Here is a 72,089-nt window from a genome sequence, read left to right as displayed (position 1 = left end):
AGACTCCCTGCTGTGCAGAGAGTCCGATGTGGGGCTCGATCCCAGGACCCCGAGATCATGACCTGAGCCAAAGGCAGAGGATTAACCCACTGAGCCACCCAGGCGCCCCTGTATATACATTCTTTAATTCTCACAAAAACCCAATGAGGTAGGTTCTAATATAATCCCCATTTTACAGATGAGAAGACTGAGCCTCAGACAGTAGAGCAAAACAGGATTCAAACACTGATCTGCTTTATTCTTTTTTTTAATTTTTTATTTTTTATAAACATATGTTTTTATCCCCAGGGGTACAGGTCTGTGAATCACCAGATTTACACACTTCACAGCACTCACCAAAGCACATACCCTCCCCAGTGTCCATAATCCCACCCCCTTCTCCCAAACCCCCTCCCCCCAGCAACCCTCAGTTTGTTTTGTGAGATTAAGAGTCACTTATGGTTTGTCTCCCTCCCAATCCCATCTTGTTTCATTTATTCTTCTCCTACCCACTTAAGCCCCCATGTTGCATCACCACTTCCACATATCAGGGAGATCATATGCTAGTTGTCTTTCTCTGCTTGACTTATTTCACTAAGCATGATACGCTCTAGTTCCATCCATGTTGTCGCAAATGGCAAGATTTCATTTCTTTTGATGGCTGCATAGTATTCCATTGTATATATATACCACTTCTTCTTTATACATTCATCTGTTGATGGACATCTAGGTTCTTTCCATAGTTTGGCTATTGTGGACATTGCTGCTATAAACATTCCAGTGCACATGCCCCTTTGGATCACTACGTTTGTATTGTTAGGGTAAATACCCAGTAGTGCAATTGCTAGGTCACAGGTTAGCTCTATTTTCAACATTTTGAGGAACCTCCATGCTGTTTTCCAGAGTGGCTGCACCAGCTTGCATTCCCACCAACAGTGTAGGAGGGTTCCCCTTTCTCCGCATCCTCGCCAGCATCTGTCATTTCCTGACTTGTTTATTTTAGCCATTCTGACTGGTGTGAGGTGATATTGATCTGCTTTATTCTAAATCCAATATTCTTTCACCATCCCACACTGCCTCCTGGATGGAATGTCTTTGAAAAACTCTGAATGGGGGGAATCCTGTGATTAACTCATACCCCTAGTTGTTATTCTCTTGAAACTTAACAGTAAAATTCCTATTTTCCTATTGTCCAAACGTTCTTGAATATTAGATGTTTTGGGGGTTCTAGACAAATTAGGGAAAACAATGAGCTCAAGGACTTCCAGAACAATTCATTATAAAGGCCAAACTACACCCCATATTTAAGGACACTCTTCCATGGACCAGAGAAAATGGTAGCAACTGGAGCTATCCAGGTGGCTCGGGTTGAGGACAGATCCATCAAACCATGGGCAGACATGGATTGGCATTTCTATTCTTGTAGACTCTGCTGCCTAAAGAGCCATCATATCACTGAAACTACAGTGAACTACGATCCTGGCAGGTAACCTAGTACAACACTCAATAGTTTGCAAAGGTCTACAACTGCCCTCTGAAGCACCACTACCCCCAGCTTCACAAATAAGGACACCAAAATTCAAACTAAGGTAACTAGAAAACTAAGTAACTGGCTCAAGGTCACATATCTCAAAGAGTGGCAAAAAGTGAGATTCAAAGTCTGGTCTTCCGACTCCAAAGTTCACTACACTACTCTGGAAGCGCCAAAGAACTTGTTTGCCTTCATTTTGGCAACATAACTAGTCGAAAGACTATAAAAAAAAGTTGCTGACTTAAAGGCTTTGATTTCTCGATGCTAAACTTCCGGCTTCTGAAGCTTCTCCCTCCAGCCCCACCTCCAGCTCTCCATTGACTAGACTGCCCAGGGGGTCCAGCCCCATGCAGACATAGTCTATGTGTCATACGTGCCGGGGAACTCCATCTCCAACTCCCAAATGCAATAAACATGACTTTTAACCTTAAGGAAATCCAAAACACATGGCAGCCATAAAAATGGTATTGGAGAAATTAACAACAGGTTATCAGAGAGACAAGAATTTCCAGTAGTGTTATATAGATGAGTCACAACAAGCCTCTGTCAAAAAAACCTGGAGGATATTACAATCATAGAGATGACAAAGAAAACAGAGGAGCAAGATAAAGGGCTACCTGGCAAGCAAGGCAGAGACACTGAAAATTCTCTCTAGACGGTCATCAAACCATTCTATTCACCGGCTCTCCTATGCTATCATGTATGTTTAGTAATATATGTATGAAAATGCTTCTGCATACATCCTTGTCTTTGTCTACCAATCAGCTAATTCCTCATGGATGAGAAAACCAGTAGATGACACAACCACTACCTTTCAGCATTCAAGTGAGGGTCTGTTTAGCTTCTGACATGAAGACCCTGATCTAGGTCCTTAGGACCTGATGAGGAGCTGAATTAAGCAAGAGCCTCCCATTTCATGGCTCTTCATACAGTGGTTCTCAAACTTGACAGTCCATCATCATCACACAGAGGGCTTATCAAACCCGACTTCTGGTCCTTCTGGTGGCTCCCGACTGCTGAAATTCAGACTCTGGTTTCTGGGACAGCGAGTTCCAGCCGCCCCCTACCCCCACTCTCAGCAACCTCATCTCCTGTACTCACAAACACAGATCCTCCCGTGCAGACAGGAGAGTTTCCTCACTGGTCCCTAAACTCAGCATTTTCACCTCTGACTTCAGTCCTTGCTTCACGCTGTTCCCATCAAAGAAAATGCCTCCGTCTTTCTCTTGCCCATCGGTGTCCACAGCCTCTGGCTCCTGCTCCGTTTCCTCTAAACTGGCCTTTCCTGGCTGTTCTGGCTGCATTCAGTTCTTCCTTTTTTTTTTTAAACAGACTTTTTTTTTTTTTAAGATTCTACTTATTTATTTGAGAGAGAGAACATGAGAGGGGACAGGTCAGACGGAAAAGCAGACTCCCTGCTGAGCAGGGAGCCCGATGTGGGACTTGATCCAAGGACTCCAGGATCATGACCCGAGCCAAAGGCAGTTGCTTAACCAACTGAGCCACCAGGTGCCCCCAGTTCTTCTTTTTTAAAAAGCCAACAGCAATTCCAAATTTGCACTCCTCAGTTTAGCAAGTAGCAAGTTGAGCAGTTGTCCTTATGCCTCCTCTAAGTATCTAAACTCCGTTCTCTCAAGGCCCATGTCCTAAGCAGTGTTTCATCAGCCTCTCTTTCCAGGACCCATGGCAGCACTAAATGATAGGACCCAGGGCATTGCTAGACGAGTAGTATGTACTCAATACAGTAGTCCCCACTTATCCGCGGGGAGTCTGTTGTAAGACTCCCAGTGGATGCCTGAAACTGCAGATAGTACTAAGCCTAGTATAGACTCGGTTTCTCTTATACATTCATGCCTATGACAAAGTCTGTTTACTTTTTAAAAAGATTTTATTTACTTTTTTGACAGAGAGCAAGAGCACACAAGCAGGGGGAGAAGAGGGAGAAGCAGGCTCCCCAGTGAGCAGGGAGCCCAATATGGGACTCGATCCCATGACCCTGGGATCATGACCTGAGCCTAAGGCAGATACTTAACCAACTGAGCCACCCAGGTGTCCCTGATAAAGTTGAATTTATAAGTTAAACACAGGGTGATATCAATAATAATACAACATATAAAATAAAAATATGTATTATAACAATATGCTATAATAAAAGTTATGCAATATGGTCTCCCCCTCTCAAAATATCCTATTGGGTGCACTCACCCCTCTTGTAACAACATGAGATGACTGTGAGGTTAACTGAAGTTATGGAACACAAAACCATAGCTGAGGGGGAAGTACAACAAATAAATTTTTAAACATACAACTTTATCAATTCAGGATGCTTACTATATTTCTTTAAAACTGGTGAAGCTTGGCGCAGTAATAAATGGCACACTTAGGCTGGTTTTGTTTTCAAGATTTTGTTTATTTGTTTTATGTTTCTTTCATGTTTGGAGAATTTCAGAGGACAGTTACATTTGTAAAATTAGGTTGAGAACAGACATGACAACGTGAGTACAATCTATGCATTTGCTGATCTCTGCTGGATATCTCCCAGTATGCTCACACATGGAGCACAGACCTAATTTACAGAACTCGACTTAACCCTCTGGTAACGCAGATGCATCATAGGTGTTTTTGACCCAGATCGGCACTGAACACTGATCCAGACATATACTAATTAAGATTTCATTAATGACGAAAATATCCTGCCTTTGAGGGATGCCTTGGTGAAACTAGAGGGAGATTAAAAAGACAATTACATTTCTTAAATCAACCCCCTTGTTCTCTATGAAATACTTTGAGGCTGATTTGGTTTAATTCCACCTTTTCAAAAAATCTCACTTGGGGGAAAATGGGAATATAAAAGCAATGATCTCCCAAAGCAAATTTAAGCTGTTCTAACAGGGACACTGCATGTAGAAAGCAAGTAATGTCTTAAACTATGCTATCTGCCCCCCCCACACACACAGAATCTGAGTTGAAAGGAAAGGAAAGCAGACAAATGAAAAGAAAGGAAAACAGAAAAAAATTGCATCTATACACACAAACTAGTTTGAATTTTGAAAGAAGATTTTACTCCATTCCTAAACAGATTACTAACCTGGGTTTGATTTTAGTTAAACATCTGTTACTTTTACTATCAACTGTTGTCTTCACTCCAGCTTTGTATAACCACACATAGTTTCTAGAACATGGCAGCTGGACATCATTCCAATGACAGCGCCAATGTTCCTCAACCCAGTGGTATTGGTTAGAACTGGCAATGGATTTTGACATTGTTTTGGATTCCCTTCTCACCAAGGAGGCTCTCCAACTCCAAATACTTTGCTAGACAAGTGACTGCTTAAATGAGTGCAAAGTAATGGGCTTGTTGGTCTCTATGGCAGGCCATACATAATCACCATAGAAATATATAATTACACCTGTCAACCTCATCTTGTGTAATTGATTCAATGACTAACAATGTCAGTGGCAGGCTAAGCTTTGAGGTCTCGCTGTGAGAAAATACTCATACATGGCTAAACATCTTGGTGTCTTAATTGCTTGTCATACTGCCAAGGCTCCTGTGTTGTATCTATCTCCACAGCAACAGACTAGAGTAGATAAAGCACATTTAATAGCTGAAAAGTGAGTCGATCACCTTGTTTTTGTTTTATAGGCCCTTTTTAAAAAAATCATGGAGTTGTCAAAAATAATCTGTTCCTGAAGTCAGATTTGAAAGAGATGTCTAAAATATCACTCTGCACACTGAAAAACTAGATGCATGCTTCACGCTTTTCAAAAAGAATCCTCTAATTATGATTATGAGCAGAGAAGAGCAGTCCAGCTTGAACATGTACAAAGGCACAATGTGACATGAAGTTTTCATCACACTCACTGCCTTTTCAGGAGTTGCTGGAACACATTAAAATCCCTCAACCACAGAGCAAGAAAACCCTGGAAGCTCCTGGCCAGGCAGTTTTTTTCTGAAAGGGCGGTTTGGCAGTCTACACCATGGTTAGACAGAGGCCACCAACCCAGGAGACAAGCACACCAACCATAATCATATGGAATGAAAATGTGGAACCATGGCTAGTGTTGGAACAAAATGAAGTAAGCTATTTTTGAAATTTAACAAATTATATTCTGTAGCTGGTGCTGAAAAAGCACAGTGACTACTTGAAAAGCATCAAGAAGCTTACAGATTCCCCCAAAGCAAATGATACATCATATGTTAAGGGGTGCCTGGGTGGCTCAGTGGGTTAAGCCTCTGCTTTCAGCTCAGGTCATGATCCCAGGGTCCTGGGATTGAGCCCTGCATCAGGCTCTCTGCTCAGCAGGGAGCCTGCTACCCACCCCCCGCCTGCCTCTCTACTTGTGATCTCTCTGTGTCAAAAAAACAATAATAAAATCTTAATACATTAAATCTTAATACAATTTTTTTAAAAAGCTTACAGATTACCATGTTTTACTCACGATTAGATAATTTTTGATACACGTGACAGATAGAAAGTCACTCTCACATCCAATCTCTATCGACCTCTTATTTCTATTTGACAAATTTAACAAGCTGTCTTTTATACCAACCACACTCAAATGACTGCTTTCCAAGGCTACCAAATCCCATTCATTCATTCACTGGGTCAGTCATTCAACATAGTTTTGAGTGCTTACAATGTGCCAAGCATTCTGCAGGGCATTGGAACGCAAAAGAAGAGAATACGTGTTATGGGAGCACATAGGAATGGCATTGACCCATACTCAGATGACCAGAAAGTTTTTCTTGAAGGAGATGACACCTAAGTTGAGTCTTATAGGGAGAGTAGAGTATCAAGTTTTGGAGACTGTATCTCTCCAAAACTGGAGAGTATCTCCAGTTTGGGAGACTGGGGAGGAAAGAATAGTCACTCACAGAGGGGAGGAACACACAGAGGGGAGGAACAAAACAGCTAGAACATCAAATGGCATAACAGAAGATTTGGTTTGAAAGGGAAGAAGGAACCTGATCATGGAGGGTATTAATATCATATTAGGGATTTTAGATCCTGGTCTTGAGAGCGATGGAGAACCAGTTTTTTTTTTTTTAAGTGTCTGTTTGGGAGGGAGGAGGATGGGTATCCATGTCAGGAATATTACCTGTCTGAACTGTTAAGAATAGAGCAACGCTTCTAGAAGAATAAGATTTTTTCCCCTTTGGTTGTATCCTCCTTGACTAGAGTGTCTGACACTGCTCATAAGATAGTTTCTCTGATATTTTGCTTTTCCACTTCTCCTTCTCCAGCTCCTTTGCTGGTCATTTTTCTCCTGTCAAGTTAGTTGATTCTTTCCTTTTCTCACTGTCACCAACCCTACATAGGCTATTCCAAATTACCTTCTTAATTTGTTGCCCTGTCCCCTCTAGTCAATCTTGTACTCTTCTAGAAGATTGTTCTTCTTGGTTCCACCTTCAGTAGTGCAGTGTATATCTGATGTGTCTAGTTGCATAGCAAACATGTCTCCATTGTTAGTAACAGCATCATGATTTTCCTTCGGAAAACAGCTCCGCCCCCGATGGATGTTGACCTTTGGCCAAAGGTCCATTGTGAAACCTAGGCCAAGCCAATCAGACTTTCCACAGAATGTGACTCTTGACTCAAAGAACTGAGAGTACTGGGATCTAGTTCATCCTAAGAGCAGAATGCTGAACAGTCTGTATTTTAGTTCTTGGACAGTCTTGGAGCTGTCATGGTTTTTGTCCTTGCTAAGGCACGGTTTTTGTGTATTCCCTTCAGGTGTGGAAGTTATCCTAAACCCTTCTAATGTATGTGCATATGTGTATGTGTGCGTGCACGCACATGTGTGTGGGTGTGTGTGGGTGTTTATATAACTCAGGTGAGCCACAGTCCACTTCTGTTGCTTGCAGTGAAGAGTGCTATCTTCCTACTGGCATTCAAGGCCCTGGACCACCTATCCAAACATGGAATATAACCATCACTAAGCAACCTAAATCCTCAGCTACAATCTAAGTCTCCCTTCTCTACTCCTGACACCACACCTATCTCTATATCCCCAACTCCGTACTTGTGCTTTTCCCCTCCTAGTCTGTCCTTACTCCATTATACCTGACATGGATGGAGGCACATTATACCAGTGGCACCGTATTAGGGATGGGAAAAGAAGAGATGAAGGAAACATAGGTCTGACCTTAAAGAGCTGTCTCTTCTTTCTTGGCCCCCTGCCTGAAGATGCCACAGTAACTTCAGGAACATTGCTCTCTAGGTCCTAAGGACTTTGTCCTAATGGTCTCTCCCATTAGTGTCACACACAGGTGAGAACTAAGATAGATACTGTTGAATACTGTGCTCTAACAGTGTCTTTCTCCCCAGCAAGGTTATAGGCTCTTTTCTTGTTATACCTTTCATCCTCCCTACCAACCCCATCCATCAAACAGATTTTTGTGTTCAGTAGCACAGATTTTTTAGATGCTAAGGAAAAAATAAAGAAAAGAAGTATCCTTTTAATTTATGCCCATCCTTGGGCCAATCATTTGTTAGGTTGTGTAGTATTTGACAGGCATGGATTTTGGAGTCAGAGAGATGTGAGTTTCAATTCTGGTTCCATTATTTATGAACTGAATGTTTACACCACTAAGCCTCAGTTCCCTTGCCTGTATATTAGATGACATGATGTATATTGATGTGCCGAGAACAGAGCCTGGCACATAGAAGACATTTACTAAATATTAGTTCTTTTCATTAAAATGATGATTATTTTCTTAACCAATACCCAAAAGCTAATTGTATTTTCTTTAAATGCCAAATTCTGAATCTGTGGCATCAAAAGAGGCTATACTGGGTTTCCCTCAAAAATAGACTAAGACACACTCTGGAAACAAACCTAGACTATTTCTAAATCATTTCCATCTCCAAGAGTCATTGATTCCATTTCACAATTTCACAGAGGTGTTTATATATACACATACAAAGACTGTTTCTCTTTGTATCTTCCCTAAAGATGAGTTTTCAAAGTCTGAGACAATCTTATGGAGTGTGGAGGTCAGCACGGGCTTTAAAATCAACAGAGCCTCGGTTTGAATATCAACCCCACCAGTTACTAGATGGTAAAGTTGGAAAAGACTTCTCTGAGCCAACGCGTTCTCTCATCCATAAAAATAGAAAGGACGGCCCTTAGCCTACGAGATTATTGTGAAGATTTGATAAATATTAAACAAGCAGAGTATCATGCTTGCCCATTACTAAGTATGCAATAAAATGGAGCCCAAAAGGAAAGCTTGATTGACTGGACCTCATCAAAATTTGAAAAGCTTGCTCTCCAAACGGCCCTGTTAAGAAAGGATGAAAAGATAAGCTATCACCTGGAAGAGAATATTTTCAAATAACATATCTGCACAAGGAACTAGTATTTAGAATATATAAGGAACTCTCAATACTCAGTATTTTTTTAAAAATCAAAATAAAAAACAGACAAAACACACAAAGATTTCACCAAAGATGATATACAGGTGACAAATAAGCATTTAAAAAAATGTTCAGGGGCCTCTGGCTTTGGCTCAGGTCATGATATCAGGGTCCTGGGATCAAGCCCTCCATCAGGCTCTCTGCTTAGCAGGGAGACTGCTTCCCCCTCCCCCTCTGCCTACTTGTGATCTCTCTCTCAAATAAATAAAATATTTAAAAAATAATAAGTAAATAAATAAAAAAGGTATTCAACTTCATTAGCTATTAAGAAAATGTGAATCAAGATCAATAACGAGATATCACAATACATCTATCGGAATGACTGAAATAAAATATATTGACAACAACAAATGTTAGTGAGAATACAGAGAAACTAAGTTGCTCATTCGTTGCTGAGGGGAATGTGAAATAGTATAGACATTCTGGAAGAAGTTCGGCAGTTTCTTATAAAACTGAACATGTGAGGGGCGTCTGGGTGGCTCAGTTGGTTAAGCAACTGACTCTTGATTTTGACTCAGGTCATGATCTTAGGGTTGTGAGATCGAGCCCCACATCGGGCTCTGCACTGGGTGGGGAAGCCCACTGAAGATTCTCTCTCTTTCTCCCTCTGCCCCTCCCCCTAGCTCTAAAAAATAAAAATAAAATAAAACTGGGCATAAGATGTGGGTCATCAGATTACCTAAAAATTGCATTCTTGGGAATTCCCACGAGAAACAAAAATTATATGCACAATAAAATCTATACACAGATGTTCTGAACAGCTTCATTTTGGAAACAGCCCAGATGTTCTTAAAATGGTGAATGGTTAAACAAACCACGGTACATCCATACCATGGAATACCACATCAGGTGCTAAGAGCAGTCTATTTCATAGAGACAGAAAGAGGGGAGGAGGAAATGGAAAGTTGTTGAATGAGCGTATCGTTTCAGGTTGGCAAGAAGTAAAGAGTTCTGGAGATAGACTCCACCATACTGTGAACACAACACAACTGAACCATACACTTAAAAGTGCTTATGATGGTAAATTTTAGGTTATGTGTGTTTTTACAATTAAAATTTTTTCAAAAGGAAAAAATACGAAACAATGGTTTTCAAGATGCTGAACCTCAGGCAACAAAGAACAGTCGTCCCTCAGAGACAGGAAACAAACAAGGTGAGCCATAGCTCTTTACCTGGATAAAATCTGCAGTCCTGGGAGCAAGGAAGAAAATAAAATAATCACTGTTATTGCCCAGCATCATGAGAGATGATCACTAGCCTGGGAAAAGATCCAAATACAAAATTCACCTATCACTAGCCTGGGAAAAGATCCAAATACAAAATTCAAAGGTTTCATTTCTATTGAACATGTATAGCTTTCATACCATCATTAGGTCAAAAACTCGTTAGTGAAACCATCATAAGTTAGGGACTAGCTGTACAAAATTCCATGTTTTTTAGAATATTTAGAGTTATGTATCACCATATGCATCTCCGTGTACCGCTTTTAGAATTTTTTTTTATTATTTGACAGAGATCACAAGGAGGCAGAGAGGCAGGCAGAGAGAGGAGGAAGCAGGCTCCCTGCAGAGGAGAGAGCCCGATGCGGGGCTCGATCCTGGGATCATGACCTGAACTGAAGGCAGACGCTTAACGACTGAGCCACCCAGGCACCCCTATTTTTGTTTTCTTATAAATATTTTTGAGCTTTTCTCTGGGATGCACTTAAGTTGGTTGGAAAGAATTTATCCTTTCAGATCAGGCTCTTCATACTTATTAGGCAGTACCAGATCAGTGTTTAATCTAAGGTTAATTTTGTACAACTTCTGAGGTAAAATCCTTGAGTACTCTACCAAATACCCCCATGAATTACAGGATTTTTCAGTCTGACCGCTGGAAACAGTATTTGAGCCCTCAGTGAGACTAGACATCCTCCCCCCCATTTCCCTAATTCCCTGCCCCCCCCCCCCGTTACTGCCCGGAAATTCTCTTCAGGAAGTAAGCTGGGGAAATTATAGGGCTCACTTCATTTGTTTCCTATGACACAGGGACCACTGTCCTTCACTGTCTGTTACACAGTGTCCTGAAAGCCACTGTATGTTTCATATATTTCTGTCTGGTTTTCAAGTTATTTCAGACCACAGGGTAAATCCAGTCCCTTTTACCCCATCCTGAGGAGAGGCTGAAGACTTCCTTCAGTATGTGCTTCACCCCAAAATACGTTCGAGTTCTCTGAAGTGAAGTGATTCATTTCCCAATATTATTTCTTCTTTAGCCAGGCAAAGGGAAATTTCTCCGAATAAGCCTGTTGTGTCACTTTAATGTTTACAAACACACGCACGCATGTGTATGTATCCAGATACGGGCCAAAAAAAAAAAAAAAAAAGAAAAAGAAAAACAAAGTAATGACTTATTACTACCTGGAATTTGAGCTCTGAATCCCGGTGCGAATAGGAAGCTGTGTGGTTGGAGAACACTAGGCATTTATTTCCTTTTTCCTAGGTTAGAGTCCTAGGTGGCCTCCTTTCCTAAGTGCAAACTCACATTTCAGAACGTTACCATTCAAGTGAGATGTTAAGGCATTCCTATTTCTTCTACCCTGTATTCCAAAACTTACTGGAAATTCTTCAAAGATGGATTATACTTGATCAAGCAGTTAGCTCAGAGCAGATCACGGAGTCCAAAGTCAGACGTTCAATCTATTTGAACCATCTGGTTTTATGCTCATTGATCACAAGGAGGATACACGGGTTACATAGTAGAAACCTACCCTGATTTGGAGAGCACACCTCTAAGAACATGCCCGAGTGACTTTGGGTTGGCAGCACGATGCCATTCTACTACTATATGCCATTCCAGAGAATGCATATGCTGAAACCACCCTTTAAACCCCAACAAAAGCAGTTTGTATGTGAGGAACTCCAGTTCAGGAAAAGTGCCTCTGTGATCTGAGAACGAGACTTGAACTCCCTAAACCAGATTGCTCAAAGTATTGGAACATGCTGTCTTTTCAGTGTTAAAGAAGAATGACTTTGGATCACGATTGCTTTCATTTTGAGTGATCATTTCTATTACATCATCCCTCTCCAAGAAATGGTACCAAAGGGCCTCCTGAATTTTCTAAAATCTATTTCTAGATCTCATCAATGAAATGAATAGATTCTCAGATTTTATAATTAGCTGGAATATGATCAGTGTTGCCTTCAGTGATATTTCTGGAACTGGAAAGCAAATGTTTTTACAACAGTGGAATGGTATATGTTCAGGCTTAGAATGTAGTACATATTAATTCAGAAAACAATACTTTTTCCCACAGCATCATTAATGATGCAAGCCCTATGGGAAGAGACAATACTGACTGGTAGCAAGCATAAACATTGAGAAAGTATTTCTCAAGTGTACCACATATTCTAACTGTCCAGTTACTAGTTAAGTCACAACTAAAATCTTGCTTTGTAATTCCGTGCTGGCATTGTGAATTAAAGTCTCACTGCTGATGAATAATGTGGGTTGCACAACAGATTTAAAAAAATAAAAATTACTATTTCATCGAATTCTGAGGAAAGGTTGGTACAAATTCCTTTTATTTTATTTTTTAAGATTATTTATTTATTTGACAGAAAGATCACAAGTAGGCAGAGAGGCAGGCAGAGAGAGAGGAGGAAGCAGGCTCCGCGCTGAGCCAGAGAGCCTGATGTGGGGCTCGATCCAAGGACTCTGGGATCATGACCTGAGCTGAAGGCAGAGGCTTTAACCCACTGAGCCATCCAGGTGACCCACAAATTCCTTTATATGTAGGTTCTCAGTGTATTTAGTCAGTCTGGAAAATTTATCAATCCATGTCAGTGTTCGAGAGCTTAAGGTTTTCCATTGGCTAAGGAGATAAGAGACCTTTTGAAAGATTATGGGATATACTTTCATAAGAGGTGCCTGGTCTTTGGATTTAATATAGGTCCTTTTGACAAGTCGCTTAATCTGAGTCTCCATTTACTCATGTGAAATGGTGAAATAGAGCTAATAATATGGGGCTGAGCTAGGTGTGCTGTCTAAGCTTTCACCTGCCCCTCCAGATACTGGCATCCTGCTTTTCTCCTTCATGCCTAGGAAGCTAACTTGTATGGGCTGCCCCAATGGAATTACTTGATTTCAGGCTTCAAATTGGGTTCATTCAATTGAGGCACTGGCAAGAGGTCAGGTACCATCAAGAGAGTGAGGTCAGGGCTTTTATTCCCCTAGCTTCCTCCCTGCTAGCTTATCCTGGGTTGGCTGCAACCTTCTGTCTCAAGTGAGGGTCCCTTTTACCCAAGTCTGATGACCCTCTAAACAGTCACCTCTCTACTCTGTCCTCTTGCCCCTTCAAACCTGGGGGGGAGTTGCCTAGAAGCTTAGGAGTGATCATGGCTACCATCAAAGGGTCTTCAACTTCTTTTGCTGGTTTCCCTTTAACCTTGCAGCCATACCTGTATGAATAGTCCCATCATTAAAACCTCCTCAGTGACTCCAATTTTTTTAAAGATTTTATTTATTTATTTGACAGATGGAGATCACAAGTAGGCAGAGAAGCAGGCAGAGAGAGAGGAGAAAGCAGGCTCTCTGCTGAGCAGAGAGCCCGATGCGGGACTCGATCCCAAGACACTGGGATCATGACGTGAGCTGAAGGCCGAGGCTTTAACCCACTGAGCCACCCAGGTGCCCCAATGACTCCAATGTAGCATGCTATTTCCACTAGCGCCATGACTCATACCCTAGGCTACAGGTTGTCTGAGAAACTAAATGAAAGGTCAGAGTTAAAAACATAAAGCATATACAAACAATAGGTCTTTTTTTAAAAAAACCAGGAATCAAATGCTGAGTAATAGAACTGACCAGTGAAGAGATCCCAGTAAATTGCCAGGGCTGAGAAGGCTGATAGGGAGCCAACAGAACACATATTCATAAGGTACCCGTTTGAATAAGACAGGAAACAATGAAAATTCTCAAATGAGACAGAAGAGAGATGTGATAGGACCTATCCCAGCACAGCATCCAAAGATAGCCTCCGACCTTCATCCCGGGTCTCTGAGTGCCACTGTACTACCACTTGAGAAGACAGAGCAATGTTCTGCCCCTAAACCTCGGCCCTTGGCTTTCATTTCTCCAGTAGTTTCCCTGGCCCTGACATGCCCCCATTCTTTTCCCACTTCAGGACAGGCTTTAGGTAAAACTGATCCTCGGTCTGTTTCCGATCATCTGCTTCACCGTCTTTATCCTCCGTAGCCCATCCTCCTGCCCTTTAGGTTGCTTGTCTTTATTGCTCATTTATACTAGTCCACCTCCAGAGGGTTGTGCTACTTTCCCCTGATACAAAAAGGCTTGAAAGGGCAGTAGTTTTGTCTCTTCTGGGCTCAGAGCCACCGTTGCCTTCAAGTTGACATCGTTCTCCTTAAAGCTTTGTGAATCCCAAGTCAGCAGTGTTCCCTGGACTGTGCCTGCCGGAATTCTCTGAACTAGACCCTCCTCCGCCCAGTCACCGGAAGCCAGTCTCTCTCTGCCTCGGTCTCACAATCCAGTCCCTGAGCAGCTTCAGGACCTAACTGAATTACTATCTCCAGGCCCCCAATCCCCTCTCCCAGCCCTTCTGTACCAGCCGAGGGTCACAAACGCGCCAACATTAAGATGATTGTCTCCCTTCAGATAATGTGACAATATAACAATAATGATCCACAACCCAATTCTCAGTCAATTCCTCTGGCCCCAGATTGCAGCAGCTACTCTCACAGTTACTTATGAATTTGAGGGAGAGGGCTTCTGCCGGAGTAGATGGAGAAAAATCAGGTTTTTGTAGTGTAACTCGTGGCACAAAGAAAGCCAGTTGGCTTCTCCCTAAGCTGAAGCAGAAGCCGCGCCTACCCCAAGGCTTCCAAAATACCTTGAGTGAAAAGCCAAAGAGAAACATGGTACTCTTCCAGTCACAAGAAGAACTGATTTAAGGTTTATGTTTTCATAAGAGTTTGAAAGTATGGATACAATGGTTCAGTTGACCTTGTCCATGGCACGTCCTCAGGGGGCTGCAGTGGATTGGCTTAAATTCCTCAGCAGAGATGACAGTACCCAGGCTTTGAAGCCTGGATACCTACATTTGAAATCCTAGCTCTGTCACTTAGGCAAGTCATTAAAATTCTCTGCGTCTTGAAGCCCTCATCTGGGATAATCATTGTACGGTGTACCTATCTGTTGTGAAGACAAAATCAGTCATGATTTGGGAAGAACTTAGAATATGTGAAAGAGAGGGGAGCCTGGGTGGCTCAGTGGGTTAAAGCTTCTGCCTTCGGCTCAGGTCATGATCCCAGGGTCCTGGGATCGAGGCCCACATCCCGCTCTCTGCTCAGCAGGAGCCTGCTTCCTCCTCTCTTTCTCTGCCTGCCTCTCTGCCTACTTGTGATCTCTGTCTGTCAAATAAATTTTTAAAAATCTATTAAAAAATATGTGAAAGAGAAATAAAAACGGAATGGCCAAAGCCTGGGTGCAGAGTGGAAGTGTGTACTGTTCTCCAAAGAACACAATTTTGCCCAAAGATCATGCTTTGTGGGTTTCGAAGAGAGGGATGGAAAAGGGATGGGGATCTTAGAGCTAAAACTACACACTGTCTCAACCACCTATTAGTAAAATGAAGTCTACTGCTGGTTGGGTGTAGGTATAGTCACAAATCTGTAGTATTGTTATTTAGTGTTCTAGAACCACTTCCAACATGGGGCGGGGGGTAGGTTTCCGCCATATCAACAAGCAATTCTCTGACACCAGCTAGATATCCTACAATTCAGCTCCATTTTGTGCCTTCAGCTCAATTTTGTGCCTTATCTGCCTTGAGCTAGCATCAGATGCCACAGGGCAAGGACTCAGTCCTATAGGTCTGCCCTCGCCTCAACTCAGACGCCAGTCAGAAGTCCAGGTTCTGGCCTGGCTATAAATCAGAAGTTCTCACGACCCACTCCTCAGGTTCAATTAACCTGCTAGAACAGCTTACAGAACTCAGAGAAATGTTGTACTTGCTGGATCAACAGTTTATTATAAAAGGGTATAATTCAGGAACAGCCAGAAGGAAGAGATGCATAATGCAAGATAGGGGAAGGGGTACCAAGTTTCCCTGCTATTCCACTATTCTCCCCAAACCTCCACCAACCAGGAAACTCCCAAACTTTCTCCCTGTTGAGTTTTTATGGAGGCTTCATGACATAGGCATGATTGATAAAATCATCAGCCACTGGCGACCGATTCAACCTCCAGTCACTCTCCCTGGGGTGGGGGGTGCATAAGACTGAAGGTTCCAGCCTTCAAATCAGCTGCCAACTTGAGGTTTTCCCAAAGATCAGCCTTCAACCTTAGGCTACCTAAGGGCTTTCCAAAAGTTACTCCATTACCATAACAGAAGACACCATTATCTCTCTTATCACAGGAAATTCCAAGGGTTTCTAGAGCTCTGTGCCAGGAAGAGGTCCAAGACCAAATATATATTTCTTCTCATAAATCACAATATCACAATTGTGTATACATCTGGTTCCCTGGGGTGTCTCCACACTGTGCATGCGGTTGTCTCTGCTGTGTATCTGAGAGCTGTGCTTCAGGATTTATGGCCTTCAGTTGTCCGTGCTGTAGAAGGGATGTGCTTGTTGTTTTCAGCAGCTGGAGGGACACCAGAGAGTGCCTCAAACAATACCCAGCTACCATTATTAATCAGTTAAAGCTGTTGAACATGGCTAGATTCTGCACGTGAAACTATTAGGTCATCTAGCGATGTTTCATATGAATATCAACGTAATTTTTAAAAGAACCCCTCTCTCTGGGCCCTAGGGTTTCACTGAAATAAGTACATGCAAATGACTGATCTGTGTTGAGATCCAAAAGGCTGGTGCCAAGAACCTTAATGGAAGCAGCTACCAAGGGTAACTTGCAGCATAGGATGGGCAAGGAAAGAAGATTCCACCAGGTTAGCCCCCGTTTCTGAAGACCCACAGGCTCTCTTCTTGCTGCCTCCTAGGTGTCTACCTCTACAGCCCCGTGACTCTCGTCTGGGAATCAGAACTCATAAAGAGCACTGTCTCCTGCGGCTGACTCTTCCTACGAGTTTTTGGCCTCTTACTTTTGTCTTGGTGAGCCGGCTCTACCCTACCACATTTCTGACCAGCTTCCCTATGCTCTTGAAATCTGATTACATGTTTGTAGTTTAATTTGATTCCCTAATGCTACAGCTGCTTACAGATCTGGGGTATATTCTGCTCTCTTCTCAATTTTGAGCTGCACCTTGACTCTGATTTACCTTGATACCACAGATCAACAGGAAGGATCGGGATTTCTTCCTCTTGCCATGGCAAAGTTCAGTCCATCCCTTATATTGTCTCTATCTTATATTAAAATAATTCAGTATAAGGAAAATTCTTGTAATGGCAGAGGAGTGAAGAGGCCACAGAAATCCCCTAAAGATAATAATTATAAAATACAGATAAATAAATTTTAAAACAACTCTTTGAAGACACAGTCAAGTATCTAAAAGAGAGAATCCAGAAGAGAGTTAATTTAAAAAAAAAAATCCTCATCTGGAAATAGTAAGAACTGGATGTTTCGTGCTTACTGGCCTGTAATAGTCTTAAAAGATGTCTCAAAATTCTCTGATGCTCTTCCCCTCTAGAAGCAGAGTTTCCTTTTTTTAAAGATTTTATTTACTTATTTGACAGATACCACAAGTAGGCAGAGAGGCAAGCAGAGGGAGAGAGGAAAAAGCAGGCTCCCCACAGAGCAGAGCGCCCGATGTGGGGCTCGATTCCAGGACCCTGGGATCATGACCTGAGCTGAAGGCAGAGGCTTTAACCCACTGAGCCACCCAGGCACCCCAAGAAGCAGAGCTTAATTTCTTTCCCCTTGAGTGTGGGCTGGTCTTAGTGACTTATTTATAAAGAAAAGGATAAAGCAGAAGTAAAGGTGTGGCTCTTGGAAAGCCTTAATCATAAAAAGTGTTGCAGGGGCTCCTGGCTGGCTTAGTCAGTAGAACCTGTGACTTTTGATCTCCGGGTTGTAGGTTCGAGCCCCACATTGGGTGAAGAGATTCCTTTTAAAAAAAAATCTTTAAAAAAAGCAGTGCAGGCTCCTCCCTACACACTCCAGTGCTTCATTCATTCTAAGGGAAGCCAGGACCCCTATTAAGAGATTCCCATGATGAAGAACGAAAGCCTTTTGTCAACAGCCAGCAGAAAACTGAAGCTTCCTATCAATAGCCACGCGAGTGAGCTACCTTGATAGTGGATCCTCCAGCCACAGTCAAGCCTTCAGATGACTGGAGCCACATGTGACAGCTTAACTGTGACGTTATGAGTAACCTTGAGACAGAGGAATCCAGACAAGCCACTTCTGAATTACTGGACTACAAAAACTGTGTGAGACAAGCAATGTTTGTTGGCTTAAGGTGCTTATTTTGGGGGTTACTCTTAACCAGCAAAGGCCAATTAATACACTGGTCCCAGGATGCTGCTTAGCCCCTCCAGATATAGGTATGGGAAGCAGCAGTGGGAAAGCTCCATCCTTAGCAGGTAAAGGTGTCAGAGACCAGAGTTCAGAAAGCACCTGAAAATTAAAATGAGAAAGCAAAACATGACAATGCAAGGACTGCAAAAGGAGTGAGCCCCAAATTCAAGACATCAGTTACCTAATTCTGTGGCTAACAGCTTACACATGCTTTGCAAAAGACCCCAGGTCGCCTGGGGGAAAATGTGAAGAGAACAGAGGGGCATCTACACTTAAAATACATGAAGTAAAATCTGGAAGCTTGATATTTATGGTAATGGAGTGCATTCTTGGGTAGCATGAAGCTGAAGCCTAATGGGCATGTAGTATCAGAATATAGAACCCAATGCTAGTAGGACAATGGGAAATTGGAAAATTGAGAGAAAATTCCTACAAGTGTGGATACCACAGAGAGGGTGAGCTCCATCTGAAAGTTGTTTGGAAAGCAGATCTTAAAATTTCTCATCACAAGGAAAAAAATGTAACTGTGTGTGGTGATGAAGGTTAATGAAACTTACTATGGTAATTATTTTGCAATAAATGCACATACCAAATCATTATGTTGTAAACCTAAAACTAATACAATGTTATATATCAATTACATCTCAGTGAAAAACCAATTTATAAAAGGATTAACTTTTTTTTTTTTTTAGAGAGAGAAAGAAAGAGAGTGTGCAAGTAGAGGGAGGGGCAGAGGGAGAGAATCTTTTAAGCAGACTCTCCCCCACCCCACACTGAGCAGGGAGCCCAACTCAGGGATCATTCTCATGACCCATGAGATTGTGACCTGAGCCAAAACCAAGAGGCAGATGTTTAACCAACTGAGCCACCCAGGCACCCCAAGAATTAACATTTAAAGAAGAGTTAATACCTATTCTTAAACTATTCCAAAATATAGATAAGAAAGAAAAATGTTCAAATTCATTCTATGAAATTCAAGATCACCCTGGGAGCAAAACCAGATAAAGACAACACTAAAGGGGCACCTGGGTGGCTCAGTCAGTTAAGCGTCTGATTCTTGACTTGATCTCAGCTCAGGTCTTGATCTCAGGGTTGAAAGTTCAAATTCCACACTGGGCTCCATGCTGGGCATGGAGCCTACTTAAAGAAAAAGACACCACTGAAAAAAAGAGGTACAAGCCAATATTCCTGATGAACATAGATACAAAAATTCTCAATAAAATACTAGAAAACTGAATTCAACAGTACATTAAAAGAATCATTCACTGTGATCAAGTGGGACTTATTCCTGAGTTGAAAGGGTGGCTCAGTATTCACAAACCAATCAATGTGATATATCACATCAATAAGAGAAAGGATAGAACCATATGATCATTTCAATAGACTCAAAAAAAGCATGTGACAAAATACAACATCCATTCATGATCAAAACCCTCAACAAAATAGATTTAAAGGGAAGACACCTCAACAATAATAAAGTCCATCTATGAAAAACCCAGAGCTCACAACACCCTCAGTGGGGAAAAACTGAGAGCTTTTCCCCCAAGGTCACGAACAAGACAAGGATGTCCACTCTTACTGCTTTTATTCAACATAGTCCTGGAAGTCCTAGCCATAGCAATCAGACAACAAAAAGAAAAGGAACCCAAATTGGTAGGTATAAATAAAACTCACTATTTGCAGATGACCTAATATTATATACAGAAAATCCTAAAGACTCTACAAACAAACAAACAAAAAATCCTGATAAATGAATTCAGTAAAGTCATAGGATATAAAATCAATATGCAGAAATCTGTTGCATTTCTATACACCAATAATGAAGTAGCAGAAATAGAAATCAAGGAATCAATCCCATTTACAATTGCACCAAATACCATAAGATACATAGGCATAATAAACCTAACCAAAGAGGTAAAAGGTCTGTACTCTGAAAACTATGAACCACTGATGAAAGAAAGTGAAGATGACACAAAGAAATGGAAAGACATTCCATGCTCATAGATTGGAAGAACAAATACTGTTAAAATGTCTATATATTACCCAAAGCAGTCTACACATTTAATGCAATCCCTATCAAAATACCAACAGCATTCTTCACAGAGCTAGAACAAACAATCCTAAAATTTGTATGGAACCACAGAAGACCCCAAATAGCCAAAACAATCTTTTAAAAATTTATTTACTTTTGGGGGGAGGGACAGAGAGAATCTCAAGCAGGCTCGATATCATGACCCTGAGATCACAACATGAACTGAAATCAAGAGATTAATTAATTAATTAATTCTAGTATGGTACTAGAACAAAAATAGATGCATAGTTCAATAGACTAGAAAATCCAAAAATAAACCTACAATTAAATGGTCAATTAATCTTCAATAAAGCAGGAAAGAATAGCCAATGGGAAACAGACAGACTTTTCAACAAACAGTGCTGGGAAAACTGGACAGCTCCATGCAAAAGAATGAAACTGGACCACTTTCTTACACCGGACACAAAAAGAAATTCAAAATGGATTAAAGGCCTAAATGTGAGACCTAAAACCATAAAAATCCTAGAAGATAACAAAGGCAACAACTTCTTTGACATCAGCCCCATAGCAACTTCTTTTAAGATCTGTCTCCTGAAACAAGGGAAACCAAATCAAAAGTAAACTATTAGGACTACAACAAAATAAAAAGCTTCTGTGCAGCAAAGAAAACAATGAACAAAACTGAAAGACAACCTAAGGAATGGGAGAAGATATTTCCAAATTACATACCAGATAAAGGGCTAGTACCCAATGTATATAAAGAACATATAAAACCCAACATTCCCAAAACAAATAATCCAATTTAAAAATAGCAGAAGACATGAACATACATTTCTCCAAAGAAGACATCTAGATGCCGACAGACACATGAAAAGAGGCTCATCAGCAATTATGATCAGGGAAATGCAAATCAAAACTACAATGAGAAGTCACCTCACACCTGTCACAATGGTTAAAGTTAACAACCCAAGAAATAGCAGGTGTTGGCAAGGATGCGGAGAAAGGGGAGCCCTCCTACACTGTTGGTGGGAATGTTGGGGTGCAGCCACCAAGGAAAAGAGTATGGAGGTTCCTCAAACAGTTAAAAATACAACTATCCTACAACCCAGTAATCACACTACTTGATATTTACCCAAAGAATAGAAGAACACAAATTCACAGATATACGTGCACCCCTATATTTATAGCAGCATTATATACAACAGCCAAGATATGGAAGCAGCCCACGTGTCCATCGATAGATGAACAGATAAAGAAAATGCAGTGTATATATGTATATATCTATATATACACACAACAAATACCATTCAGCCATAAAAAAGAATGAATCTTGCCATTTGCAACAATATGGATGGAGCTTGAGAGTATCATGTTATCTGAAATGACTTAGTCAGAGAAAGACAAATACCATATGACTTCACTCACATGTGGAATTTAAGAAACAAAACAAACAAGCAAAGGGAAAAAAATAAGAGAGAGAAAGCAAGAAACAGACTTGTAATTATAGAGAATACACTGATGGTCCCCAGAGGGGCAGCAGGTGGGGGGATGGGTGAAATAGTGAGGGGGATTAAGGAGGATAAGGAGGGCACTTGTCCTGATGAGCCGAGGGTGGTGTATGGAAGTGTTGAAGGACTATATCGTACACCTGAAACTAATATAACACTGTATGTTAACTAACTGGAATTAAGGTGAAAATTTAAATAAAAAAAATTTTTTTTAGATTTTATTTATTTATCAGAGAGAGAGAGAGGGAGAGAGAGCGAGCACAGGCAGGCAGAGAGGCAGGCAGTGGCAGAGGGAGAAGCAGGCTCCCCGCCGAGCAAGGAGCCCGATGCGGGACTCGATCCCAGGATGCTGGGATCATGACCTGAGCCGAAGGCAGCTGCTTAACCAACTGAGCCACCCAGGCGTCCCTAAATAAAAAAAAATTTTAATGAGAAAATTTAACACATTAGGAATATATAAAAATTATATATGAGCTTAAAAGTCAAAAGACTGGCAGCACAGTGTTATGAGAGAAACATTTTGAGGTGAAAGATATGTTCTGTATTATGACTGTGGTGGTGGTTACAATATACATTTGTCAAAACTTATCAAATTGTTGGGGCGCCTGGGTGGCTCAGTCGGTTGCGTGTCTGCCTTCCGCTCAGGTCATGATCCCAGGGCCCTGGGATCGAGCCCCACCTTGGGCTCTCTGCTCAGCAGGGAGTCTGCTTCTCCCTCTGTCTCTGCCCTTCTCCCTGCTTGTGTGCTCTCTTTCTCACTATCTCACAAATAAATAGATAAAATTTTTAAAAACTAAATTGTTCACTTAAAATTGATAAATTTTAATGTATAGAACTTACACCTTAATGAAAAATAATGAAATTGAAAGCAAAAACTTTCCAGTATAAGCATAGCTATATATATGGGTATGTAAGTTAGTCTTGAATGTACACATCAGGGGCCGTTAATTTTCATCTGCAGTATCCTAATCAGAAATCCACACTCTGGGGGAGATTAGTATTTGAAGGACCCTCACCAAGAATCTACACCCATCTACACCCCTTATATGACTATTCCAAGTGCTTTTAAAATCTTATCCAAATATGCACCCAAGTGTTCATTACTAGGAAAAGAGCTATTAGAAATAAACAATTTTATGGAGAAATTAATCATGTTCAAGAAAGATTAAATAGGTACATCTGTCCTGACCCGAACAATGTCTAAGAATTGGCAAAGCAGCAATCTCACAGCTCTGAAAGACACCCGAAATATATCTGTTCCCCACTCGAGAGAGAACTCTGTCATTGTTCCAGCGAGAAACCTGGTGAATCATATCACCGGGATTTTACCTGCATCTACTTCAGATTGAAGCTTTCACGCAAAGGGCTCGTTGGAACGTCTCAAAGGACAGAGGTGCGGTACTATGTTGGTTCTTCTGCCTGCTTCCTAATGAATATCTGTATTTATTGCGGAATTCTGGCTGAGACCTGCGGTCACTGTTCTACACCACCCAGGAGTGAAGTTGATGTGGGGGAGGCATATTCCCCCCACCATTTCCAACTGTCAGAAGCTAATGATATGGCAGATACTGAGAGAAGCCTCAGTAGATAGCAACATCCTGTTTTATCCAGAAAAAGACCCTGTATTCCTTCTTTACTGCTACAACTCAGATAGTTTAAAATAGGTAAGTTTCTCCCATCAAACAAGTTCCCAGATCTGAGCTTCCCATTCAGTTCCTCCGGCTTCTCTAGTAAAAGCCTCTTTCCTTCTGGCTTCAGCTCACGAATGCAGCTCACACAAGACGTTTAAGGGAACAATTAACATCGTGGTTTTAGATACTTGTCAATGATTACACTATTAAACTCTGCATGAAATCCTTTATGAAAAGTATGCCTTGGGGCGCCTGGGTGGCTCAGTGGGTCGGGCTTCTGCCTTCCTCTCAGGGTCCTCGGATCGAGCCCCACATTGGGCTCTCTGCTCGGCAGGGAGCCTGCTACCCCCTCTCTCTGCCTGCCTCTCTGCCGAATTGGGATCTCTCTCTCTCTCTCTCTGTTAAATAAATAAATAAAAATTTTTTAAAAAGTAAAGGAAAAGTATGCCTAAAAGCAATAATGTTGAAGGACAGCCCAAGAGACAATGACTACTTTTTTTTTTAAGATTTTATTTATTTATTTGAGAGAGAGAACATGAGTGAGGAGAAGGTCAGAGAGAGAAGCAGACTCCCCGTGGAGCTGGGAGCCCGATGCGGGACTCGATCCCAGGACTCCGGGATCACGACCCGAGCCGAAGGCAGTCGTCCAACCAACTGAGCCACCCAGGCGTTCCACTACTTTCGATTATGGTTGCCTGTTTTATAAATATGAAATTGTATTGGAACACAGTCACACCCGTTCATTTCTGTATTGTCTATGGTCACTTTGGTGCTATTGTGGCAGCTCTGAGTAGCCGAGACAGACAGACAGACATACGCCATACAGCCTGCGAAGCCATAATTATTTTCTGTCTGGCTCTTCACAGAAGTTTACCACCCCGTGCTCTACAACGGTGTCACTTCTAAATCAGTAATTGCCACACCTGACAACACAAGAGTTACCGGGGCGCCTGGGTGGCTCAGTGGGTTAAAGCCTCTGCCTTTGGCTCAGATCATGATCCCAGGTCCTGGGATCGAGCCCTGCATCGGGCTCCCTGCTCAGCCAGGAGCCTGCTTCCTCCTCTCTCTCTGCCTGTTTCTCTGCCTACTTGTGATCTCTGTCTGTCAAAGAAAGAAAGAATTACCATTAATTTCACATCTCATTTTTATTAATTCCTCCATTTTAATTTTTTTCTGAAACTTTTCATGCTTTGTGCATCTAGTCTAAGATTTTCTCTCTCTCTCTCTTTTTTTTTTTTTTTGCTTTTCTCATTTTTTAACAACTACAGTTAAGGCTTAAACTTTCTTCTGCTAGCCACTTCAGTTACGTTCTGTATCTCTGAATGTATACCATTCTCATTTTTGTTCATTTCTAAATAAATTTAAATTGATCTTATTTATTTTTTAAAGATTTATTTATTTGAGAGAGAAAGAGAGAGCGTGTGTGCCCCCGGGGGAAGGTCAGAGGGAGAGGGATAGAGAGAGAATCTGAAACAGATTCCCCACTGAGCACACAGCCCTGAGAACACAACCTGCCTTAACCGAAACCAAGAGTCAGATGTTTAATGAACTGCACCACCTAGGCTCCCCAATTTAAATTTATTTTAATAAATTTCCCTCTATTCCCTCTTTTTAAAGTTATTTTGAAAGGTGTTTTTGAAGATTCCAAATACAAGTATTTTTTGCTATTTTTTCATTACGGGTTTGTTATTTCATTTCATTTGAGTCACATATTTGGCCTGTATGATTTTAGCTTTTGGAGATTTGTCCATCTTTGTATCTTAACACATGGTCACTACTTGAGACTTTTCCATGTGAGTTTGAAAATGATTTGTAAGCTGTCTTTTTATATATATATATATCTTCCATTTGGCTATTCCTGAGTTGTGTCGTATAATAAACTGGTAATCTAGTAAATAAACTGTTTTCCAGAGTCCTGTGAGCCATTCTAACAAATTACCAAACCCAAGGAAGAGGTCCTGAGAACCCTCCATTTATAGCAAGATAGTCAGAAGCACCCGAGGCCCAGAGTTTGCAATTGGCATCTGAAGTAGAGAACTATCTTGTGGGCCTGAGCCCTTAATTTGTGGGATCTGACACCAACTCCAGATAGTGTTAAAATTGAACTGAATTGTACGACACCCGGTTGGTGTCCACAGAGAATTGGAGAATTGTTTGGTGTGGAGGAAAAAAACCAGACATCTGGTATCCAGGAATGTGAGTGAGATAGTAATAGAAAGTAAAGGAATAGACATTTTCCTTTCAGCCATTTTCTTACTGTGTCCTCACATGGTGGACCAGGGAAGCGAACTCTCTGGAATCTCTTTTATGAGGGCACTAATCTCGTTCGTGAGAGTCTCACCCTCAGAACCTAATCCCCACTCAAAGGCCTCACTCCTAATACTATCACACTGGGGGGTTAGGACATCAACATTTGAATTTTGCAGCAGGAGGCAGAGCACAAACATTTAGTTTGTAGCACTGCACCCCTGACTTCCAGAAGTGCACATCCTTCTTGCCTGCAAAATACAGCCATTCCATCCCAATGGCCCCCAGAGTCTTAACTCATTCCAGCATCACCTCTAAAGTCTAAGTCCAAAATCTCGTCTCAGTCCCATCTGAATCAGGTACAAGTGAGACTGGAGGTAGGTTTCATCCTGAGATGACACCTCTCCAACTGTGAACTTGTGAAACCAAACACCTTGTATGCTGCCAAAATACAGTGATGAGACAGGCATACAAAAGACATTCCCATTCCAAAGGGGCAAAATAGGAAAGAGGAAATAAGTGACAGATCCCAAATAAATAAAAAATCAAATATGGCAAATTCCATTAGAGCAAAAGGCTTGAGACGTATCCTACAAGTAGTCAGAAGCCAAGCCATTCCTTCAACACTTGGCCCAGAAATTCCCTCAATGTCATGGCTCCCAAGTTCTATCTTCCATGAAAACTCTAGAACAAAAACATATTTCAGCTTTTCTCTATTGTCCAATTAACATGTTCCTCATTTCTGTCCAGGACCTCATCAGCACAGCCTTTACCATCCATATTTCTACCAACAGTGAGCTCTGCACCACAACCACATTGCCTCCTTCTCATCTGTTTGCCAAGTCTCCCTCTGCCTCACTCTTATAAGGACACATGTCATTGGAGTTAGGGCCTACCTGGATAATGCAGGATTGTCTCCTCATTTCAATATCCTTAACTTACATCTGCAAAGATCCTTTTTCCAAATAAGGTAGTATTCACAGGTTCTAAGAATTTGACATGCTTATCTCTTGGGAGTCATTTTTCAGCCTACCAGATCTGTGTTTTTGTGGTTCAGGGCTCACCCAGAGACTTGGGCAGAATTTATAGACAGAATTTGGTATTCCCCATTCTGGATCTTTCTTCCCCAGCTATTGAGAAGTGGAAAGAAGCTGAGAATGGGTTCTTTCCTTGAGCCCCCATAGGAAGCATAGCGCTTCTGGATTTTAAACTTCTGGTCTCCAGAAGTTTAAAAGAATAAATTCTTGTTGTTTTTAGCTACCAAGTATGTGGTATTTCGTTACAACAGCCTCAGAAAATTAATACAACAGAGTACACTCCAAGTAACCTAGATAAGGCTAAGAGGACTGAAACAAAATTTCAGTTGCTCACTCAGAAGGGAGACTGAATTTGTAGGTGGAGTTCAACCAAGCCGACTAACTGATAAACAAAAATGAATATTCTTTGGAGAAACAAAACAGAACCCAGAGTCTCTGACAGTACAGCATCCCCAATATCTAGCATACAAGAGAAAATTATTCTACATATAAAGGAATATGAAAACATGACTAATTTTGGGAAGAGAGACAACAATGGAGGCCAACCCCAGGATTATTCAGATGGCAGAATTAGTCAAACACACAAAATAGTAGTTTTGGGGCTATAAAGCTACTATATATTATATAACTATGCTCAAAGAACTACTAAAGAAAAATATGCTTCTAATGAGTGAGAAGATAGCAAAACTCAGAAAAACAATATAAACTCAAAATGCAAAACAAACACAAATTTTATAACCAAGAAGTATCATATCTAAAATTTTAAAAATCACTTAATGGATATAATAGTAGGTTGAAAATGACAGTGGAAAGAGTCAGTGAAATTGAAAAGAGATCAACAGAAATTATCCAAAGTGAAGACCAGAAAGAAATTATATTGAAAACACGAACAAAATAGACAAAATCTTTGAAAAATACGACATCGAAACTGACATGCAATGAAACAATACAAATAGCCTGTATTTTTAACAAGTTGACTTTAATATCAAAAGCCTTCCTACAAATAGAAGCCTATGTGCAGATGGTTTCAATAGTGAATCCTATCAGGCATTAAGGGAAAGAAATGATATTGAATTTACACAAACAATTTCAGAAAATAGAAGAGGAGGGAACTTAACTTGTTTTCTGATGCCAGCACAACCTTGACACCCAAACCTGACAAAGACATTACAAACAACGGAAACTACAGATTGATAAATATATTTTCATAATGACCCTGAAAATCCTTATAAATTATTCGATGACTCGGCATTCTGGGCCAGAATGTAGCTTCATAGAGCTAGTCCCCAGCCCCCACGCTGTCGCCTTTTACTCCCAAGAAAAGATGTAGCCCGAAAGATCTCCCCAAAAGATGTAGCTATCAAAAAATGTAGCCTGAGCCATACAGCAAGGAGCTCATCCATATGCATGTGACTTACTTAGCCTGCATGTCCAAGTACTTGTGAGGAGGAGTTCATTGCCTACTCATACCTCAAACAGCCATCCTGTATGGTCAGGCTGTATGGATGGCTGTTTGACCTGGGGAAAGACCTGGGGAAGAAATCCCTGCAAATGTTGAAAAGGAGCTTGAGATGATTTGAGTAGGCAATTCCAAGATCCTAATCCTTGTGATCCAGAAAAGCCAGCAGGAAGGGGACGCAGACAAGCACATGCTTGAAGCACAGTGAACTCCTTTTTTCTATTTGTTTGTTTGTTTATTTGACAGAGAGAGATCACAAGTAGGCAGAGAGGCAGGCAGAGAGAGAGGAGGAAGCAGGCTCCCTGCTGAGCACAGAGCCCAATGCGGGGCTCGATGCTAGGACTCTGGGATCATGACCTGAGCCGTAGTCCGAGGCTTTAACCCACTGAGCCACCTGGGCACCCCCACAGTGAACTCTTCTTAAGAAGGGGAGCAGCTGGGACTTCCAGGTGGCTCAGTAGGTTGAGTGTCTGACTCTTGGTTTGGGCTCAGGTCACAATCTCGGAGACCTTGGGCTCTCTGCTCAGCAGGGAGTCTGCTTCTCCCTTGCCCTCTGCCCCTCCCTACCACTCAGACTCTCTCTCTCTCTCTCTCTCACTCTCACTCTCTCTAAAATAAATAAATAAATCTTTTTTTTTTAAAGGAAGAAGAAGAAGAAAAGAAGGGGAATAGCTCTAAGAGAGCCAGAGGAGGGCTCTTGAAAGCCTAAAGCCCAGAGTGGGGCACCTCTGACCCAAGTATGAGAGGTGTTCTGAGAAATGAGCAGCATCCGTATGAAGGAAAACTATAACATTTAAATAAAGCTCATAAACAAAAAAGACCTCAAAGGAGAGATGTGCCACGGTCCGGGCTGACAAAACTTAGTATCTCAAAGATGCCATTTCTTTCTAAATTAACCTATAAATTCAGTGCAATCACAAATATCTTTCCAACGGAGGTTTATGGGTCTTGGCAAACTGATTTTATATTCATCTTGGAAAATAAAAATACATATGAATTATTTTTTACAAATAGACAAAAAGGAACAATGAGAGGATGCTCTATCGGATACTCAAATATGCCATAGTGCTAAAACAAGCTACAGTTATGAAAATGAACACATAGATCAACAAGATAGAATAGAGAGCCATTACATTTAATAGATGGGAAAAGTGGCATTTCAAATTATAAAGCATACAACAGACTATGCATTAAGTGATACTGGCATAATTTATTGCACATTAGGAAAAAATTTACTTCATGTTCTAATTGCTACCATACCAATACAATAAATTCCAGATGGAGTAAAGAACTAAATGTCAGTAATATCACTGAATACTATAGCAGGTTTTAAAAAGAAAATGTAAGAAGATATTTTTATTGTAGGGTGGGTAAGGTCAACTAGCAAGTTTCAAATGAAGTATCCCTAAAGAAAAGGAAAAAATTATGCAATCAAAAAATTTTATAGGAATTTATACAATTTAAGTATGTTATTAATTAATAGATTTGTGAACTAAATGAAGAAAGAAAGTGACAGATTGGGAGAAATATTTGCAACATATATGACAAAGGATTCATATCCAAGCTTCACGAGGAAAAAAAATCTCTTAAGGAAAAGGGAAAGAATCTGTTATGAAGAAGAAATTTAAATGACAACTACAAGTATGAAAATGTATACAATCTCGAGTAGTTATCAGTGAAAGCAATATTAAAGCAATATCTTTTTTGTCCACCAGACTGGTGAAATTTTTCACTTTTGCTGAAATCTGATAGAATAATACAATGTCTCTGAAAAGAAATTTCTCAGTTTTCTATCAAAATATAAAATATGCATACGTTTGGACCCAGCATATGTGTGCCTACAGAGAGACAAGGACAGAGGTGTTTACTGCTGCATGGGTTTTAGTTGCAAAAAGTGGGAAACAGTCTACAAGAAATGGAGTAGGTCTGTATGCACGGACATGGTCTCCAAGGCATATTGTTCAGTGAGGGAAAAAAAGTTGCTAAACAATTTCTACTGTATGATCTCAATAACATAACCAAACAAATCTCTGAGTACATATATATGTAAATCCACAGGGAACGGATCGTAAAGATCCACATCAAACCGTGACAGTGTTTAACTTCAGGAAGGAGGATGGAATGGGTAGAGGGATAGGAAAGGAGTCCTTGGGCAGTTGGCTCTCTGTACTTGTAAATGCCTTCAATCATTCCTGATGGAAATGTGTTTGCCTATTACTTGGGTAATTTTTTTAACATAATAAAACCTTTAATACTAAATAAAACTAGGTAATGAGAAGGCAAAGGGCAGGGGACCACTGTTTCTCATTATACGCCTTTGAACAATATTTGATTTTTAAAACTATGCACATGTTTTAATTTGTTGGGAGAAAATATGTAAACGTGAAGGTTTTTAAAAATACCTTTAAAATATATTTTTAGGGGCGCTTGGGTGGCTCAGTCGGTTGACTGAGAAACCGACTCTTGGTTTCTGTTCAGGTCCTGATGTCTCACAGCTGGTTGTGAGATCGAGCCCCCATGTCAGGCTGCGTGCTCAGCTCAGAGTCCGCTCTGCTGAGTCCCCCTCGGTGCCCCCTCCATCCCTACTCCCACCTCCCCCACCCCCCCACTTCTGTGCTGCTCACAGAAGCAGGCACTCTCTCTAAATGAATAAACACAATCTTTTTTTTAATACACACACATACACACACACACACACACATATATACATATATATATATGCTTTTACTCAAGGCCTCATAGTAATGAGCGGCAGAGCTGGTCTTCCTACCGAGGTTGTGTTAATAGCTTCTGAAGAAAGAAATGGAAAAGAAAAAGGCTTAATCTAGTAATACATTATAATTAAGGACTACTTAGCTTTTACCTGTATTAAGAGAAAGATGATTACAGTACCATAATAATTTATGTAATAGTCTGTAAGTACCAATCTATTTTTAAAAGTTTTAAATAAAAGACCTTATCTTAAAAATCACTCCAAATGTTTTCTCCCTTAGTCCCCTGAATTTGGTGCTGACTCTGGTACAGCTGGGGTTAGCTTTCTGTCACCCTGCTTCGGTTAATTTTCAAGAATGATTCTTTTGCATGATTTGTTAGCAACTGTCTACTTTAAACATAGCATCTGCTAATTTATATCTTACTTCAGGTTCATCAGACTTAGATCAGAAAGAGAACAGCTATCTGTTTTGATTTTCAGTTTGTATATTTTTCTATGTACAAGGACATTCTTGTTTCTACGGATCTTTATTTACAGATCAGCATGTGTTCTTGGAAGTCCCTGAATATAAGACCACATGGTTTTGATTTTCCATTTTTATAGAAGTTTTTCATTTTTCAGTTTCTGTAATATGGACAGATAGTTAATGACAAATTACCCCATCTTTATTTTTATAGTGCCTGAAGCTAGTTTATTCCTAACATTTAAGAAATTAAAATAAACCAAAGAGCAAGAACTTATCAATCTTACCTTCAAAGATAATATCTTTGTTATCATTGTAAACCCCTTGGACCAGAGCACACAAGGCAAAGGAAGTTGGAATTCAATGTTTAAGATACGTGTTCACTCACTGGCTGGGAAATTCCAGAGTGATGGTTACTGACCGCTTTAGAATTCGGAGCTTGAAACAAAAACGTCTACTATTTAGAAAGCCTGTGTGATGCGCCAAGCTCCTTTCTATAGATTTTCATTGCCTCTTAAAACAACCCTCCGAAGTAAGTACTGCTATTATCCGCACATACATAAGACAAAACTAAGGTTCGAAAAAAGTGAAAAGATTTACCCCAAATTATACCGTAAGAAACAGGAAAGGCAGGATTTGATCCCAGAGCTTAACCTCACAAGTAGTTTTCTCCTAGACTCAGACACCAGAGAGTCGAGATGAGAACCCCTGGGAGACACTGAACATGAGCCTTTGTGGCAACCACTAGTATCTAAAAAACTGCCTTGCTCTTAGAAAAAGGAATTTGCTTGCCATTTGAGGAGTGTGATTGACTAATGTGATTAATCACTTGAATTATATTATTTAATATATTATTTTTATTCTATAGCATCAAATGATATATTATTACCTTGTATAGTTTATTCATTATGTTATTGTATTTTATATATTAACTAATTCAATGAGCATGTATTATGACATGTACATCAGATATTATAAATTAAATAGATTATTATTAATTAAACAAATCAATCACATTAATTTATTTGATTAGGTTTTCCTTCTTTCCCTTGACCTCTGTGAAGCTTAGAATCAAATCACCATCTCAACTCCAGCAATTGCTTGAGGGCATTTCCATGTAATGATCTTATTCCTGATCACTGAACATTGTTGTCTTAATCTATTCAGACTTTTATAACAAAAATACCAATAGAGTAGACAGCTAGATATGAGCAGGAAACAAATGCTTTCTGACTGATGAAAGGGTGAAGGCCAAACTCCAAACAGCAGGGACAGAACCCAGGGGATACGCATTTGTTCTTTGCTATGACCACTGCCCTAAAGTAACCTATAGCTTCATTATAATACATTCAATTGTGGCTTAACACGCCCCCCAACCAACAGAGAATGCCTGCCATGACCAGTCTGACAAGGACCATATAAGGACAAGAACTTCCCTTCCCAACCGGTAGGAGGAGTCCCTCAGATGATTGGCTGAGACCTTAGACACTGCCCTAGCTTTTGACCCGCAGTCTATTCAAAGGTAAAAATAAAAGACAACCCTAACACCCCCCTCCCACGCTGGACAGCTGCCACCTCTGCGCCTGCCCGCTGTCCTATCTCGACAGCGTACTTTCACTCCAACTGTTATTAAACCCTTGCTTGCTTAAGAGTTTGGCTCTGAATCTTTCTTGGCCAAATTCAAGAATGGGGACAAGGGAATGGGCCTTGCAGTTGACAATACTATATATAAATTGGCTTAAATATCAAACATTTGTTTCTCACAGTTCTGGAGGCTGGTAAGTTCAAGACCAAGAAACCAACAGATTTAGCTTCTGGTGAGAATTCGCTCGTGTCCTTACTTGGAGGAAGGGGCCTCTTTTACAAGTGCACTAAACCTACTCATGAGGACTCTACTCTCATGACCTAATCACCTCCCAAAGGCTCCACCTCCAAATACCACCACATTGAGGATTAGGTCTTGACATATGAATTTGGGGGCAACACAAATATTCACTCTATAGCATTCTCCTGGCCCCCCAAAATTTGTGTCTTTTTTATTTTTACATGTGAAATACATTCCAACGCAACAGCCCCCGAAGTCTTAAGTCATTCTAGCATCAATTCTAAAGTCTAAGTTCAAAGTTTCATCTAAAACCATCAAAATCACATTTGAGTGAGACTCATGTCTCATCCTGGGACAAATTCCTCTCCAGCTGTGAACCTGTGAAACCAAACATGTTACAGTTCTCCAAAATTCAGTAATGGGACTATCATGTCCATCCCACCAGGGAGAAACAGCAAAAAAAGAAAAGGGTAACAGCGTCAAAGTTTGCCATCTGTACTTTTGAAGGGGCAAAAAGACCCTAACCCTAACTGAATTGTCTCTAGGGTCATTCTCCCATGGTCTTGCTCCCAATTTCATGCTCCAGGCTTCTGCCGAGATGGCTGGTTCATGCTAATCTCCTTATCAGATGGTTGCTTGGCCACACCCTTAGTGCAAAGCCTCTGCCTTTCTTGTTCCTTGTAGTAGGGGTAGGCACAGAATTTCCCAAATCTTTTTATTTTTATTTTTGTAAAGTAGGCTCCAAGCCCAATGCAGGGCCCAAACTCATGACCCTGAGATCAAGACCTGAACTGAGATCCAGAGACTGAAGCTCAACCCACTGAGCTACCCAGGAGCCCCTTCAAATCTTTTTAAGTTATGATCTTTCTTTGTTTTTGTTGGGGTTTTTTTGTTTTTTCTTTCTTTTTTGCTCCACAATTCCATATTTAATTCATTTCTTTCTCCTCAATTTTTACTATAAGCTTTCAGGAGGAACCAGGCTGCTTCTTCAACACTTTACTTAGAAACTTCCTCAACCAAATAACCAATTCATTGCTTGCAAGCTCTGTTCTCCACAAACACCAGGACACAAACACAATCCCAAGATCTTTGCCACTTTAAAACAAGGATGGCCTTTCCTCTGTTGTCCAACGCCATGTTCCTCATTTCCATCTGGGACATCATCAAAATGTCCTTCATTGTCCATATTTCTACCAACATTCTGCTCAGTTTCACTGAGGTGTTTTCTAAGGTTACTGAGGCCTGCTCTTACAGCTCTCCTCTTTTCTTTCTAAGTATTTACCAGAATTGTCCTTAACAGTCTATTCAGAGCAATCCAGTCTTGTTCTAGCACATGCCTCCAAACTCTTTTAGTCTCTACCCAGGACCCACTCCCAAAGCCATGTTAAAAAAGAAAAAAAACAAGCTCCAAATGGAGACATTTACCCCTACCCCCCAATGACAGGAAACCAAGACTTAAGTACAGTTTCAACCTCCTGCAGAAGGTGGCCTTTTACCAGGCAATCTGAAATGTCCTCACCAGCACTAGTGAGGTAACCTGCACAGTTCCCTTCCTCTCAAAAGAGATGGTGTCCTGGCCTAAAACAATCCTTTCTTTTCTTTCACTAATAACTTCTTGCCCACTCTCCTGCCTATAAGGACCTTCCATTTTGCACAACTCTTGGGATGGAGTAGGGTGCTACTGGTATGTACTGAGTAGAAGCCAGGATATACTGCTAACCATCCTACAAGGCATAGGACAGCCCCCCACCACAAATAATTATCCAGCTCTGAATGTCAATAGTGCTACAGTTGGGAAACCCTGGGTATAGCCACACCAACTGGGGACTGAGCTGGAAGAAACAGGAACTGAGGACAAAATAGTCTGACTAGAACAGTAAAGCTAGAACACTGAAGAACCCTAGGATTGCTACAAAGCGGTGACTTAGGGGTGGCACTCTGATCGCAAGTGAGAATATGGAACTCATTTTCCTTAGCAATTTTGTTAGACTAAGTATATTTTGGGGGGAGGGAGGGTAAAGGAAGAGGGAGAGACAGAGAGAATCTTAAGCAGGTTCCACGCACAGCACAGAGCCGGCTCCAGGGCTCAGTCTCACGACCCCAAGAGCATGACCCTGAGATCATGACCTGAGCCAAAATCCAGAGTCAGATGCTTAACCAAATGAGCCACCCAGGCCCCCAGATTGAGAACATTTTAATTGTACAAATCAAAGAGTGGGCAAGAGTCCTAAAGCTCCACCAGATCCCACCCTTTTCACAGCACTCCTGAACCAGGAAGTTAAAATAGTTCTCAACTGGGATTTTTAATTCCTAGTTTGAAGGGATTCTGAGTCTGAAGAGTAGCATTCTCAACTCACTCTCTGTCTGTATGACTCTGGGCACGTCACTTTTCTTCACTAGGTTTTGGTTGCCTCTCTTACAAGCTGAGGAAATTTGGTTGCATCATTTCTAAGGCTCTTTCCAACTCTAACAGCTGCGAGGCTCTGATTTCATTAATCAGGACTAGAACAGAACAAAGCCTGGGAACATTTTTTTGGTGATTTACTTGGACAAAGAATTCCTGAACATGGTCAGTCTTGAAAATGATCATCCTACAAGGTTGTTGAAAAGGGACTAACCTTGTCTACTTTTAGCCTGGCAGATACAGGGATCCCACTGTTGAGGGTTTTATAGAGAGAAAAAACCAAGTTGGAGGGGCACCTGGGTGGCTCAGTGGGCTAAGGCCTCTGCCTTCAGCTCAGGTCATGATCTCAGGGTCCTGGGATCGAGCCCCGCATCGGGCTCTCTGCTCAGCGGGGAGCCTGCTTCCTCCTCTCTCTCTGCCTGCCTCTTTGCTTACTTGTGATCTGTCTGTCAAATAAATAAATAAAATCTTAAAAAAAAAAACAAGTTGGATTAATTGCTCTTCCTGCTACAGACTCCCATGGGATAAAGCCTTTGGTGATTATAACATAGACTAATTTCAGAACTTTCTAAGATGCCACACATTTACCTGCTGTTTACAACGACTAATATAATTCAATGACTAGATCGAGAGTGTTTTTTCCTATTTGTTTCATCATGTTTAATAAATCTAAAGAAAGGGCCATAAATAAAGGCTTAAAAAGAGAGAAAGTCCTATACTACTTCTCACTGGAGGCCATCTTTATCATCACCTCCTTGCTTGCGGGGTGAGTCATGGACTCACCTTTTGGATTGGGGCCTCATTTAGAGTGTGAAATGTTTAGCAGAAAAGATTTTTATGAGGGGTGCCTGGGTGGCTCAATCAGTGAAGCATCTGCCTTAGTCTCAGCTCATGATGTCAGGTCCTAAGATCAAATTCTGCATTGGACTTCCTGCTCAGCAGGGAGCCTGTTTCTCCCTCCCTCCAACCCCTCACTCCCCATTTGTGCTCTCTCTCTCTCTCCAGTGTTATCTGTCTCTTTCAAAAAAAAAGAGAGAAAGAAAGAAAAGAAAGGAAAAGGAAAGGAAGGGAAAGAAAAGAAAAAAAAAGAAAAGATTATATGAGAAAGTTGAAGTGTTCAATATTCAACCCTAGGAGAGCAGAAAGGAGACCACTTATCTCTCGTCTATTGGTGCCTAAAACTCCATTCAAAGTCAAACATTTAATGAAGGCTTAGGGAAAAGTCAGGATTGGTGTTAGGTATGGAGAGCCCAAGCCACTGTGTATGGTGGTACAGGTTGCTCAGTGCTCAAGGGCACTCATCAGAGAAAGCAAGTAGAGGCTGAACCCCTAAGTCCTCCCTCCATTCATGGAGCCACACACCTGGGCAGGGGTCTGTGCTTGTTGGGAGGTGGGTCTCTTCCGATCCAAACGAAGTCACCATGTGCCATTAGGTGAGAGAAATGCCTGCATCAAAAAATTTGCTTCTGAATAGTAAAAAGTCAAAAGATAAACTAAGGATATGTAGGGAATGAAGCAAATAACTTGGCAAAGTCCTGCTTCAGCCCTTGAGGCAATAATGAAGTTTACAGAAAGGCATGCACACTGTGTGGCCCAGGAGGTCATCAATTTGGATATCATACATTCTATTTTGGGAGATACAAATAATATTGAAACAAATAGATCCTTGCTCTAAAAAGCAAGTTTTGGGGGCACCTGGGTGGCTGAGTCAGCTAAGCGTCTGCCTTGGACTCAGGTCGTGATCCCAGGGTCCTGGGATCAAGTCCTGGGTCAGGCTCTTTGCTCGGCAGGGAGCCCACTTCTCCCTCTCCCTCTACTGCTCCCTCTGCTTGTGCATGCGCTCTCTCTCTGACAAATAAATAGATAAAGTCTTAGAAATAAATTGCCAGGCTCCTGGGTGGCTTCAGTTGGTTAAGCAACTGCCTTCAGCTCAGGTCATGATCTTGGAGTCCCGGGATCGAGTCCCGCATCGGGTTTCCAGCTCCACAGGGAGTCGGCTTCTCCCTCTGACCTTCTCTCCTCTCATGCTTTCTCTCACTATTTCTCTCTCAAATAAATAAACTCTTAAAAAAAATAAATCACCAAAAACAAATAAGTTTTATATCAGGCCCAGCTCATGACGATTGATAATCTAAGAGTGTGATACATGCCAGCTTAGCATTGACAAGAGAACAAGTACCCATGGCCATTCTGCAGAATGGGTAAGTCATATTATTGAAGGTCAGAATAATATCTAACTACAGATGGTTCCCCAACTTACAGTGGGTCAACTGACATGTTTTCCACTGTCTGATAGGTGCAAAAGCGATATGCATTCAGTAGAAACTGTGCTTTGAGTTTGAATTTGGATCTTTCTCTGGGCTAGTTATTTACACTACAATTCTCTCTCATGATGCTGGGGCAGCAGGAATCAGCCACAGGTCCCAGACAGCCACACAATCGTGACGGTAAACAATGGACACACTGACAACCATCCCGCATCCATATGACCATCTATTTTTCACTGGCAGCACAGTATTCAGTAAATTACATGAGATAGTCTATGCTTTATCATAACATATGCTTTGCATTAGATGTTTTCACTCAACTGCCGGCTCATGTAAATATCCCGAGCACATTTAAGGGAGACTAGGCTAGGATATGATGTTCAGGAGGCCAACTGTATTACATTTGCAACTTAACGATATTTTCAGCCTCTAATGGGTTTATCAGGACATAACCCCATATGAGCTGAGGACGATCTCAATTATAACCTTAGGTTTAAAAGGTTTTCAAATGAAATGATTCTAATTACTGATTTTTTTTTTTATCTAAGAAATTATAGGTATTCTTTGGCAAGTAGCTTAGTAATTTCAGAAAAACCTTGTTAAATGAAAGGTATGGTGAAATATTGAAATAACCTTCTCTGACTTAATTTGAATGAAAAGTCTGATTACTTTTAAGCCATTACACAGCAGATCCATATTCTCCCCATGTTTATATCCTTCTAAACAAGCAGAAAATTCAGATCACACAGTCAGCTAGCTCTCTATTTGCATTCTTGATTGGCACGAGGAGGGCTGCATTGCAGTTTGTGAATATCGTGTATTACATGAAACCGAAAAGGAGTCTACCCAAACCTACAGGACGTGGTAGGCAATCAAGAAACATAAAGGAGATGAATTGCAAGTCCTTTGAGAACAGAATCATTATGAGCTTAACAAGCATCATTCTCCGTTATATCTATTTTAGTGGTGTTAGTATGATGGTCATTGTTGCGCTATGAGCTGTTGTGATAGCCTGAGATTTACCAGGATGATAAATATTTTAGAGTGACATTGGAATAATCACAAGGATTTGTTACGGTGCTTTCTACTCAATAGTCCATCTTCTGCACATGGACAAAGGAGGGCTATTTTTTTTTTTGAGCTGAGTCCAGGGTAGAAAGAAAAATCAACATAATTAAATGCAAAGAGGGTCAATGGAATTATAGAATGTCAGAGCTGAAGAGAACCTTAAATATCAGCTAGTCTATTGTTTCTGCAAATATTTTACCAACTGCTCCTATGGTTAAAAAAAAAAAAAAAAGTTATGTAGCTCTGGCAGCCTGGGAGTAGAGTCCTCCTCAGAGGCCATGAGTGGATTTAAAACATTTTTTTGACACTTGATCTTAGCTAAAAGGCCAAGAAGCGATGAAACTTTTTTTTTTTAATGGGCTCTTTTAGCCTAACATTTACTTACTTCTGAGTCTCAATTTGTTCATATGGAAAATGGTTATAACAGTGTTTACCCCTGAGCTGGATTTTAAGACTAAATGAGACTTACGTAGGAAACAGTGAGCACAGTACCTGCCAGATAGTAAGTGCTCACCTAACAGGCAATATTCTACATTTTGAACACAGGAAAACCTAATTGTGCTTTCCACTTCTTAAGAATATGCAGGATGGGGGTAGGCCGTGGAGATTGAAGATACTGGCAAGAAAGGATAGTGACAGATCCAGGACCTGGGGATTTACTCATGCAAGTCCCACACAAGATTACAGCAAGAAGTGACCTTGGACTTCAGTTACCAAGCTATTTAAACTAGGCACAGGTACCCCTTAGCAATGTGTTGTGAGTGACTTTAAACCATAGGGTAAACATGGGCTACCTTCTGGATTAGTAAGTTTATTAGCTATTGAGGAAGAAGGAGTTCTTGTCAAAAATAAACTTATATTGGGGCACCTGGGTGGCTCAGTTAATCATCTGCCTTTGGCTCAGGTCCTGATCTCAAGGTCCTGGGATTAAACCCCATATAGGTGGGCTCCCTGCTCAGCGGGGAGTCTGCTTCTCTGTCTGCCCCTCCTCATGCTCGTGTTTTCTCTCCTTCTCCCTAATAAATAAAGTTTTTAAAAAACATTTTAAAAAACATATATTTTCTACACGAGTAAAATTTTTTACATGAGTCTTTGAGGTAAAGCATGAGCTTTCAAAGAAATGTCTCACCCCCGCTTCTGGGGCCTGAGTTTATATTGCGGGATTGTTAGAAATATATCATTAGAAAGTAGGAAACACATGGAAGACCATTCACAAACCCATTTGTCACTCTTCTTTCCTATATGCTCACATTCAGAAGAAACCCCTCGGCTCCAAGCTTCCTGAAGCATGAATCTTTCTCATTTCAAGTTTTATTCTCAGCTCTTAGTTCAGTGTCTGGAACACAGTGGAATGGTTGAATAATGGATCACTCACTGTATGCTTGAGAAGGACGGGAGAATGAAGCAATGCATTTTGGGATTTCTTTCTTGTTATCTAGAAGCTCAGTACGAGTGCTAAATTGATTCACAAAACGGTCAACTAACGGTAATCTGGACATAGCCCTAGTCAACCTGGGCATCTGGGGCTAAGGAAGAAAATGGTATGGGTACCCATGCTCCATCCCATGCTACCGCACCCCTAAAGCATGCTCCCCAAAGCAGAAAAGGCAAGGTATTAACGACTTGAGGCCAGCCACTGGTCTGTTTCTAATGTTAGAACCATCACATGGCAGAGAAGAGAGGGTAGCATCTCTCCCTGGATCACAGGTAATGCTTTCCCAGAAGTGCAGCCAGCTGGGCTGTCATGAGGATGTGTCTACCCTCAATAGAAATGTTTAGGTTTCCAAACAAAAGGCAAGAAAGGTGTGTGTGTGTGTGTGTGTGTGTGTGTGTGTAAGCACAAGTATGTGAGTGTGTCTGTGTATACATTATTACTGGAGTTCGTCATTGAGACTATTTCAAGTCTATCTTCCACCCGTTTTAGCAGCCATGTGACCTTAACTGTCTCTGAGCCTCAGTTTCTTCATCAGTAAAAATGGGATGACAATACTGGCCTTGGTATCAGAGCTAGCAGCAGGGAAGTATGTTGGCAGACCATTTTCCCCTCATTTGTGATGACTGTTCTAGTTAACAGGGCCAGCAAAAACTTCTTTGTGGAAATTGACAAAGCTTATGGTCCAGGAGGAAAGTGTCATTCTTGTCTACTTATTCATGTCTCTTGGACTGGGGTCTCAAACACCAAAGATTCCATAAGGGTAGGGAGGCCTACTTCCTCTTTATCCATGTACCTGGGCCACCCTGCTGGGGGCCAGGAGACAATGACAAGACTGCCACTCTATAGGAGGTAAGAGCCCAAGCCTTGGTTCTCGCTACAGACTGACATCTAGCAGCTTGTTAATTACATATTTCCATTAATGGATGAATCTTACTGTCTTTCCGGATGACAGTCTCCTGTTCAATGCATAGATGTCTTATTTTGTTCTGCACTCCTTAGCAACCCAGCGACTGCTCTGACACACTTCCTAACTAGTCTTGAAGCTTAAAAAAAAAAAAAGGTTGTTTTTGAACAGCAATTGCTACACTTAAATTTTTTTTAATAAAAAGTTTGAAAAAGAATGACATAAACCAGAAACATATAGAAACAGCAGCTCTTTTCTACGGCAGCTTCCTTTTTAAAGCTTCATAGCATCAGAATAGGATTGCCTTCTGTCTGCAGAGCAGAAATCAAAGGACAATCCTGCGTACACAACCAGGGCTTTCTTCTAGGGGCTTTCTTTGGCAAGGAGACTGCATATGGCCAGATGATCTTCTCCAGAAGGACCTGATTACACATGTCAGAGAGTTCTTTTCTACCTAGAAAAATATATGAGATGGCAGGGACAAAACCCACAAGCTAGGGAAAGACTGAGGAGGATGGAGATTGGAGAAAATGGAAGTTTCCTAATTTTTTTCAGAGTCGATAACTACAAAACTATGCCTAGCAGGTACCCACTATTCCCTGCCCTATGGCTCTCTGCATAATGTAACAGTTCGCTTCCTTACAGCCAGCAGGAAAGCAATTCCCTAGCTTCAAACCTCTCCCTCTGGGAAGGCCGGGACCTTCTTTAAAAAGTCTTGCCTGATTAGGTAAGGCCCATCCAGAATACTCTCCCTTTTGACTGATTCAAAGTAAGGATTTGGGACCTACATCTGCAAATTTCCTTCACTTTTGCCATAGACCATGACTTAATTGTAGGACAAAAAACACTTTATATTCACAAGTCCTCCCACATTCAAGGAGACATGACACAGGGTGTGTATACCAAAGGGCAGGAATACTGGGGGCCATCTTAGAGTTCTGCCTACCGCAGCTAATTAAGATGAACATTTCCTGTCCCCCTACTTCTTTTTGCCCATGCTAAGCAATCCATGAGGACATTTCTTTACAAAGTCTGCAAATGAGAACTGAGATCTTTTGAGCATTTCTTTACGAATTTTTATCTTACTTAATAAAGCTTTTCAGCCATTCCCAGGACGATTGGGATCCCACATGTCTCCATAAAACTAAAGCTTTTGGACCCCAGGTCTCCAAATTATCAAAGGGTGATTTTACAGACACATAGAGTTGACTTCTCTGGGCTTCCTTTGGCAAGGACATTACATCTGGCCAGGTAGAATTGCCTAGAAGGATCTGTTTCACACCTTAGAGTTCTTTTCTTTTAATTAATTAGTTAATGAGAGAGGGGGGGCATGAACGGGTGAACGGGGTGCAGCATAGGGAGAAGCAGACTCCCCACTGAGTGCAGAGCCTGATGCAGGGCTCAATCTCAGGACCCCGAGATCATGACCCAGGCCGAAGTTGGATACTTCACCGACTGAGCCACCCAGGCGCCCCTCACAGAGTTCTTTTCTACATAGAAAAATATAAGAGATGGCAGTCCGAGAAACTCCCATCTCAGGAGAGATAGAGGAAGGTGGAGACTGGGGGAAGTGGAGAAGTGACCATACCATACTAAGGCATAGAGGACCTCACTGGGGAGTGGCCAGTGTTAAGGGGCACGTGACACCAGTGCTGGCACAAGCAGTAGCATGTGGGTGGAAAGGCGGTTCAAGCGGTCACTGTCTAAGGCTCAAGAGTCTTAAGAGTCCATCTCAGGGGGTTGTTTCTAAAAGGTACACAGCAGGCAAGACCGCCAGCTGTCACCTCTCCTGGGGAGATTAGGCATCCGGTGTTCATTTTGCCTGTGATATACTGATGCCCCTTTGTTTCTTTTTCACTGGATACTGAGCCCAACAAAATACTTCCTTTCCATGCTCTCTCCCTCTTTCCCTCTCTCTCTCTCTCTCTCTCTCTCTCACACACACACACACACACACACACACACACACACATGTAGACAGGAGAGACTGGGTAGCATCTTAGATTCAGCCTAGACCTGAAAGTAGATTCCAGCTCACTAGCCAAGTGACCTCAGTTAAGATATTTTGCCTCTCGGTACGCATTTCACTTCCTCTAACTATAAAATGGGAATAAATAAGCTAATCTCCCAGGCGGCTCTGAAGGACGAAGGAGTCACCAGAGAAAACCTATAATATGCCACTGTCCCAATAGTACAGGAAAGCCATTCCCATATATAAGTTATAAGTAGTATTACTCTTGTCATTCTCATTCTCATCCGAAAATACCTTCTCTTATTTTTCAAATTTTATCTAAAGTCAATTAACATAAAGTAACAAAAATACCTTTTGGAGAAAGCTCAGAGAGGGCTCAGATCTTGAGAAGAGCTGGTGCCTGCGTTTGGGGTACCCTGGGGCAGAGGGCAGATGATAGAAAAGATGATGTGAGGGGCGCCTGGCTGGCTCAGTTGGAAAAAGCATGCAAGTCTTGATCTTGGGGCTGGGAGTTCAAACCCCATGTTGGGCTTAGAGTTTCGTTAAAAAATTTAAAAAAAAAAAAAAACTTGTCCTTAAAACAAACAGATGATTTGACAAGAAATGAGGCCACTTTGTCTCTTTTGCTGCTTCCATAATGTATGGCCAGCATCCTGACTCCCTGCAGCAGAAAATCATCACCATTTAATGATAAAGTAACGACGTACTTATAGCATTAGTATCGCTGATTGAAGGGCTTGTTCTTATCAGCATAAATGTCAAGATCCTGATGATTTTTTTAAACTCCACAAACATCTCTTACCTGCCTTATGCCAAGGGGGGAAGGAAGCATCTAGAATAAGAAAGCAGAATTTAAAAAAAAAAAAAAAGGAGCAGAAAGACCAGATTCCAACCCCCTCCCCAGTCCTAATCCTAATAATTTCCTTTGCCTTAATTGCAGTTCTGTTTGGTGTCTTTGATTTCCCCCGTTGAAATACATAATGAAATGCTACACATATTCATGGTGAGCTCTGTTGCAGGGGAGCTGCTCATTAGTTCACTTGAGGTCATGGGTATTTGTGCTAATTTACATGGCAGATATGGCAGGGACCTTTCAGATCGGATGGAGACATCAACCACCAGCCCCCAGTCAGATGGCATTTTCTTTTGCCTGTTCTTTTGCCTGTTGATTCCTTCATGTACACTTATCCCTAAATGAGTCTCTAAAATCACACCAGTAAACAAAAATCATTTAAAAATATATAGGAGGGGCGCCTGGGTGGCTCAGTTGATTAAGCGTCTACCTTCGGCTTAGGTCATGATCCCAGGGTCCTGGGATCGAGCCCCACATTGGGCTGCCTGCTCAGCAGAGAGCCTGCTTCTCCCTCTCCCACTCCCCCTGCTTGTGTTTCCTTTCGTGCTGTGTCTCTCTGTCAAATAAATAAACAAAATCTAAAATAATAATAATATATTCGGAAATATTCTCTTGCCACTGCTCTTTGTATAAGGCAGGGGCCAACAAGGACTGGGAAGAGACAGACCTTGTCTTTCCATAGAACCCAGCGAGCACCCCCTGAGGACTAAAATGACCTCCAGCTTGCTGGTGAGTGACAGAATTCCTTCACTGAATTTAATTAGCGCGTCCTATCCCTCCCATCTTCCCCCATGAATACCTCTGTGCTGTAGGACTTCATCATGAAGACCTCTGTTCCTCGTGATCTCTCTGGTCCCTGACACCTTGACATTCCCATGCTTCTCATTATAAATGTGCAGATGAATTCTCATAGTGGGGGAAAGCCCTCTCCATGAGTTTTCCAAGTTTACGACTTTTAGGAAGAAAGGAGTCAAGCTGGTAGGCAGGCCTGAATTGCAGCAGGCGTTATTCTACACCAAAAGGGCTGCTGAGAATTTTACAGCACTCTTCTTGACTTGGAGATTTCTTCCCCCTGCCCCTCACTTCCCCTCACACTAAATGGAAATAAGCTCACTGTTGCCAGCAAAGCCAAGCAGCTTCCTGAGTAGATGACCTTCCAGGTCTTTCCTCATCACTTCAAGTGAAAACGTTACCTTTATCTTCCAGACCAGATCACAAGACAACACCCAGCCAGACTGGGCCCCTTATTACACAGCACAGTGTTTGGGCCTCTGGGAAATCAGGGTGGACTCCTTGAAGAGTAGCCAGAAATCTTCTAGGTAATCAATCAATAGTATACCTTCAACTCGTCTAGCCAAGAGAGGTAGAGCGGGGTGGGGGGTAAAGACACTTTGCCTCAAAGAGTCACAGAATATCATATTTGGTCCAACCCCGTTTACTGTGTAGTCAGAGAAAACGAGGCCCAGAGGAAAGAGTTGTCCTGGTTAGGATCATGCAGCAAGTTACTGAACGACTGATAACAATCAAGGATTAACCACAACCACAATAGCTTACATTTATTGAACATTTGCCATGGGTCAAGTCCTGTCTCTGGAGCTGGCCATCTGTTTTCTGATGGTTTATTCTTCAAAACACCCAACAGTAAATTGGGTTATATATACCGGAAATCAATATAAGTTACTATTATCAAAGTATGGAAGTTGTGATCCTTTTAACCTTCAACTTGAGAAGGAGGAGGATATTTCCAAATTATCTAGCTGTCCAGGGAGGCCTTGACATAATATTTTAAGACTGATTGTGATTGGGGCACCTGGGTGGCTCAGTTGGTTGAATGTCCAGCTCTTGATTTCAGTTCAGTTCGTGAGCTCAGGGTCCTGGGATTGAGCCCCGCATCGAGCTCTGTCCTGGGTGTAGAGCCTGCTTGGGATTTTCTCTCTCTCCCTCTCCCTCTACTCCTCCCCCAGCCTGCGCACTCCTTCCCCCACCCAATAAATAAATAAGTAAGTAAATAAATAAATAAGACTGGTTGTTATAATAACAATAATACATGCCCTTGATAAAAGGAAAGTGAGAAGGGAGACAGAGAAAGATTTTTGGTTTCCTACTTTCTCTCCGCAATTCTTTCTCAACAACTGTTCCACTCCTTAGAGGTAATCATTTTTAAAAGTTTCTTGTGCTTCCTTCAGAAATAAATTGGACATACAGATATAGACATTTATGTATGTTCATATATATATTTATCTATATGGTATATTATAGATATATACATATATATATATATATATATTCTATGCTATTCCTAAGATTTCATACCTTATATTGATTAGGCATTTCTCCATATCAACAAATATAAACAACTCATTTTAATGGCTACATAAGTATTCCATTACATGAGTATACTGTAATTTATCTAAACAGCCCACTTTAATAGAAATTTAGGCTATTTCCAGTTTGTTAATTTTTTTGCTATTATAAATGATGGAATGAATTATATGTATATGTTTATATCATATATGCAATTATCTATAAGAAAAATTACTAAAATGGAATTTTTGAGTCAAAGCATATTCATCCTTTTAATTTTCATAGATCTTGCCAGATTATCCTATAAAAAGACTGCCCAGATTACCCTCTTACCAACAATGTATGAGAATGTCTGGTTTCAGAGGTACAAGTCAGTGATTCATCAGTCTTACAGAACACCCAGTGCTCATTACGTCACATGCCCTCCCTAATGTCCATCACCCAGATACCCCATCCCTCCAGGTGCCCCAAATATTTGAGTATATTTCATAAAAAAACTGTGCTAAACGAAAACTGAGATAAATTAAATAAGATCTTGCCCTAATAAACTTTCAGTCTAATTGGAAAACGGAACATATAAACCACAAATTACAAATACAAGCATAAAAGTTTTTAAAAAATGGATTTTGACTTTAGGGGTTGAGAAAAGACTTCATGGAAAAGGAGTCTTCTAAACCAAGTACCAGAGAATGTGTAGAGAGAGAACCAGCAGAGGACAGAAGAAAAAGCCATCATCCCAGGCAAGAACAGCATCAGCAAATGTCCTGAGGTGACACGTGGCCAGACCAAATGCTGCACTGTAAAGTATACTTGGGCTGATGAGCTGGACCTTGAACACCACGAGAAGAACTTTGGATTTGTTTTCTGTTTCTTGGAAAATATGAAAATTTTCACCATCTAACTTTTATTTTTTGATGACATATAATCAATCATCTTTTGGTAACCAAGAGTCTTTTAATCTGTGTATTAAGAAAACATGTTGCAAATATATAAAGTAGCCTTGCAAAAATGACAGAAACGACTATGGAGAAATACCACTTTCTGTATCTAGAGGAATCTGGACTTTCAAGTGCTTGCACAAAATTCCATTTCTTTCAGAAAATAATAACTAACCCTTGAAGGCTGGATTATTATCTCCACTTCACAGATCAGACAATTGAGGCTTAGAAAGGTTACAGAATTGGCCAAGGTCAAAGTCAGGTTTCAACCTTAAGCAGTCTGGCTCTTCACCACTGTTAACCAGAGTCTGTGCCCTTAACCACTCTTTTATGCTATCTATTTATGGACCACTGCAGGGGGCTTACCTCCCACATGGTTGACATATGGGCCAGCCAGCCTCTGCTTACATGTTGCTACTGGTAAATCCATACTGTTCTGGTAGAGCTGAGGTCTTCCAAAAGTATCACCTTATACTGCATCCAAACCTGCCTCCCTATACCTTTGAGGCAAACATTTGGAGTCAGTTAGCAAATTCTACCACCCTTATTTGACCCCACTGTGGTAGGCAGAATGGTCCACCAAAAATGTCAATTCTCTAATCCTTGCAACGTGTGAATATGTTATGTTACATGGCAAGAGGCAAAAGGGACTTTGCAGATGAAAGTGGGGTTAAGGACCTTAAAATTAGGGAGATTAGCATGGATTAACGAGGTGGGGCCAATGTAATCACACGAGCCCTCAAAAAGCAGAGAACTTTCTCCAGCTGGAGGCAAGAGAGATGTAACAGAAGAAGTCAGAAAGACTCAAAGCTTGAGAGGGACTACACCAGCTAGTGCTGAAGGGAGGAAACAGAGATAGCAGGGGAAGGAATGAGGGCACCATTTAGGACCAAAGACTGGCCCCAGCTGATAGATAGCAAAGAATTTGGGTCCTTAGCCCTACAACCACAAGGAACTGGATTCAGTCAACACTTGAATGAACCTGGAAACAGAGTCTTCCCAAGAGCTTCCTATAAGGAACAGAGCCCTGTCAACACCTAGATTTTGGCCTTTTGAGGCACTGATCTGAGAACTCAGTCAGGTGACTCAGACAGGTAACATCCAGAACTATAAGACAATAAATGGTTGTGTCAAGCAGCTTAGTTTATGGTAATATATCATGGTGGCAATAGAAAACAAATACAGTCACCAAGTCTTCTCCATCTCTTCATGTGTTCCTGACACCACAGTGCTTCCATCCTCTCACCATAAGTCTGCCTCATTGGGTCATACTCTAATTTGTTTATGAGCCCTGGAAAAAGGCAACTCATTGTCACCACCTGAGCCCAATGGTGGATTTTTAGCATCACTTAAGAGGAGGATAAGCCAACCATTATGCACCTCCTGATGGGATGCAACAGTCTTGTCAAAAATGTCTATAAACTGCCTCTAGTCAACACTTCACAGCTAGTGCCAAGTAAATAGGAACTCTGGGGGATAGCTGAACAAGTTAAACGGCACCACAAGAAAGCAATAAGAAAATCTAGAATATTAGGACAACTGACTTTTTTTTTTTTGAGAAGACAATGAGAGGGAGTAATTGAGGGGAGAGTATTCTAGTTTAGATGAGATTTGAGAGAAATTTCAAACAATGTAGTGAACCTTGACTGGATGCTACGTCTAGCAAAACAAAAGTCTCAAGGCACCCTGGGAAATTTGAATATGGACTAGATATTGGGTGATAAGACAGCATTATTGTTAATTTGGTAGGTGTGATAATGCCATCGTGGTTATATAAGGAAAGGCTCATATGTTCTAGAGATACATCCTGAAGTATTCAGGGGTGAAATGACAGGAGGTCTGGAATGTGCTTTAAAATACCCAAGAAGAGTGCCTGGGTGGCTCAGTCAGTGAAGCATCCAACACTTGGTGAGGGTTGTGAGATCGAGCCCTACATCGGGTTCCACACTCAGCAGGGAGTCTGTTTAAGATTTTCACTTTCCCTCTCCTTCTGCCCCTCCCCCTGCTTATGCTCTCTCATAAACAAACAAACAAATGAAGCAAGACAGCTAAATGAGGCTAGATCAAGCAAGAGGCAAAATGTTAGTAACTGTTGAATTTGAGAGAGAAGTATATGGGCATTCATATTACTCTCTCTACTTTTGTGTATGTTTTTAAGTTTTCATAACAGGAATGTTCTTTAAAATGTAATGCTCATAACACACTAGTTGAGCTTCTCTCTGAAGAGTTAGCAGGGCCGTCACCATCCTGACCGGACAGTGCATTTCTATTAATATGGCTGATGTGCTTCTTAGAGGTTTAACAGCCACCTTACAGTGTGAACATGACTGAAATAGCGTTTTCCCATTCATACCAACAAGTTCAATCTTCCCCCAATCTGTACTTTTACGATCCTCTGAATTTAAATGAAAACTTTCACTTATGTCGGTTAAATATAACTTCACTAATTTCAACCAATTGTCTCAACCTGTCAAAATTTCTATAGTGCCCTTTAGGTTTATAGTATATATAAATTTACTAAGCATAATTTTTATGACATTTTTCCAATTATTGACACATAGTTGAATAGAATATGGTCAAGGACAAAACCCTATGGCTCTCCACTAAATATCTTCCCCCAACAATGAACATTTTCTAGAGAAATGTAATTAACATCTTACATTTAAATTGAGAGATCATAAACTTATAGATTACAACATGCTTTGACATAGCTAATCAAATTTAAACCTCACATCAAGCCTGTGAGTTGCCCTATTTTATAGATGAATAAACCAAACCTCAAAGAAATTAAAAACAATATTTCCTGAGGTGATTGGACAACATTTAGAAGAAAAAGGTGAGAGGAAAGATAGGTAGAGCATAGAGGTGTGCACATGTATGAAGGCAAGATTACCTGAGATGTAAGTAAGCAATTAAAGAAGAGAAGATAGATAAACAAATGCAGAGCTTCAGACCCCTGGGTGGAAGAAAGGATCTGTGGGAAAGAGGCCAGTTCTTTGTGCTAGCCAGCAGGGGGCACAGAACATTCACAAATCAATTTCCTCATCTGTAAAATGGGATGAAGATCCAGACTTGGAAGTTTCTTTTCTTTTTTTTTTTTTGAAGATTTATTTATTTGGAGGAGTGGACATGTGCACATTGCGGGAGGGACAGAGGGAGAGGAACAAGCAGACCTCCTGCTGAGTGTGGAGCCCTACATGGGGCTGGATTGCCCAAACTGATCATGACCTGAGCCAAAATCAGGAGTCCAATGCTCAACCAACTGAGCCACACAGGTGCCCCTGGACTTCCAAGTTTCTTAACAGGACTAGATGAGATCTTGTATTGAAAGCATATGGCATCTGTGCTTGGCCTGTGGTAGGCACTCAATAAGTGTTCCTTCCCTCTTCTTATTTTTTTAAGATTTTATTTATTTATTTGACAGAGATCACAAGTAGGCAGAGAGGCAGGCGGTGGGGTGGGGGAGGACAGGCTCCCTGCTGAGCAGAGAAACCTACGTGGGGCTCGATCCCAGGACCCTGGGATCACGACCTGAGCCAAAGGCAGAGGCTTTAACCCACTGAGCCACCCAGGCGCCCCAGTTCCTTCTCTCTTCTCACCCCAGTATCTTGATGCTTCCAGTGCACCAGAATCAGACCACCTTTTTCTAAAACTCTAAACCATAGCACTGTGAATATAATCCACCACTTGGAGGTTCCCTATTGTCAAATATGTAACAAGTTGGGGTGGGGGCGTTGCACTATTGACCGCAGACTTTCTTTATCTTACATTTCTCCCCATTTCCTCTCATGACATTTCCGGTCTCCATTTGGTCCCTTCCCAATGGTTTGCAGTACTTCCAAGCCCATCAGAGCATATTCTTTAGGTGCCTTTAATAACAGTAATCTCTCTCTATTTCATGTTTATGGTGATTAAACGTTTTTTTTTCTGATTATTTCCTCCTTTCATTCTCATAACTTGATTCGTGAAGGTGAAACAGGCAGACCAGTGGTCTGGCCCACCATTGAGCAGATAAGGAAACTGAGACTCAAAGAGGTATGTGACTGACCAAAAGTCACCCCGCGAGTAAATGGCAGAACCGGAACTAGAACTGAGGTTGCCCGACTAAATCCTCCTGTACTTGAAAGAAGACATCAAGCCATTGATTGTGCATCCAGAGCGATGCCTCCGAAGCCAAAAGCGTAACACTGAAAGCTACACTACAACCATTTCCCCTTAATAATGATCATCATACTCCAGGAGGAACATCTGTATCATGCATGGGTATCCTAAGCAAAAGCAAAACAGACACACTCCTATTGGAAAGTCACCAACATCTGAGATGCAAAATGCAACCGTTCTACTCGATAGATGGATAATCATTTTGGAGAAGGCTGTTTCCCATCATCATTAGTAACCTAAAACTTCCTGTGCTTACAAAAAATGGTGCTCTGCCGGGAGCTTGGGTGGCTCAGTGGTTATGCCTCTGCCTTCCACTCAGGCCATGATCCAAGCCCTACATCAGGCTCCCTGCTCAGCTGGGGAGCCTGCTTCCTCCTCCCTCTGCCCTCCCCCCCAACTCGTGTTCTCTCTCACTCTCTCTGCTGTTTCTCAAATACATTAAAAAATCTTTTAAAAAATGGTGCTCTGAATATTCTTTTTTTTTTCACCCCTTGTGCCATGTTGCATTCTGCAGATTTTTTTTCTTTAACCTTTTTTTCTAAAAGGACCTCTACAAGTGCCTTCTTAGCTCAGTAGGCAGCACATCAGTCTCATCATAAAGGACCTCTACAGAAGTTAATGCCTACAGTGTGATTTGCTTTCAAGATGTGAATAAAGAAGGGTACTCTTGGGCCCTTTAGGTCAATCCATCAAGAATAAAATCCAGTATCTTCTGAGATAAAAATTTGCTCAGCATATCCATTCACATTAATGGGGAAAATAAAAATATGGCTACATGAACCAATATTTAATCTTTTCTGGTTTTATTTTCCTTTGTTATAATGATTAACTTTTTATTGGAAAAAAATAACTCTGAGATCGTTGCATGTGGATATGATTCTCAAACAAAATATTTTTACTAGTAAATGACCTAGTTTAAAAAAAATTGTGAATAACATTGAGTTTTATTTGAAAGAATGGAATAAGTATTAAGAGATCAACAGTATTTGTGTAAATACTCCATTAAATGGCTGTAGCTTTTCATAGTTTGATAAAGCCCTCACCACACAACAGAATAGAGTAAAAAGCAGACTGTATATGCATGAAAATTTTAGCACATGGTAAAGGTAACACTAAAATCACTGGGGGTGGAGGGGATGAGCTTTTCAGGAAATGGTGTAAGGACAATTGGCTATTCATCTGAGAAAATAAAATGGTTAGATCCCTACCTCATACCAAATGCAGAATTAAATTCCAGATGGTTTAAAGAATTAAATTTCAATGTAAAAATGTTTAATATTATGTGAAAATATAGGAGAATATGTTCATATTCTTGAGGTGGGAAAGGCCCTCTAAAACAAGGTAAAATTTTTCAAGTCATAAAATACAAAATGAGTAAAGCTCATCACATAAAATCTTAAAAGTTTTGTACAGGAGCACCTGGTTGGCTCAGTCCCTAGAGCATGTGACTCTAGATCTCTGGGTTGAGTCCAAGCCCCACACTGGGCATACAGCTTATTTAAAAAATAAAAAGTTTTGTACATAAGAAGACACAATAAGCAAAGTCAAAAGGCAAGTGACAGAACCATCAAATATATTTGCAACATCCATTAAAAAATAATTGATATCTGGAGTATAAAAAGAATCCCCCCCCCCGCCTGCCTCTCTGCCCACTTGTGCTTTCTCTCTGTCAAATGAATAAAATCTTTAAAAAAAAAAAATGGGGCGCCTCAGTGGTTCAGTGGGTTAAAGCCTCTGCCTTCAGCTCAGGTCATAATCCCAGGGTCCTGGGATCGAGCCCCGAGTCGGGCTCTCTGCTCCACAGGGAGCCTGCTTCCTCCCTCCTCTCTCTCTCTGTTTGCCTCTCTGCCTACTTGTGCTTTCTCTCTGTCAAATAAATAAAATCTTTAAAAAAAAAAAGGAATGTCAATGAATCAATAAGGAACAAAAAAATGATATGAATAAGCAATTCACAGAAAAGAAAACCCAAATGGCCAATAAACATATGAAAAAATACCAACATTCAATAATAATCAGAACTTCTTTAAAAAATATTTTATTTTTGAGTAATCTCTACACCTTACATGGGGCTCGAACTCACAACCCCAAGATCAAGGGTTGCATGCTCCACAGACTGACCCAGCTGGACACCCCAATCAGAACATTTTTAAATAAAACAATAAGAGATGAATTTTTATACTCATCGAATTGGGAACAATTAAAAATTTACACTATCCATCATAGACAAAGCTGTAAGAAAAGAGCATCTATAAATTGTTGATGGTAATATTAATTGATTCAGCCTCTTTGGAGGAAAATACGGCAGTATTTTAGACATGTATACCCCACAATCCAACAATTCCATTTCCACATAGTTACCCTAGGGAAATACTGACATGCATGTGCATTAGGAAGGCTGCCTGGCATGTTCATTGCAACACTGTTAACAGGTATAAACAAATTAGAAACAATCTACATATCCATCAGTATAGAAATGGTTAAAGAAACTGATACATTCACACAATGGAATACCATATAGTGGATTAAAAGGATCAAGTTTGGTTTTTTTTTTCCCTACTTATTTCACTTAGCATTATACCTTCCAGATCCATCCATGCTGCTGCAAATGGCGAGATTTCCTTCTTTTTGTGGCTGAATAGTATTCCATTGTATATAAATACCACCTCTTGTTTATCCATTCATCTATCAATGGACGCTTGAGCTGCTTCCATAATTTGGCTATTGTAAATAATGCCACAATAAACACAGAGGTGCATATATCTTTGCAAATTAGTGTTTCATATTCTTTGGGTAAATGCTCAGTAGTGGAATTACTAGATCATATGGTAATTCTATTTTTTTTAAAGATTTTATTTATTGGGGCGCCTGGGTGGCTCAGTGGGTTAAAGTCTCTGCCTTTGGCCCAGGTCATGATCCCAGGGTCCTGGAATCGAGCCCCGCATCCGGCTCTCTGCTCAGCAGGGAGCCTGCTTCCTCCTCTCTCTGCCTGCCTCTCTGCCTACTTGTAATCTCTGTCTGTCAAATAAATAAATAAAATCTTTAAAAAAAAAAGATTTTATTTATTTATTTGACACAGAGAGATCACGAGTAGGCAGAGAGGCAGGCAGAGAGAGAGGGGGAAGAAGGCTCCCTGCTGAGCAGAGAGCCCGATGTGAGACTCAATCCCAAGATCCAGAGATCATGACCTAAGCCACAGACAGAGGCTGAGCCAAAGGCAGAGGCTTAACCCACTGAGCCACCCAAGCGCCCCTCTATTTTTTTTAATTGTATTTATTTATTTGTCAGAGAGAGAGAAAACAAAGCAGGGGGAGTGGCAGGCTGAGAGGGAAAAGCAGACTTCCCACTGAATAGGGAGCCCGATGTTGGACTTGATCCCTGGACCCTGGGATCATGACCTAAGTGGAAGGCAGACACTCAACCAAGTGAGCCACCCAGGTGTCCCTGTTCAATTTTTGGAGGAACCTCCACATTGTTTTCTATAGTGGCTGCACCAGTTTGCATCCCTACTGTCAATGAAAGATGGTTCCTTTTTCTCCACATCCTCACCAACACCTGTTGTTTCTTGTGTTTTTGGTTTTAGCCATTGTAACTGGTGTGAGATGACATCTCATTGTGGTTTTGATTCACACATCCCTGATGATGAGTGATATTGAGCATCTTTTCATGTGTCTGTTGGTCATCTGTACGTCTTTCTTGGAGAAATGTCTATTAATGCCTTCTGCCCATTTTTTAATTGTATCATTTGTGGGTTTTTTAGTGTTGAGTTGTAGGAGTTCTTTATATACTTTGGACACTAACCCTTTATAGGATATGCCATTTGCAAATATCTTCTCCCATTCTGTAGGTTGTCATTTAGTTTTGTTGGTTGTTTCCTTTGCTGTACAGAAGGTTTTTATTTGGATGTAGTCACAATCATTTATTTTTGCTTTTGTTTCCCTTGCTTTGGGAGACATATCTATAAAGATGTTGTTATGGCCAATGTCAGAGAAATTACTGCCTGTGCTCTCTTCTAGGATTTTTATGTTTTCAGGTCTCACACTTAGGTCTTTAATCCATTTTGAATTTATTTTTCTGTATGATGTAAGACAGAGGTCCAGTTTCATTCTTTTGCATGTAGCTGTCCAGTTTTCCCAACACCATTTGTTGAGGGACAAATGTTTCCCATTGCAAATTCTTGCCTCCCCTGTCATAGACTAATTGGCCCAAACATGGGGCCTTATTCCTGGACTCTCAATTCTGTCCCACTGATGGGTGTTTGCATTTCTTTTTTTTTTTTTTAAAGATTTTATTTATTTATTTGTCAGAGAGAGAGCGAGCGGGAGCGAGCACAGGCAGACAGAGTGGAAGGCAGAGTCAGAGGGAGAAGCAGGCTCCCCGCGGAGCAAGGAGCCCGATGTGGGACTCGATCCCAGGACGCTGGGATCATGACCCGAGCCGAAGGCAGCTGCTTAACCAACTGAGCCACCCAGGCGTCCCGGGTGTTTGCATTTCTGTGTCAGTACCATACTGTTTGGATTACTACAGCTTCATAGTGTATCTTGTTATCTGGGATTGTGATGCCTCCAGTTTTGTTTTTTCTTAAGATTTCTTTGGCAATTCAGGGCCTTTTGTGGTTCCACACAAATTTTAAGATTATTTGTTCTGGTTCTATGAAAAATACTGTTGGTATTTTGACAGGGATTACATTAAGCCTATAGATAGCTTTGGGTAGTATGGACATTTTAATAATATTTGTTCTTCTGATCCATGAACATGAAATATATCCCCATTTGTTTGTGTCCTCTTCAATTTCTTTCATCAGTGTCGTACAGTTTACAGAGTAAAGGTCTTTCACCTCCTTTGTTAAACTTATTCCTAGGTACCTTATTATTATTATTATTTTAAAGATTTTATTTATTTATTTCAGAGAAAGAGAGAGCACATGAGCATGAGCAGGGGGAGAAGCAGAGACAGTAGCAGACTCCCTAATGAGCAGAGAGCCCGACACAGGGCTTGACCCCAAGACCCTGGGATCATGACCTGAGCTGAAGACAGACACTCTCAATGACTGAGCCTCCCATTTCTTTGATGCCATCTTTTTAAAAGGAAGAATAATTGTTATATTGTTAGATTAAATTATTGTCATATTGTTAGATTAAAAAGCTATTTAGTATAAAATACATAGAAAAGAGTTGCTTTTATAGAAAAAGTTAGTATATATGTATGTATGTGTACGTACATACTATTTTGTAAATGCAGAGAAGACTTTCTAGATGGAGACACAAGGAACTGTAATCATGATCACTTCTGGAGAATGAGTTTGAAACATAGTCTGAAGGTAACATGGATATTACCAGGATCCTTTTATGGTGAAAATGTTTTCATTTGGTGGTTATATAATTTTTTAAATGATAAAAGCCCTCACTGCCAAAGATAGTATAAGCACCTAAGGAGGTATGCCTCCACTTTCTTCCCAAGCTGAGAATAGCTGAACTAAAAGGGAAAGAAAAGAGAGCCCCTACAGATACTGGAACCCTAGAATCCATTCTTCCTAATGATGTTCGGTGGCTTAGAATACAGTATCTTTTTTAGCCTGCTCCTTTCAATTAGGACATTGGTTCAAGTAGACCCTATTGTAAAATGCAAAGACATCACCCTCTAGGGAGTAAGCAGAAGGCAGAGACCATGTCTGTCTTAATCAGGTACACCAGGATGATTTGCTTCTTGCCACAAACCACTCGGCTCGAGCTCTAGCACATTCACTCGACAGATATTTATAAGGTCCATCCAACATGCCTGGTATTGTCCATTAAGTATCTGTACGTAAGTGTCGTGTGAGTAGATGAAAGAAAACCTTATAGGCTCCATTAACACAACAGCATCGGAGTGTGTTCATCTAAAAGCTTAGCCAGCTGACTGGGGGGATAGGAACATGGCCCAGCACAAAGCAACCGAGGGAAGGAGACCTGAGTGACCTACCCTAGGAGGCCACAAGAGGAGGGACCCTGGCCTGAGGGCAGGACCTTTTCCAGCACCTCATTAGCGATCCCAGGAGCACAGTAACACACACTCTTTCATGGACGTCTACATTTGACAACTTACTGAACACTTACTCTGGCTTCATGCCTGAGTCCCTACATTCAGGACAGCATGTGGCTGGGGAGTGGGACAGAATGAGTGTGGACTCTGGAGTCAGATTCTAAGTATTTCTAGTTGGGTGAGCCCGGGCCAGGAGCCTGACCTCTCTGAGCCTCAGTGAAATGAGTTGAGTGCTGCCTCTGACACAGTTATTCTGTAGTTTTAAAACACTGTCTTGTAAAATGCCTGGTACTTAGTTGGTGTTAAGGAATTGATCATTATAATTATTATTGACCTAACAGCCTTAAAACCTTACATCCTAGCTGCACTGGAGGTGAGAAAGAGGAGAAAGATGCTGAGGTCATTAGCTCCAGTGCAGGGCAGGGTGAAGTATAAGCCGCCACTGAGAAGGGGGTCGCAAAGCTGCAGACCAGAGGAAAATATAATTTCCAGCTAACCATGGGGCTTGGGGAGGGCTTCACAGAGAACAGGCCATTTCTGACTGGGCCTGAGAGGGTGAGGAGAACTTCCACAGGTAGGAAACGGAAGGTGTGTGCCTGAGTGCTAGCCTGCCCTAGAAACACAAAGGTATTCCTGTACCAGACACAGAATGGAACTGGTTAGGGAGAGGAGGGGGACACCATTAAGATTATGTCTCTATAACAGCAAACATACATTTTGGCAGCAAATAAGTGGATCATCATGAATCACTTGCTTTATCCAGATTCAAGCAAAGAAAATAAAGAACTGGAGCTGAGTATCAGTACCGAATCATTTTACTAGAAAGATGGTTTTGATTGTGAGACGATCTCCAAAGGACAAGAAAAGAATCTTTTGCTCGTGCATTCCATTAACTACAAAATATCTTGGATGCATTTGAATCCTTTGATTGCTCCACTGAATGAAAAGTCTTATAACAGAAATGGAGAACATTCCCTTGGAGATTGTGCTCTGGAAGTCTAGACAGCGGCCCTGCCCATAGGCATTTAGGCACGGCGTCCCACAGCATAATCGAAATCTTACTGCGCAACTGGGCTTTCTACTACAGAATGGCTCATACCCTGTTTCATGGATGTGCCCTGTCCGACTGGGTTTCAGTCTCTCCGAGGTCAGTACTTCTGTCACCTGCCCCAGGACTGAGCAGCATCCTTTTTTTTAAAAAAAAAAAAAATGATCTTATTTATTCATTTTATTTACAGAGAGATGGGGGAAGGGTCGAGGGAGAGGGAGAGAGAGAGAATCAAGCAGACTCTGCACTGAGTATAGAGCCCAAAGCGGGGCTCGATTTCAGGACCCTGAGATCACCACCTGATCTAAAATCAAGAGTCAGACACTCAAGTGCCTGAGCCCCCCAGGCATCCCAGGATTGAGTACCATCCCCAGGCAGGGAGTCTCCTTAGCCTGGGTATCTCAACTCAGTCATCTCCCTAGGCCTTCCAAGTCTTTGTTAGTAGGAGATAAATTTGAATGAACACAGTGCCCATATTGGCTCATGGGTAATTGTTTTCTGGGTTGTCTTTTAGCCCCCAGTTCAAAATTGCCAGATGGACAATAAATAGCATCAATTTTGGGCTCTTCTACACTATGCAGTAACAGGCTTTCCTCTAAGACCCAGAGAGGAGTGAAAAATACGGAATTTGAGCAAATTCTTAGGAGCACAGTAATCCAGAGTCTTCTTGACCAAACTCAAGAAGGGTGGGGGGGTTGCTGTAGACGGTTAGGGTTGGGTCATGCAGAAGGTCTTCTGCAGCTCTGAATCAAGCAAGGTTCTGCTTTGAGGCATGGTACTCATCTGTGAGCTCTGGAGAGAAACCCAGCTCCCCTTCTGCCTGAAAGGGTGGTCTAGTGTGTCCTACAGGCCCCCGGCAGACCTTGGCTCCTGAGGAGTCCAGTAGGGCCCCTGAACATTCCAGGAATCAAGTGGATGGGGGAATCAAGAAGTGTGGCTTGGAGGAGAGTCAGAGTGGGACTTGTCTTGTGAGAGACCATCTTTTAGCCTCCCCACCTCTTTCCAGAAAGCTGACTCTGCTTAACTGGAAATGTGTCCATGGGAGCTTGTTAAAAATACAGAATGACAGGTTCCCCCTTAAACAAGATCCCTGGGAGATCCATACCCACGGTCAAGTTTGAGAACCGCTGCATGAAGTTCTCTAGGCCAATTTCCTCTTTTGTGAAGTGGGGTTGAGGACACCAAGCTGTGCGTGAGGCTCACCAAGGGTTAGCCAACGAGATATCCTGAAGCAACGATGAGCCTGAGCCATCTGTTAAACTTCCCAGGGTTCAGCAGGCCAGTTGGTGAGCTGCTGGTAGTTTGAAATCGGGTTGCGATGGGAGTGTTGGCAGGCCCTACAACACCTGTGGACCCTAAAGATCAGGGCTTTCCATTTGTTTCTCAGAGACCCAGTTTAAGTGCGCTCCACTCTGGAGACCTCAAACTGGTGAAAGTCTGCCCTGTGGGTTTTCTGAAACAGGGCACCAACTTGAGGAAACCAACTGTGGCCCCTGGTTCTGGATACCAACCCAGAGGAGGTAAGGGCACCCAAAGACAAGCCTCCCAGAATTCCCCAGAGCCTCACCATCTGGGGTCCCCTCCTGGGGCTTGGAGCCTGCACTCCACCGCTGGAGCTCATGACTGCACACCTCTCCAGTTCATGCCTCAAAGGCCGCCTCCTGGGGCCCTGCAGTGGGTCTGCACCTCAGCAACAGAGGGCACCAGGCCCTGCACAGCGCCCCCGGGGCCCTGGCCCAGGAACCTCCAAAAGCAAGTTTTCAAATTGTTAAGAAAATGAAAATGAAAGGCAAGCCATGAGAGAGGAGCACAGCCCCCAGCCAGCCCGCGACCCAAAGGTGCACGGCGGCACATTAATGGCGCCTCTGGGTCGCAGTGAGGAGTAGAAGGATGCAGGCGAGCCGAGTAGCTCTCCCACTCCCCGAGGGCAAATAGGAACCCCACGGCTGGGGAACATTCAGGTGCTTCCACTGCTTCACTAGACGCTGATCTGTCTCCCCGAGGTACCATAAGCATTTTGTGAGCCCAAGGTTGCCATGGCGGCTGCTTTTGTATGGAATAACAAACTACTCTATAAACTTGGGCAAATCTGCATAAGTTATGGCTGGTCTCTGGGTCCCGGGCTCTCGAAATTACACACCCTGTTGTGTAATTGAAGAAACATGCTTGGACACAGAGCGATGGGGTATAGATGTGTGTTCTGCCAGGAAGGAGGCTTCTCAGGTAGTTTTACCACATGGCCTATTGATTCCCCTCTGGCTAAACAGCCCCTGATTGCCGGGGCACCTTCGCTGGAAGGAGTTTGCAGCCCTTGTCCAACCAAGGCTGTGATGAGAAGCGTTTGGTATTTTTCAGATAATCCAGAGCACGGCCGAGTAAAGCATGTTTCCATTTGGATGCCCAGAAATATAATACTCTTCTTTTATGCACATTCAGTCCAAATTTGTGTCAAAATGATGTTTTAATATAAAATAAAGCCCCTGAAACTTACCACTATATTGTTTCTCTTTTATCTGTTGCCCCTCGGAGCCACAACATTCCATGGAATCCAGAATTATATTATCACAGCCCTACTTCCTTTTGTTCAGGCAGAACACATTGCCGTTCTCTGGAAATAGTGCAATATTGTCAGCGCCAAACTCCTCCCCACTTGCTACCCCCACCCTTCTTTGGTGTCACAACTTTCCATGAAAAGCTGCAGTGGGACAGAATGTGTGTGTAGCTAGTTGGCAGCCTTTGCGAAAGGGGTTCGAAGAGTGCCTCACCTGTCTATCATCTCCCTGAGGCTCCTTGCCTGATCTCAGTCAATGACCAAGATGTGACATTTTCAGAGGCCAGATAACTACATTCCAGTTTCTCACAGAGCAACACTGTGTTGTGCAGCACTTTTTTTGCCCTGATGTCCAAGATAACACCTATGCCATGAACATTTTACTCCCTTCTGGAAATGCAGCCAACCCATGATCCACACAGAGGCGACCTCCAGCTGGCAAAGCCACTCTTGTCTCAGAGGTGAGCGGAGTATGGCGATGAGTCATGAGAGCTTACAAATGGCAAAACCAGGCGACTGGGTTTCCAGATGATGCTGAAGGATTGCCCTCACATCACTGGGACTTGAGTGAGCTTGAGCTCCAGCGCGGTACCAACTGCAACAGGAAAAGTGTGCAGGCGTTTCTGATTTTCCTGTTGCATTCTTTCCGACGGCCAGCTTTTACAGAGGGCAGCCACATGATCAGGGCCTGGGATTTCACTTGGCTGCAAGCCACCGGCACTAACACATGTGAAGGGCTCCCAGCACCTCCACTGTACATGCGGAGCGTTTCAGGCTCTGTGATGTCTGCTTCTCAAGCTTCTGGGAGTGAGCAAAAAAAGAACAGAGGGACCTGAGCTTCCACAAGGGCCCACTCACATGCACATATAAGGACATTCTGGAAGCAGGCCAGGCTCAAGCCTATGCCACTAGGCATTAGACAGATTCTCCAGGGGAACAGACTCTGACTGACCCCTGCGGGTCCCAAGTCCATCCCTCCAACACCCAGGTCAGCCTTCAGGCCATGGGCAAAGGAACTTGACCCTGGGACTGATCACTGGTCATCCCCAGCAAAGCTTGGGAAAGTTCCTGAGCCATTTCTCTGTCTCTGAGACTAAGTTTGTCACTTAGAAATTTCTAATGATAAGCAAATGATAACGAACCAGCCTTGCCCCTTTTCCTGTCGCCGTCACATTTGCTAGCTGGAGGCTCAGCCTACTTTCCAGTCCACAGAGGCAAAGAAGATCTGAGGTCTGGTCACTGCCACTCTGGCTAACCTTTAGCAGGTCACTTTTGCTCTCTGTGACTCAGTTTCCCCCTCTGGACAAGAAAGAAGTTGGATTAGATGATCTCCAAGGCCACATCCCATTCTGATACCACAGGAACCTGTGTGGCACACCCTGGCTTGATGGCTGGGCTGGCCCAGATGGTCCTCAGAAGCTTCCTTCTCTTTCTGCCATGTGCCTACCCCGGACCAACTTGCTATAATATGAGAGAAGACTCGACAAACAGGCTGGTGGCAGCAGAAAGCAGTGAGCTCAGCCCACACAGCAAGAACACTTGCCACCACATGGTATTTTCTCAGCTAAACAGATTCCAGACACATCTGCACAGCACCTAAGACACAAATCAACAAGCAAACACACAGGCTTTTTGGGTGGCCCTCTCATGATGTTCAAAAGAATTCTAGGATATAAAATCACCAGGTCTATCGCCTCTCCCACCCCCGAAAGGCACGGGAGCCCTTTAACACCAGACCCCACCTTGTTTGCAACAGCCCACCAGCCCAGCCTGCAAATAGCTTGTACCCTAAAATCAGCTCAGTTCTCCCCACTAGGTCCTAGATCTCCTTGATCCCAGGTTAGGGTACAAATTCTCTCCCACCCAAAGCCTCTCTAAAACAGCAGTGGGTGGAGAGCCCACCGACAGGGAGCCAAGATCTAGAGTCTGCTTCCAGCATGTCACTGATAAGGCTGGCTAGTCTTTGGCTCCAGCGTGAAGGAGGCGCATACGAACCCTGACCTTGAACTCAGGAAGTGCGGGTTCTAGTTCCACCTTGGCCACTTACAAGCTGTGGTTGTCCAATCTGTTCAGATGGCAAAGGTACCTCAGAAGACATGGGGACCATAAAATAGCGACAACCATTTCTGGCAGCAAACTCTCTGGGCTTTATTTTGTGCATGCATGTCTTTGTATCAAAATAACAGTAACGACAACAATAATATCAGTACCTGAAACATTGCTAAGAAACTACATATTATTTCTCAGTTTTCTAGTCCACTCATGTTCTGGGTCCTTGCCCATTTTGTCATCTATAAGAAATCATCCGTACAAGGCCTTACCTGGTCCATTCTCACCACTCACTATGCCAGTCATTCCAACTTTCTTTGAGTTCCTAGAACATTCTTAACATGCTCCCTCTTCAGGGCCTTTGCACTTGCTGCTTTCCCGCCTGGGATTATCCTCCCTTTCGCTTCCTTTGGATCAAGTGTCAACCTCTGAGTAGGTCTCTCCCTGGCTTCCAGACAGTCCAAGCCCCATCCACACTTCTGATTCCCTCAGCCTGCTGGCTCATTTCTCTTTCTCCTCAGCCCTCGTCATTGACATACCATCTATTTCACCTATTTGTCTTATTTATCATCTCTGCCGCCCACTGGAATGTAAGCTCCACACAGGTAGGGATTTCTGTTTGCCTTTTTTTCCCCACTGGTGCTTCCCCAGTGCCAAGGACAGTGCCTGATACAGAAAAGACACTCAGAAGGTCTGTTCTGGATGAGAGAATAAATAGTAGCGGGCACACCAAATATCTAATAATTATTTATGGAAGAAAAATTCATTATTGAAAAAAATATATCACCAATCTGCAAATAGGGAAAGGCTTCCATTATTGTCAAAGAGCAGTGACACTTGAATCCGGCTCTAGAAACTCCAGCAACCTGAGGAGGGGAGTTTGGAGCCCTGGGTAGAAATGTTCTCTCTGCATATTGTGTGTTCTGACTTGGATTGGCTAATCCTGTCAGCCACATTCGCACTCACTAGCCTACACTTCTGTCTGGAAACATCCAGTGATATGTCAGAACACAGAGTCCTCTGGAGATAAAAGTAACCACAGAGAATATTTCCTAAGCACCAGGCTCTCTGCTTGAACACATTTCTGGCACCATCAGCAAAGCTCACAACTACCCTCAGAGATGAGCTCTGTTTTATCCCTGTCTCTCAAGTGAGGAAAGAGCCTCACTCACTGAGTGGAGTTGTCTTGCCCAAGTACACGCACCTAGAAATGGTGACGCTTCCTCTCTGGGTCTTAAACACTAAGCTCCACCTTCCTCCTCTCTTATCTCTTGTCTGTCCCCTCCCTGCTGCTGAAAGTCCCTTCCCTAGCCCCACCCTTCAAGCCTTGCAGGGGAGGGAAGAATTAAACTGCGGAGCTGTGACCACACTGAGGACATTTTGACAACCGCCAACAGCCCTTTCCTCCCCATGTAAAGGTTGGTGCAATTGAAGACAAGTTAGACAGAAAAAAAAAAAACAAACTGTGTTCAAATTCTGACTCACTCCACTTACAGGAGCAAATTACAGAATTTGAGCTTCAGTTTCCTCAAGTTGAAATAAGAAGGATACTACCCACTTCGCAGCATTGTGTGTGTGCGCGCATGTGTGTAGCAGGGGAGACTCTATCTTGAGGGAAGGTCTGCTTTTCTCTTGTATTCATTTGCTTTCCCTTACATGAGAGGGATGGAATTTCAAGAAGTAAAGCTGACCTAAAAAAATGTCAGACTTAAAAATAAGGCAGATCCAGAAATCCATTATGTCGTAATGAAGAACACTTCACGGGTCCCTTCTTTTTGATAAGCAACAAATGACCATTCAGATCCTAACTGTGTTGACCTTAGAGCAGACTGACTCATCAAAATTAACATTGTGAAAAGCAACTCATGTCAATTACAGCAGAAAAAAAGAAAGGATTAAACCCCATACAGAATCTGTTCTATGAAAGATATGTTTCAAAATTTTTTAAGTTTCATTTTGTTGCCATGGTACCATTATTTCCAACTATTTTCAGTTCTCTTGAAATACTCAGTAGCGTCAGGTATATCCTATGATATCCAGTTGTCTCCCCAGGCTTATTTCAAAGCATCATACTAGGGGCGCCTGGGTGGTTTGGTGGGTTAAGTATCCGACGCTTGATTTCAGTTCAGGTCATGTTCTCAGGGTTGTGAGATGGAGCCCTGAGTTGGGCTCTGAGCTGGGCGTGGAGCCTGCTTAGGATTCTCTCTCCCCCTCTACCCTTCCTTAAAATAAATAAATAAAAATATAAATAAAAGCATCATTCTATAAATGCAACTCGGTGTTTACAGACATCTGAAGATTAATACTGAGATGAAAATATTTAGCAAAACGCCCATCCATAGAGAATGCCATAATAATAATGGTTTGAATGTATCCAGTGCCTTTGTTCTGAGCAGCCCAAACGGCTCTACGAGCATTATCTCATTAATCACATAGCACATTCCTAAGCTCGAGTATCATGATGTAGCTGGCGAGCGGTGTCAACAGTTCCATTCTGGAAACCATACACCGTTACTAGAGGGCGACTGGAGCAAAATGAAATGATGTAAGGGAAACGCATCCAATGTGCTGGTCCTAATACTAACCACATTCTCTATCAAAGTGTTTTCCCAGGGTTACACTCCTATGTTCTCTGTTCCCAGTGCAGATAGGAGGAAAGAATGCTTCCATTTTCCCAAACTGGTAGAGCCAAGTACAGTGGAAAGAGCAGTAAGCTGAGCTCGGGAGGTCTTTGTGTGGGCCCTGCCTTTAACCTCCTGAGCATCCTACTGTGTGGTCTTTCCTTCTCTTGACTGAACGTCCCTTGCCTGGAAAGATAGCAGGTGGAATGAACCAGCACCTTTTATGCTATCCTGGCAATGAAATCCCACCAATTGATGAGAATTCTCTTACTGTTTTCTATCAGTCTTCCACGTAGCTGTCTGCCAGACTGCATGAGACCAATTTTAAAAGTCCCTACTCCCATGTTCACAGCAACACTGTCTGCAATAGAGAGCAGATGGGAACAACCCAAGGGTCCATCGACAAATCAATAAAGTGATCTATCCCTATAACGGAATATTATTCAGCCTTAAAAAAGAGGGACATTCTGACACCTGCTACAACGGGGATGAACCCTGAGGACATTACACTCAGTGGAATAAGGAGTCCCAAAGAACAAATATTTTATGATTCCACTTATGTAAACCATCTAAAAAGGACAATTTCCTATAGACAGAAAGTCCAAAATGGTCCCCAGAGGCTGGGTGAGTGGGGTGGGAATCGCAGTTACCATGTAATGGGGACTGAGTTTCAGTTTTGCAACATGAGAAAGTTCTGGAGATGGATGGTGCTGGTGGTTGCACAACAGTGTGAGTGTACTCAAGGTCACCTGACAATGGCAAAGATGGGGGGTGGGGTGCCAGACTGACTCAGTGGAAGGAACATGTGTGTCTTATCTTGGAGTGGTGAGTTCGAGCAATTACTTTTTTTTTTTTTGAAAAAGAAAACAATGGTTAAGATGGTCATTTTTACATTACGTGTATTTTACCACAATTATAAAAAGAAAAATTTTATGAGCAATTGCTTTTTTTTTTTTTTGAAAAAGAAAACAGTGGTCAAGATGGTCATTTTTACATTACATATATTTTGCCACAATTATAAAAAGAAAATTTTTAAAGTGCAACTGTTAAAACCAGTTTAAAAATAGTAGGGCTAGTAAAATCCTTTCCAGATCTGAAGTAGATCTATGTGAGTCTAGAAGAAGAAGTGAAGAAGAAGAAGAAGAAGAAGAAAAGTGGTATTTTAACCAAGAAGAAAGTGATTCTTTAAATTTCACTTTGTTACTCCTGGAAAATTGAGTTGGAGGCTGTGGATAGCAAGGGAAAACCCTCTTTCTCCACACTATCAAAGTGGGTTTGTGTTAACAGAAAACCGCCCTCCAGAGTTTTGCAGAAAAGGCTCTTGGTCAGCGCCGACTTTCTTAGAGAGGGACGTGGGCCCAGGGATTGGTTTCACACGCAAGTGACCAGTGAGTCAAGTTGGAAGGGCCCAGTGTGAGCTACTATTTTTCCCAGAGTTGTTATACTGGAGGATAAGGAGAGAAAGGCAAGAAAAATGGGTTTGTACTTAAAATACTCGAAGGCTTGGAGACTAACGTGGCTTACAGTTATCATGACATAAGCTTGCCTTTGGGGGACACTTGAGCAAAGAGACAATGTGAGTTGTGCTAGAGCTGTGGCATCCCCTCTTAGTCCTTCTGCCCATGCTGGAGGCCAGACAAGACCCAAACCCACCTCTGAGTGAAGGAACTGGGGTCCTTTGCCCATGAATTCAGTCCATACTATGAACCTGAATGTGAGGTTCCCTAGGGAAGGCGGGGAGGAACCCAGTCCCCAGAACGACAAACCTGGCTACTTCAAAGCCTTGTCCACCATCACCCAAAGGACAGGACCGAAGCTCTCCCTTTAGTCCTTGTCTCTCTTCCCACAAATGGGAAAAAACTTCCAAATAATGCCCACTACAGAAGACAGAAATTGTCACAACAAGCCTTTTCCTCAGGGTAGGAGACGGCCGGCTTCCCAGGGTCTTCAGGGTCAAGCTTCCGTGCTGGGGGACTGGTCAACGAAGGGCCCTGTAGTAACGCACTTCCTCCAAGGGGAAAGCTAAAGGTTGCCACGGGAGCCTTGCCTCTGTGTCTCTCTCTGACTTGGATGAAGGTATATAAGTTGCCTAGGTGGAGATTTGGTATTAATCACTAAATACCCACTAAATACCCTACAGGAGAGGATTTGAGAAATTCTCTCCAGCAGATGCATCAAAACAGAGCTCATTTCTCACTGAAAGCTGACGGAGCCAAGGCTCATCTTCACTGGGCCTCAGTTTCCCGGTGAAACAAGGGTAAAGAATCTTTTACGGGGTTGTGTCACCCGGCACCTTCCCCTACCTGGAAAAGCAAAAGGGAAGTACTGTGTCCTGCCCCTAGGGGCGATCTAGAGCTTCCCCAAGAGGTTTTGTACCTGATTGTACTTAGAGATACCAAGACAAGCTCATGGACATTTTTTTTTTTCACAGATTCTGAAAGCAGGACTTCATTCAATAGATAAATTTCTGAGATCAAGTGACTTGCCCAAGGTCCCACAGCTACCAAGTGGTTGGAGCTGGGATTCAACCCCAAATCCATCTGACTCAAAGTTCAATCCTTTTTCCTTCCCACCAGTTAAACGCAAGAAGAAATGAACCCCCAAAAAGACACTTCTCTGACTTATGAGTCCAGGAAAGAAAAGCGAATTAAAAAAAAAAAAAATGCCTCTGTCGGCATCTGCACTAAGCACAGCGTGGTTGCAAGCAGAGTTTCTCAAGATTTCCAGATCTATTTCACACCATTTTCCTAAAAAGCACAGTATTACTAAAATGGTGGGTGAACTGTATCAAGTACAGCAGAAAAAAAAAATCTCTGTAGTTAGCGGGATTCATCTAGGTAATTTTAAAGACAATTCTGTTCCCCACCCCTGTTTTTGCGGCTTCTGTGCTTTGATTAAAAAGAAAAGTTCTCCTTTTAGATATTTGTGCATCTCAGGACAATGCTCTCCTAACAGCTCCAAAGTCACACAACAAGATCATCTAGAAAATCTGTATAAAATTGCATACAATTGGCTCCACGATAAGAAGTGCTTGTTTACTGTGATTTGTTTTCTTCTTAAATAAAAAGAGCCTATCTTTATCCATCCACCGGTCTGAAAAAACGGACCATCCTTGCTTCTTCTGTTTTGCTATTTCTCTACACTTTAAAATTTGCCGTTCCTTTCCCAGGGCAAATCAAAGGTTTTCTACAAAATCCTTCCCGGCTAAAGTAAAGCCTTGGTTATACATCTTTCTATTCTCGGATGATTAGGGCTGTGTTTTTGTTATGGTAAATGAGTATCTGTAGAAGTTCAGAAGGTCCTTTTTAGTAATCGTTTGCAAAGTCCCTGAGGAAAATAGTCTCTTCCTAACCTTTATTTCAGACCTATGTGTTTCTTTTCTCCAGGTAGCGCAAGATCAGCTTTGCAACAAATCCGGATGAGCTGCGTCTAACTCTTAAGCAAATGAGTGGCCTTTTCAAGAAGATAGTCTTGTTGGAGGAGAAAGATGTTCTGCGCAATTAATGTTTGCAAGAGGGTCATTGGGTAGGTCACATTTTAACTGGTGGCCATATATCACTCGACGTCCAGTGGCAAGCCGATGAAAGCATTTGACTGGCCTCAGTCATACGAACCCAAAGCCAGGAATTTCCGAACCTTGCAAGGAGAGAGGAACAGTGGGGGACAGGCTCCAAGACAGCTGTAAAATGTAGCAGCTCTAAACCTCCCGCGATTCCACCCTTTGCAAGCTCAGGGTGAGACGAGCAAGTAACGGCTCAGCCAGCCACGCTTCCCCAGTCTGCAGGGCAAAGAAGCTTCCAGTACACAGTACAAGAGACTCAGACATTTTAACCTATTCTGTGGCTGAGCTGATTCAAGTCGTTCTGAGCCTCAGAAGAGCCCGATCGGTTAGCCACCCACCCCCCACCCTCCGCCCCAGAATCCCCAGCTTCTCACTGTGCCCTTCCAGCTTGGACTGTCCCCTCCCCTCCAAGAGGGTAGGTCCAATTACTCGGTAGCCCACTTAGCATAGCAAAGAGCCGCAGTCCAGAAATGTGTGGAAAAACCAGAGGGCCCCACAGTTGATGCTTTGTTCCTCCCAGCTGTGCTTACTTCCCAAGCAAAGCCGCCTTCCCCACCTCGGTGGCTTCCCCCAGGGTTGGGGTCAGGCCCTGGGGATACTATTATGACATAATATTGCATTGCACCTGAAGGCAAACACTGGAAAGAAGGAGAAAGCCTACACCTCTCGTTCCGTTTCCTCCCTTGGAAAAGACGGGCATCATCGTCCGGGCTGTTCTATGAACGGGGCCTTGGCCGGGACAATAGGCTTCTGAGGACAAGGTGATTAGACCCGCGGCGCAGTGTGTTTGATTAGCGCCCACCAGCTCTTTGTAGAGCGACAATATCAGGCCTTACAGTAACAAGATCGCGTCTTTTGATTTGGGTCTGCTCCCTCTGTTGATACAATCCATTATCCTGTTTGCCTTTCTTACTACACCAAGGCGACACACCAAGGGCTTCAAGGATTTTTTTTTTCCCTATAATAACCTCCAAATCCCTCAGCACCTGTGTTCTGCCAAAGACCCTCCCTCTTCACTCGGTGCTTTCCTTTGTCCTTTCAACATGACTTGCAACAGTTCGGTAAAGCTAGACTCCCATCCCAAGGAAAAAGAAAACTGGGGTGGCAACGAGAGGGCCTCGTATTTAACAAGAAACAAAATAGGCACAGCCATGGAGTCTTTGCTTGCTTAACCCTTTCTCTGCCCCCTCGCCCCCCCCCCCCACCTTTTCAGGCATTTAAAGAGACTGGGTAGAGAAAGGAAGACAAGGTTCAGGGCTCCGCGCAGCGACCAAGAGATTCACGGATGCCAATTGACATCACCAAGCCAACGACCATAATCAAGTTTTTATTAAAAAAAAAAAGGATTTATTTTAAGAGCTGGGGGTGGGGGCAGAGGGAGAGAGAGTCTTAAGCAGACTCCGCACTCAGTGCAGGACCCGCCACAGGGCTCAATCTCACGGCCCCGAGACCACGACCTGAGCCCAAACCAAGAGTTCCCCGCTTAAGCAACTGTGCCACCCAGGCGCTCCCCATCCGCGGAATCAGGTTTTTAAAAACACACCAACAGGCCCCTAAATCAACCAATTTCTAAAGCAGAAGAGTGCACCCCCTGCCCCCAGGATTTGTCCAGACTCTCCAAACCCCCACTGGACATCCCATAAGGTGAATGGGGTCTCCCGGATTTTCAAGGTCCCCTTCCCAACTTTGAAAACGTGTTCCATTTGGAAGGTGTTCACCCTGGAAAACATTTCACATGCAGGAACTTTCAAAGACTAGCTGCCAGAGGCGGGGGGGAACCCCAAAAGACCAAAACCCAAACCCTGATGAGCTCATTCATGGCCATTTGTGGCTAGAACTGGCTGGTCCATCCGACCCCAGAGAGGCCCGGGGGCCTCAGGACTGAGGGGAAAAGAATAGGTTGTGTTTTTGTGCAGACTGGCAGACCCCCTTCAGCTCTGGCAGAATTCACAGACCTCCGGATCTTGTTTTCCGCCACCCCCCACCCCTTCCCTGGCACGCTATTTATGTTTACGCAAGACACTCCCGCCTAATTATGCTTCATCCCAATTTGGACTGTAAATAGAAGGCAAATTAATAATTTAGGAGGAAAAAAGACCTGGGCCCTTTTCTCCTGCCTTCATTCCCAGGTCAGCCGGCTCATTTATGAATTAGTGCTCTAGCGGCCTGAATAGCAGAGAATGAACGAACGTTCGACTAAATCCTCTGAGTATGAAAGCTCTTCACACCATTTGGTCTTGAACTGATCCAATAGCGAGGTGTAACCAGTGGTGACAATAAAACGCCATCTGGCAAAGTGAACTCTAGGCAAACAATGACAAGCACAAGTGAAAAGAATTGCAATGATTTCCACAAACATGTGAAATACTATAAACTGTGGGACTTAGCAGCTTCCTCCCGAGGCAAGTAAACAAATGCACAACTCCGGCGGCGGCAATGATGTGGGCTCCATCTGGGGGGGGGGGGGGTGCGGGCTGGGCTCCATTTACATGGAGCCGGGGGAAAAAATGTATGCAGATTGGCGAACAAAAAAATATATAAGCACTACTAAGCAGACGTCACTTTTCCTACGCTCTTTACTGTCAGGGTGATGTACTTTATTTCATTCAGCCTG

The sequence above is a fragment of the Mustela erminea genome, chromosome X (genome assembly GCF_009829155.1).
Source record: "Mustela erminea isolate mMusErm1 chromosome X, mMusErm1.Pri, whole genome shotgun sequence".
Classification (NCBI taxonomy): Eukaryota; Metazoa; Chordata; class Mammalia; order Carnivora; family Mustelidae; genus Mustela; species Mustela erminea.
This window is presented reverse-complemented; position numbering follows the sequence as displayed.